Consider the following 72089-nt stretch of genomic DNA (forward strand, 5'->3'; position numbering starts at 1 on the left):
AGACATGTACAGAACATTGAGATCTAGTACGTGTTCAGAGATGTGAGCTGTTGTTAGCAGATAGGTCACAAAGCTGATTCGCCTCCGACCTTTGGGTCACTGTACTAAGCCTAGAGTATATTTAGAGGACCCAAAGAGGCTCAGAGAAACAGAATGTTTGTGTTGGGTCTTTCTACAATCTCTCCCCCATGTTCCTTCTCTTGTAATAGATATGAAACGCACCCTACCATAATTAAATAAACAGATTCAACTTCGGACCACTTGGAATTAACATTTTTGCTTCTTTGTATTTTCTGAATGCAGTTGAGTCTTACTGCTTTTTTTACCTGTAGTGTTTCAACTTGTGCACCTACAAACAAAAATAAAGTGCTGGGATTAGAAGAAAAAAAAATATTTATTTGACAATCTTAATTAAGAATAGGAGACTGGGTATGGGAGTCTAGGGCTATGCATGTACTCCTGTAAATGTAGTCATTTCAACATGTTTGTAGAGTTAAATACCTGTTAAATATTGTAATTGCACTTCATAATCATTGAGTCAGTTATGTACATTGTCAACCACCAGAATCCTGACTGACTGGTTGAAAAAAAAGTCATATTTGACAGTGCTGACATAAAGAGCTTCTTTATATAGCCATACTTCTCAGGCATCAGATAGACCACTACAAAGAAACGACATCTTATTTTCAGAAAGAAAACATTGACAGAAAAGCAGTGAATTATACTGTAAGAAAAGCCTGTTCTCCAGTGATCAGTAAGGGACACCTCTCCAGTGAACTCGACTCATTTGTAAACCAATGATCTACCATGGAATACTTCAATTTGATAGTCATGCCTTCAGTTTGAAAACACATTTCTCCTGTCTCCGGAAAACTATTGGAGGGACTCCTGTTGATTAAGGTAGTATTTTTGTGATTGATGACCTAAATGATGAATGTCAACCAAAGCTAAGAGCAAAATGTGAACAAATCAGAGAATCAAATGACACATCCCGTCCCCAATGTCCCAGTACTGTTTTGGGTAAAACATGATAAGTCTGTCATCCCATCAAACATTAACGTGATGGCTAGCAGATCTCTTGCCTGTGACATGAGGCCTAGCAACAGCGTGGTAACAGACAGTCAGAATTGTAGAGAAGACAACAAAAACAAAGGTCAATCATTATATAAAGACATTATCCTCCATTAGCAGCCAACATAGGCACAACCTAACAAAAATACAAAAATATTCAAGATTAAGTTTCTTTTGAAAATAAAAACGGTTCCCTGACATTTCCCCATGTCTCAATCGACCCATTTTTGCCATTCTTAAAGCAGTGCATTATAATCAGTGACCTTTATTGGTCAGTTAAGTATAAGGGTTAAATAAAAACAAGCTGACAGTCTGGAGGCCTGGAGTTGGGCCCTTGTATACCCTAATATATACAATTTTCCAGTTGTATTTTTTTTGCACTTTGTAAAGGTCATTAGGAGGATTGCCTGCGCATCACCTTTTCACCTTAATTCAAATTACAACATTCTTAAATGGTTTAAAAATTAAACAGTGGACAGATGGAGAAAAAAAACAAGCTTCAAAACACATTCTGAGGAACAAATGTGGCAGATGTGAACTGATTCTCTGATTGATCAACAAATCCTCCGTAATGAAAACATTAAGACGTCAAATAAGATGACCCTGCAGGTCAGTCATGATTATCATTACCCTTTTAAGGTTTACAACACTTGGTCAATTCCAAACCACATAGCCCTGTACCAATACAACACACACGCTAAATAAAAAGGTACCGTACGTTTCTCATTCTGAGGTGGTCTCTTCAAAATTACACACCTGCATCCATGGAGTTCCTGTTTTACACAATATTTCAGTCTGAGTGCCCTGTGTGGACACATCCTGTCTTATCTGAACACAGGCAGCTGGACGTGGGTGTGCTGTAGGGTGTGATCTAGTAGCCTTGGCATCCCCACCGCCTCGTAGCCCCGTCCCAGCATGCTCTCCTTGATGCAGGGCGGGTGGAGCTCACTGATCAGGCACTCCAGAGACTGCAGGCTGCTGCTCAGCACAGAAGCGTGGCACAGGCTGGTGCTGGGCAGCCCACAACAGAGGCCCAAGCTTTGGTCTGTGGCGTAGACCTGGGGGTGAGGATGGTGGTGGGGGTGGAGCTGGTGGTTGGGGTGATGGTTTGGGTGAGGGTGAGGGTGGGGTTGGGGTTGGGAGAGCCCCATGTCTCTGGCCCGGCCCATAGAGGAACCAGGCACCAGCTCCTGAGGGTTGTAACAGTCACTGTCCGGGGTGACCAGAACACTGTTCCAGGGAGGGGCGAAGTACTGGCCCACAGAGAACTCCCCATGCATAGCAGCACAGTTCAGAGGGGAGGAGCTAACCCGGTCCTGCCCAATCCCTGCTCCTGCCCCGTTAGTGCCTGCACTGAGGGGATGGCGCCTATAGGAGAACTGCGCTGAGCAGGCCAAAGGGAGACAGGTCTCTGGAGAGCGGCTGACCACGGCCCCTCCCCCGCTGCCCATCCGAGCATTGTTGTACATCCTTAGCGCCCCCTGTTGGTAGTGCTGCTGTTGTTGTTGGTGCTGCCACATGCTATAGTCCACTCTCTCCAGGTAGCCAGCCTGGGCCATGTCTGCGCTCTGGGTGGGCAGCACAGCCCCGGAGTACGCTAGGCTGCTCTGGGGCACCACTCCCCAGGTAAAGCCAGAGTCTGAGCAGGCCACAGCAGCCACAGCCTGGCGTGAGGGGCTTGGCTGGGCCTCTCCCCCGTGCTGCAGGGCCTGGCTGTGGGAGTGTCTGTTCATCTGCCTCAGCAGGTTCTGGACATCCAGGTCCGACTGAGAGGCCAGAGTCTGCCCTACTGGGGTGGGGATGACAGAGGCAGCAACAATGATATTAGAGGGAACAGCCATTTTGGGCCCGTCAGGAGGCTTGCAGGAGCCCATGTGGTAGCTCTTCTGCTGCCCGTGTCTGTTGTTACTGAGAGGGTTGTATGGTGCCGCTGCGGTTTGGGCGGGAGAATGTTTAGTCCTCTTGCCCTCAGAGTTTTTCAGCACGCCTTTGACGACGGAAACGGTGGCCTTTACAACACCCAGTAGGCCCTGGTAGCCTCCTGAGTAGGGACTGTAGTGCTGGGTGCATGTGGTGTCCAGGCCGTTGACAGTCCTGTTCAGCTGTTTGTGCTGAGGCACTCTGATGTTGGATGGGAAGATCTTGATGGACAGGGGGCTGCTGGCCGTCTTCTGGGCAAAGGCATCCAGCTCTGCAGGGGATGGATACCGAGGGCCATTCATGGAGGACAGCTCACCTGCAACACAAACAAAGAAAGAAATGGTTAGCCTATCCTTCCTTAAGATCTAGTTTACACAAAGTGCCTGGTTATAAAGTACAAGAGCAGGCTTGATGATACCTGCCAGCTGGGACTAAAATAAAGAAAATCAGTATATCAATTGACCTATCCATATAGGCCAAAACACTCCTTGTGATAAATATTCCAACAGATAAAGCGTGTCAGAACAGAGAACAATGTCCAAGGACCAAAGACAAGAGGAATAGCCCAATAAAAACACACTTATTGTAACTTCTCCTCCATTTCCCTTTCACACTCTCCAGTTTCACCTCCCTCCCTTTAGGAAGATGAACCGTTGACATCTGCATCTCTTTTAAACACATTATTGGGAGAGAGACACCTCCGGCACTGTTTGATCAGCGCTTTATGAAATAAATTCGGACTTATTTCAACCCAGAATTGGATTACCCTGGGAAATCAGGGAGAAGAGCAGGAGGGAGCCGGGTACAGAAGGAAAGCCAATTTTGTCGCAGCGGCTCAAGTGGGATTCATTTGGTGACATTTGGCCATGAAACTAGCGTCTGATGTGCCGAGTTGAAAGCTGGAGTGGATGAGGCTGGATGTTAAGGAATGACAGCTATACTGTGTGTTCCCCGTTTCTACTGTAAGCACGATCTAAACCCAATCCTAATGTTGTGGTTTCTCAAAGCCTGAAAGACAATATAAAATATGATGACAAAAAAAATATTTGTATTCCTTTTCATCTCACGATGACATCTTTAAAAATGTCATTGGTGAACAAGTTTTACCATGTAGTCTTTATTTCACTGTTAATACTAATTCAGAACTTAATGTATCCATTTAAAATCAGAAAAGAAACAGAAATGGCAAACAAAATTGACACCCTAGACTTAATATTTGGTAGCACAGCCTTCGGTCAAAATAACTGCAATCAAGCACTTCCTATAGCCATCGATGAGCTTCCTGCACCTCTGTACTGCAGTTTGGCCCACTCCTCTTGTGTAAACTGCTCCAGTTCTCCCAGATTTGAAGGGTACCTACTACCAACTGCTGTTTTCAGATCTCTCCACAAGTTTTTAATGGAATTCAGATATGGACTCATTGCTGGCCACTTCAGAACAGTCCAGCATTTTGTCTTGAACCATTCCTGGGTGCTTTTTGAAGTGTGTTTGGGGTCATTGTCCTGCTGATCAAACCTTCGACAGAGACCCAGTGCCAGAGGAAGCAAAGTAAACCCAAAACATCACTGAACCTCCATGTTTGACTGTAGGGAAGGTGTTCTTTTCATTGAAGGCTTCATTTTGTTGTTTTCTGTAAACAGAGATTGTGCACTTTACAAAACAATTTGGTCTCATCTGTCTACAGGACATTAATCCAGAAGGATTTTGCCATGTTCATGTGTGCTGTGGCAAATTTCAGTTAGGCCTTATTTCTCTCTGTCAGCAGTGGGGTCCTCTTGGGTCTCCTACCCTTTCATTGAGTTGGCGACGGATGGTGCGAGTTGAAACAGTCGCACCTTGTGTCTGAAAGTCAGCTTGAATCTGTGTGGCAGTTGATCGAGGTGCTTTCTCCACCATTCCAACAATCCTTCGCTGCAATCTTCCATCAAGTGCTCTCTTGCGGCCACATCCAGGGAAGTTGGATACACTGGCATGGACCTTAAACTTCTTGATAACATTACGTATGGTGGAAAAAGGAACATCAAGGTCTCTGGAGATGGACTTGTATCCTTGAGATTGTAGCCATGCATGGACAATCTTGTGTCTGACCTCATTTTCTCCATGCTCATTGCGGTACACACAGCGACACAAAAACAGGAGAATGAGTCCTTTTCTCTACTCAAACTGGTTGAATGCGATTTTTACATGCATTCAATTCAAATCAAACTTTGTCACATGCGCTGAATACAACAAGTGTAGACCTTACTATGAAATGTTTACTTACAAGCCCTTAACCAACAGTTTACCTCAAAACGATTTAAGAAAATATTTAAAAAATAAACAAAAGTAAATGACTTGGGTGACTGGAGTCTGACAATTTTATTGGCTTTCCTCTGACTGGATTGCAGGAAGCTTGGAAGTTTGTTGGTGATGTGGACACCAAGGAACTTGAAACTCTCGACCCGCTGCACTACAGCCCCGATGTTAATGGGGACCTGTTCGGTCCGCTTTTTCCTGTATTCCACGATCAGCTCCTTTGTCTTGCTCACATTGAGGGATAGGTTGTCGTCTTGGCACCACACTGCCAGGTCTCTGACCTCCTCCTTATAGGCTGTCTCATCGTTGTCGGTGATCAGGCCTACCACTGTTGTGTCGTTAGCAAAGTTAATGGTGTTGGAGTCGTGTTTGGCCACGCATTCATGGGTGAACAGGGAGTACATGAGGGGACTAAGTACACACCCCTGAGGGGCCCCAGTGTTGAGGATCAGCGTGGCAGACGTGTTGTTGCCTACCCTTACCAACAGGGGAAGCCTGTCAGGAAGTCCAGGATCCAGTTGCAGAGGGAGGTGTTTAGTCCCAGTGTCCTTAGCTTAGTGAAGAGCTTCGTGGGCACTATGGTGTTGAATGCTGAGCTGTAGTCAATGAACAGCATTCTCACATAGGTGTTCCTTTTGTCCAGGTGGGAAAGGGCAGTGTGGAGTGCGATTGAGATTGCGTCATCTGTGGATCTGTTGGGGCGGTGTGCGAATTGGAGTGGGTCTAGGGTATCCGGGAGGATGCTGTTGATGTGAGCCATGACCAGCCTTTCAAAGCACTTCATGGCTACCGACGTGAGTGCTACAACGCAGTAATCATGGAGGCAAGTTACCTTCACTTCCTTGGGCACAGGGACTATGGTGGACTGCTTGAAACATGTAGGTATTACAGACTCAGTTCGGGAGAGGTTGAAAATGTCAGTGAAGACACTTGCCAGTTGGTCGACGCATGCTTTGAGTACACGTCCTGTAATCCACCTGGCCCCGCGGCTTTGTGAATGTTGACCTGTTTAAAAGGTCTTGCTCACATCGGCTACCGAGAGCGTGATCACACAGTCATCCAGAAAAGCTGTTTTTCTCGTGCATGTGTCAGTGCTGCTTGCCTCGAAGTGAGCATAAAAGGCATTTAGCTCGTCTGGTAGGCTCGCGTCACTGGGCAGCTCGCATCTGGGTTTCCCTTTGTAGTCCGTAATAGTTTTCAAGCCCTGCCACATTCGACGAGCGTCAGAGCCGGTGTAGTAGGATTCAATCTTAATTCTGTATTGACCCTCTGCTTGTTTGATGGTTCGTCTGAGGGCATAGCAAGATTTCTTATAGGCATCCAGATTAGTGTCCCGCTCCTTGAAAGCAGCAGCTCTAGCTTTTAGCTCGATGCGGATGTTGCCTGGAATCCATGGCTTCTGGTTGGGACATGTATGTACGGTCACTGTGGGAACGACATCGTCGTCGATGCACTTATTGATGAAGCCAATGACTGAGGCGGTATACTCCTCAATGCCATTGGATGAATCCCGGAACATATTCCAGTATGTGCATCCGTGTCATCTGACCACTTCCACATTGATCGAGTCACTGGTACTTCCTGCTTCAGTTTTTGATTTTAAGTAGGAATCAGGAGGATATAATTATGGTCAGATTTGCCAAATAGAGGGCGGGGGAGAGCTTTGAATGCATCTCTGTGTGGAGAACAGGTGGTCTAGAGTTTTTTCTCTGGTTGCACGTGTCATGCTGGTAAAAATTTGGTAAAACTGATTTATGTTTGCCTGCATTAAAGTCCCCGGCCACTAGGAGCGCCGCTTCTGGGTGAGCATTTTCCTGTTTGCTTATGGCCTTATAGAGTTGGTTGAATGCGGTCTTAGTGCCAGCATCGGTCTGTGGTGGTAAATAGACGGCTATGAATAATGTAGATGAGAACTCTTGGTAGAGCAATACCTCGAGACTTTAAAATTAGACATCGCGCACCAGCTGTTATTGACAAAAAAGACACATACCCCCACCCTTCGTCTTAGCAGACGTAGCTTCTCTGTTCTGCCGGTGCATTGAAAATCCCTTCAGCTCTATATTGTCTGTGTCGTCGTTCAGCCACAACTCGGTGAAACATAAGATATTACAGTTCTTAATGTCCCATTGGTAGGATAATCTTAGGGCATCAATTTTATTTTCCAATGATTGCATGTTAGCAAGTAGAATTGATGGCAGTGGGAGTTTACTCGCTCACCTATGGATTCTCAAAAAGGTAGCCTGATCTGGATCCTCTTTTCCTCCGTCTTTTCTTCACGCAAATGACGGGGATGTGGGCCTGTTCCCAGGAGAGCAGTATATCTTTCTCGTCGGACTTGTTAAAGGAAAAAGCTTCTTCCAGTTCGTGGTGAGTAATCCCAGTTCTGATGTCCAGAAGTTATTTTCAGTCATAAGAGACATCAGTAAAGGAGAATCAGCTGCTTGAAATCATATTAATTATATATTAAATAATATTGTCCAGGCCATTTTAGGATTTCTTGTGGAATAAACATTTAGTAAATCATTCCGATTTTTTTTTGTTTTGGTCAACTGCAAACCAAAGACATGCATATGTGGACACCAAAATACTTTAATTTCAACAGTTTTCTGAAAGAAATGGTGCATTATTTGAAAAAAGTAGAAGGGTGCCAATATTTCTGGCCACGAGTGTAGCTTTGAAATCATCCAAGGCTACCTACCTGTAAAGTAAGAAATTCAGCTGGTCTAAATCCTCTTACGGACCTGTATTGACTGGAGCTTAAACTGTGAGGAGAAGTCAGGGCACACTCCACAGGGTGCGCTATTGAATGGTGTACGGGAAAGCTGAGGGGACAAACCAAGATTGGATTTAAACACGATTATTCAGGCAATTTCATGGCTGCTTAACTCACAGCAACAAAGGACAGGCGGAAAAGGCACTCCATTTAAAAGCAATAAATCACCTGGCAGAAATTACCACCACCCCTCTGAAAGACACTTTTATGGAATTCCTGACATGAAAAGCAAAAGTGCTGAAATTAACCTAGATTACTCTGTAGTCAGTGAAAATCACTGCCACAGCACACATAAGGAAGCGAGTGGCGACAAAGGGAGCAGAAAAAAAGATATATATACAAAAATCGAAACAAAAAAACACTTCAAAACCCATTTGAAGAGACACTTCAGCCGTACAAGCAACACACCATCACAGTTTATATTGTGAAATATGGGGAGCGCTCAATTGTTGTTCCCGTTTGGAATTGATTTGGTAGTTCAATTCATTTCAGGCCCACAATGAGCCTCCAACTGTCAAAATGATTCAATCTACAAAATCTCATAAAGAAAATAAGTTGGGTGTTTAAAATGGAGGGAGGAGGAGAGGTGGAGTGTTTTATCCATCCAAGCATCTTCCAGTGGAGCCAAGGGAACAGCACCGCAGCAGTGCCAGCAGCAGCCAGAGTGAATTCCACAGAGAACTACAATACAGCAAAACACTAGTTATTTATGTATCACTATACACCAGTGGTATAGAAAACAAGGACATCTGGGAGTGTTAAAACGATGTCTACGCAACCTCTAGACAACCCTGTGATCCTGCATGACTATCAAGTATCTCAGTATGGAGAAAACAATTTGAAATGAGAAGTTACTGCCTGAACTTGTCCAATATTAAATACAGATTTTGCAGAACAGGACCCTGCCTGGAATGAGTCAAGATTGAGCTGCCTTTAACTACCTTATGCTCAAAACAAGGCAAAAGAATGACCATTCGACAGCTATAAACTCTGTTTCAACTGAAAACACTAAACTGCTCTACATTAAAGACGCATTCAAGGTTTGGTATCATTTCAGCCAGTAGTTTGGAAAGTAGCGCTCATGAGCCAAAACTGGTCCCCAAAAATTCTGCACAATTGTGTACAACTTCATACATTTTTAATGATGTGTTACATCCTGCAACAAAACAAATCCTGCAATTTGTATGATACGTTACGAATTCCAATACGTACCACGTTATGAATTTGTAAGTGCTTAAGATCTCGTTCAATTTCTAACTATAAACTGGGTGGTTATCTATTATAAACTGGGTGGTTTGAACCCTGAATGCTGATTGGTTGACAGCCGTGGTATATCAGTATACCACGGGTATGACAAAACATTTATTTTTACTGCTCTAATTACATTGGTAACCAGTTTATAATAGCAATAAGGCACCTCGTGTGTTTGTGGTATATGGCCAATATACCATGGCTAAGGGCTGTGTCCAGGCACTCTGCTTTGAGCCTAACAGCAGCCCTTAGCCGTGGTATATATTGGCCATATAGCACACCCCCTCGGGCCTTCTTGCCTAATTATAGAAATCTCTTCAAGGCATCATCAGCATCTTTCATCAACGCACCAGCATCTTTCATCAACGCACCAGCATCTTTCATCAACGCACCAGCATCAAATCAACTAGCCTACCAGGTTAACTTCTTGGTGACAGGGGGCAGTATTCGGAAAATTCAGATGAATAACTTGCCCAAATTAAACTGCCTGCTACTCGGTGCCAGAAGGTAGGATATGCATATTATTAGTAGATTTGGATAGAAAACACTCTGAAGTTTCTAAAACTGTTTGAATGATGTCTGAGTATAACAGAACTCATATGGCAGGCAAAAACCTGAGAAAAAATCCAACCAGGAAGTGGTTTGTAGTTTTTCAATTGATTGCCTTTCCAAACTACAGTGTCTGTGGGGTCATTTTGCACTTCCTAAGGCTTCCACTAGATGTCAACAGTCTTTAGAACCTTGTTTCATGCTTCTACTGTTACTGGGGAGAGAATAAGAGCTGTCTCAAGCCTGGGACCAACGAGTTGTTTACTGCGCAGGCACACAGGCGTGCCGTTCCTTCTTTTTCGTCTGTAATGAATACGCTATTGTCCGGTTGGAATATTATCGAAGATTTATGTTAAAAAGACCCTACGGATTGATTTTAAACATCGTTTGACATGTTTCTACGAACGGTAATGGAACTATTTGACTTTTCATCTCGGGTTTTGCGCTCGCTCATTATGCCTTTGGATTAGTGATCTGAACGCGCGAACAAAACTGAGGTATTTGGACATAAATATGGAGTTTATCGAACAAAACAAACATTTCTTTTGGAAGTGGGAGTCCTGGGAGTGCATTCCGACGAAGATCAGCAAAGGTAAGTGAAGATTTATAATACTAATTCTGAGTTTTGTTGACTCCAGAACTTGGCGGGTAACTGTATAGCTTGCTTTGATGGCTGAACTCTGTACTCAGAATATTGAACAATGTGCTTTCGCCGTAAAGCTATTTTGAAATCTGACACAGCGGTTGCATTAAGGAGAAGTGTATCTATAATACTTTCAATAACTGTTGTGAATTTGATCAACGTTTATGATGAGTATTTTTGTAAATTGATGTGCTCATTCACCGGAAGTTTGAGGCAATACATTTTCTGAACATCACGCGCCAATGTAAAAGGGGGTTTTTGGATATAAATATGAACTTTATCGAGCAAAACATACATGTATTGTGTAACATTGAGTCCTGGGAGTGTCATCTGATGAAGATCAAAGGTTAGTGATTAATTTTAGCTGTATTTCTGTTTTTTGTGACGCATCTCCTTGCTTGGAAAATGGCTGTGTGGTTTTTCTTGTTTAGGCGCTGTCCTAACATAAGCATAACATTAGATTTCGCCGTAAAGCCTTGTCCGATTTCAGACAATGTGGTTGGATTAACGAGAAGTGTATCTTTAAAATGGGATATAATAGTTGTATGTTTGAGAAATTTGAATTATGAGATTTTTGTTGTTTTGAATTTGCCGCCCTGCTATTTCACTGGCTGTTGAATAGTGTGTCCCGCGGGTGGGACGCTAGCGTCCCACATGTCCCAGAGAGCTTAACCACTTCAGTCCAAGTTTGACCTAGCAGCCCTCCGCTCATTGGTTCATTTGAACCACCGTAACTATGCCTTTTGTGCCACTGCCAATGGTATTGAAATGATAGATGAGGGAATATTTGAGCATGGTGGGTTTGAAACCAGCAGAGGCCTGTGTGTTGACACATGAGCCCGTCACTGTGGGTGGCATGTCTTTGTGCCGCTGACAGGGCTGTAATCTGTGGACTTAAGGAGTGAGACATTCTTTGAAGATGAGTTAGCATTCGGTGTTTGTAGTGTTTATGGAACACCTAGCCAATCTTGAGGGCTCAGTGCAAAACATTGATGTTGTACCAAACAAGGGATGGGACCAATGGCACTCAGTGATTGGTTTTACAATATTTCTCTCTCTGGTAATTGGATGAGAGATGATTCGGGGCAGAATAAATTACTCTGTGTGGTACTGTACTTCAGATTTTTTTATTTCACCTTTATTTAACTATGCAGCAGAATTGCCTCAGTATCCACTCAGTGTTTAGAGAGGACAGCCCTAAGTCAGTCTATCCCTCTCCATCCAAAAGGTGGGCACTAACCTGCAACTATAACCAAGGCAACAGTAAAGTAAAAAAAAAAGTAATTTAAAGCACAAGGACAATTTAGACAAAACAAATGCCTATGTCTCTGTAAATGACTCGCTCTTTGAGAGAGCCTGGTTTACAAAGTGAGTGCACAGCAGTCTGACCTTTCCTTACAGCATTAACATTTATGGAAATCTGGGGGAATGAAAGCTGTGAATAACAAAATATTGGGCCTCTTAAGTCTGCAAAGAAAATGCTAGCTCACACCCCCCAGAATAGAAAAGCGACACACACCTTTGTGCCGTTCGGTATGGAGTGACAGAATGAGGTATTTAGCAGTCTGACCTTAAGCACTTAATCACCCAGAACACGCAAACTGCACACAGTCTCCCAGCCCACTGTTTCTCAGCCGAGAAAGAGCGAATATGAGAGAGAGAGAAAGAGAATGAGAGAGAAGCAGAGGCAGAAGTTAAAGCCCTCTCCACACGCAAAGCCCACACTAAATAGAACATCACTTCCTTAGCAGGTGACTCCATTAAGCTCATTTTCACCCCTCTCACCTTTACCGGGGTGATTGAGGTGAGGCACTAGGGATTCAAATGTCCGTGAGGCCCCCCCATGGTCAGCCTTGAATGCACTAGCTGTGTGGTGGGTGTTGGGGCTAAGGGCTAGGAACAGAAACACTGCCTGTCGCATGCTTCCCAGTCGAAACAGTTAACGGGGCGGGATTCGTCAAGTGTTTTCTGTCATTCAACGAGAGAGACGAGAGGGCCAGCAGTAGCTAGGCCCTACTGTCTGCAGTGCACTGCTAGTTTTCATGGACATTTTGTTCACTTGAGAAGTACTGCACCAAACATCTTAGCTTGATGTAAAATTTCATGACTAGACCGCCTCGCTAAAAAAGTACATTTATTTCAGATTTATTGATTGATCTATTTTGAGGAAGTGTTCAATAGGGACAAACAGTAACATTGGGGCTTTTTTCTTGTTTTTCAAGCGAAGGTCTTTAGGGAATATGAGAGAACAGACGTCCTCGTCGCCTAGCCGAGTTCTGCTTGGAGCCAACCGAACCCATGTATGCGGACGCCTTAACTGTCACGGCAACATGCTGGGTAACACTGGCACGCTTTCACAGGAAGTGCCTAATCCTGACTTCCTTTCTTCCACATGAGTGGGTGGAGGGTGAGGGGCAATCCTAAAATCTCAATTAACAATGTGGCTAATTAACCACAGGCACATTCTTGAAATCTAATGAACTATTTTCAGCAGCCTGATAACGAGTATCTGACACACACGGGGAGAAAGAGCGAGTGTGTGTGTAGGCCTAATATTTTTGAAGTTTAAAATATGTCTCAACCATAAAAACTGTCAAATGAGAAACAGATAGGTGAGGTGATGTACAGCGTTGAGTATTCTTCACCATGCCACAGTCTTTCGGGAACCCTTCACAGAATCCACCCCCATACAATCCCACAAGATGCTTTCAGTCGCGGTAAACTAGCTAATCCCCCCCATGGTCACGCTTAAAGCAATTCCCCGCAGATCAGAGTGGAGACCTCATTGTTTCAGAACTGTTTGAGTTAATCACTGATTAACTGGCAAAACAAGCCCCTGAGCCAGAGCTAAAAACAGAGTCCCTCTGCTCTCTGGTCTCACACAAAACACCCAACAGAAGGAACCAAACAGAATTACCGTTACCCCTCCCACTATTACAATAACCACTAATATAGGCCTGTGCTTGGTGGTGGTTAATCCTTGTGCAACGATCACAAAAAGATCCTTAAATTAACCATCGACAAAATGAGAAAAACAGGGCAAGAAGCCCAAAGTCTAGGTTGAAAGAAAAGTCTGGTGTTAAATACTTTTCTGATGAAAATGTTTGGTGCGATAAACTTGCTGACTAATAGCTTCTCCTCACTAGGGACACGCCACATCAAGGCATTCAGTCATGGACATTCATTAGTGCTGTTCTCAGGATCACAAGCAAACACAAACATGCACTGCTAAACATCACATTACACACCCATGTTTCACTATGGCGATCCAAACATTTATATCAACACCACTATACAGTAACCGTATCAACCTGCCCCCTACACAACCAGACTGTCCTTGACAACTAGGCTAATTAACAACATTAAAAACCTAGGCCCCGGCATCGCCATGACAACCTCTTGTATGAGCACAGTTGGCCCTAATAGACCCACTTGTTAGGACCGATGTAATTAATTGACCACGCCTCCATTCAGCTGCTGGTGGCAAGTCGCTGTAATTGACTGCCCCTGTTGCTCAGGCAGAGCAAGACACCTGGCCTTGTATCGACTATCTGGACCTGCCTCACGTCCACCACAACACAGCTCCACATGGAGCCTTTACTTCCCCTTGGATGTGACCAAGGCATACAGTAACCGCTGTGAATGAAAATGAAGTCAGAACCCTCCTGCATGTATTCAACATCCATGAGTGGAGATCTAGGGCTCAGTTTGAATATTGTGGTAAAGCATTTGCATGGTGTCTCTAGCTGTGCACAGGTCGGTGCCCTTATAAAGCAGAGCCATTGAGATGCAGAGCCTGCAGCCCTCTTCATCTCTGTATCCATATGAACATGCATTAATATTAGTGGAGTCTGAGGAGGTCAGCTGGGTCTCTGGACTGAGGCCTCCTCACACAGATCTGGAGTGAAGAAAGCGAGAGAGCCACACACACAGGGGGAGAGAGAAGTTAGAGAGAGTGGACTGAGCTGGTGTTCCAGCCCCTTCTGTGTTCAACACCACTGGGGATTCTATTCCTGAGCTCAGAATGAGAGAAATACACAGAATGAGAGATAAAGACCAAGCTGAATCACTGATGTGCGCACACACACACACACACACCTCTACATCACACATAAACAGAAACACATTGTACCCATTTACGTCCTCTCTTGCTTCCTCTCTAATCTCTTCACGAGGGGTGTTCGTTTGTGGAACAGAAGAACCTTGGGGGTGAATACTTAGTTATTTGTGCTTGAAGAGACTCAGGCGGATACCTCTTTACGAGAGAGTGTCACTCCCCATTTGTCTCTGCTCTGCTCGGCAGCACCGGAGAAAGCAGCGCAGCGCTCTAAAAGAACCCTCCGGAAGCACAGGCCGGCAGCGTGGGATAAAGCATTCCCGGCGCCGGTCTGCTGTTCAGGCCAAGTGCAGAGTACTCATTAGCTCTCATCACATAAACCCTCGCACTTAGTTCCACACACACACACTTTCTCATATTTAAAAGATGGGTTGGCATAGTCAGGGATTCCTCTGTGAAGCCGAACCACAGACATCCATTGGAACAGTCCATCTGTAAACTCTGAATCCTCTGAAAGCTATTCAACAAAAATCTGTATGAGAACCACAAATCTTTCAACTGAAAATCCCAATGGGAAAAAACACAAAAACATTCTAGAGAAATCTTCTGGGTCTTGTCTAACCAGCATGCGCCAATCAGTAGAGCAGTTTGTTTCATATGGTTGTGTTTGAAATGTCAGGCTAGTGCTGGAGGGATGGATGCTGCGCCACACACACATGAAGCTCCGGGAGGGTGTAATGGGTCCTGCAGGTAAACAGGATGAGGAAGGCGCTCGTGGTTCTGCCTGAGGCGAACCAGACTCTTCTGTTCCAGCATTTAGCAGACAAGTGCTCTACTGATTAATAATTAATAATGGAGAGACAAAGGGGTGTTTCACCCCAGGAGAGAGATGGTGAGATGAGGGACATGAGGGTAGGGAACAGAGGATCCTAGTCTCCCAGAAAGCATTAGTGAAAGGCTTCAATGTGAAGGAAAGCTGGGGATAAACAGGATTTGTTTTCATGGCCAGTGAAGCTAGAGAAATACATTACAAATCCATCAGCTTGCATTTAGTCAGAATGTCTCCACACAATTACTCATCGGCCTTGGAGTTAATCACTCAGGTAATTTATGCATTTTCTATACCTGACTTACTGTATATCACAACAACAAAAGCTAAACTCATGTTATTTTGCCATCTACGTGGGGATAGGCTTGGCTGATATGCGGTTTCCCATAAATTCATGTCATAAACTTCCACAGAAATCTGACAGCGCAATAAACATAAAACAGAGATGAAACATTCTCTGGATTTAATCATGGAAATATGATAACTAAACACAGAATGCCCCATGCTGGTTTCATCAGCCGACAACTGCCACAACATAACCTCTCATTAAATGTGATAATAATGTGCACTGGCAAATAGGATAATAAATACATCTTTTTAAATCTCTGTTTATGACATGGATAACATGGCTTGTAATCACTTATCTTCTGATTAACACAGCACATGCTTGAGCGAGCCTTTTCTGTGATCCAAGTTCAAAAGGATGGTCCTCTCTAGCGTATGAAGTTACATAGAGTTCTCCGACAGTGGCCATGACAACACGGTTTTATTTGACCATGTACGCATTGTCCAACACATATCAAAGTAGCAAAAAGCGACAGAAATAGAGAGAACCTGAATAATAAATTGCAAGCACTGCGTGTTTCGGGTATTTATGTGGTCAAATGGCTGAGCGAGCAACAATGTGTGAAAGGAGACGGCACATAATAAAAGGTACAGATTGTAAAATAGTTCTATAGAGAAAGGTTCTGGGCTCACTAGGAGAAGTTGTGGGGGGTTGCATGGTAGTGTGCCCTTTGCAGGACAATCATCATCATTATCAGCACAGAGCGGCCCAGACCACGTAACAGCATTCCATCGCTGATCAATGCCCTCATGAATTAAATTAGAGTGCCAGATGACTACCTGTGATAAGACCCCCAGGATCCACACAGATCTGAGGGGGAGATATCAACCCTGTATGATTCTCTTCAGCAGGCCAGTCAGCCACCCAGTCATCCAGCCAGTCATCCACCCAGTCATCCACCCAGTCATCCACCCAGTCATCCACCCAGTCAGCCACCCAGTCATCCACCCAGTCATCCACCCAGTCATCCACCCAGTCATCCAGCCAGTCAGCCACCCAGTCAGCCACCCAGTCAGCCACCCAGTCAGCCACCCAGTCAGCCACCCAGTCATCCACCCAGTCATCCACCCAGTCATCCACCCAGTCAGCCACCCAGTCAGCCACCCAGTCAGCCACCCAGTCAGCCACCCAGTCAGCCACCCAGTCATCCACCCAGTCATCCACCCAGTCATCCACCCAGTCAGCCACCCAGTCAGCCACCCAGTCATCCACCCAGTCAGCCACCCAGTCAGCCACCCAGTCAGCCACCCAGTCAGCCACCCAGTCAGCCACCCAGTCAGCCACCCAGTCATCCACCCAGTCATCCACCCAGTCATCCACCCAGTCATCCACCCAGTCATCCACCCAGTCAGCCACCCAGTCAGCCACCCAGTCAGCCACCCAGTCAGCCACCCAGTCAGCCACCCAGTCAGCCACCCAGTCATCCACCCAGTCATCCACCCAGTCATCCACCCAGTCATCCACCCAGTCAGCCACCCAGTCAGCCACCCAGTCATCCAGCCAGTCAGCCACCCAGTCATCCACCCAGTCATCCACCCAGTCATCCACCCAGTCATCCAGCCAGTCATCCACCCAGTCATCCACCCAGTCATCCACCCAGTCAGCCACCCAGTCAGCCACCCAGTCAGCCACCCAGTCAGCCACCCAGTCAGCCACCCAGTCAGCCACCCAGTCAGCCACCCAGTCAGCCACCCAGTCATCCACCCAGTCATCCAGCCAGTCAGCCACCCAGTCATCCAGCCAGCGGTAGATAAATAGGCCAAGGTGAACTCACCCTCCCTCACCACAGCTCTCGTCTCTCCTGCTCCATAACCCTGCAGGCAGAGGTCCACACCTCTACTGAGGGAGCACATAGATGAGGGGCATAAATAAAGCTAATCAACTTCATCAGATGAAGGCTGGGTGGAACTAACGGTTGCTGCAGGAGAGCCTGGTTTAACATTGTACTTCTCAGAACTTTGCAACAAGGGCATTCTATACCCTAACTAGAGTTGTGTGTGTATAAGTGAAAAGTGCTTTCCCCCTAAAAATGGAATATATTTCTTTCTCTTTCGAATTCCACCAGTCACCCACCACACCGAGATACAAACACAGCACCACAGCACCACAAGTGAAACAAAGTTGGGGCTCTGTAGTGAAATGTAGAGTTAGTGGCTGTTGTCCTGTGCTGCTGAGAGCAGAGACATGGGGACTCACTTTTTCGCGTGCTGGGCTGCGGGTGCTGTGGGGGAGCATCCAGGATCTTGGGGGTGCATACCAGGTGCTGAGATGAGAGGTTCTGCTGCCGTCTCTGTAGGCAGGCTAACATGGCTGCAGCTTTCTGGGGGTTCTACAGCCGCTTGGACCTCGGGGGAACCTGAGAGAGACAGGGAGAGAAAAACACCTCTGTTAGCTTTTGATCATGTATTAAATTACAAGCTGCTGGCGGTTGAACTGAATGCAAAACCCAAAACTGAAGTCAAAGCCCTGTAAGCAAACTCTTACCACGCTGATGGAGGTCTCCCCCTCAGGAGTTTCCCTGTGCTCTCCCTCCAGTATGCATGCTCTCTACTTTCCTTTTTAAAGCCTAAATTAAAATGTTTTAAACTGTTCCCACCTCAGGCCCGTATTATCATAGTCAAACTCAGCAACCCCTTTGAACTGCAGACACTACAAATCTAAGAATGTAAAATCACTTAACATCAAACCAACTTCCCCACTCCGCTTTAGACGCTAGGATGGCTCTTCGCTGTTCTCCATATTGCCCTGTCTGTTGCAATAACACAGTCCATTTACACGGTCTGCTGTTGCTGCCAGCTGCATCCTGTACCCGGTCAATAGCCCGGTCCTCAGAGACTCTAGAATTGCTCTATGAATTGATGGTGGTATTGATCATGAGTGAAAATCCAAAAGTAGCTTGTTCTCCCAAATGGCTTTGGCACACACACATAAAGGTGTGTTTGTGTATGAAGTGTTTCCCCCAGTATCTTTGATCGTAGTTATCATTCTGAACACCAGGCCTAAGTGGGGTACTATATTCTAGCCCCTATAGATACTATAGGTGCATAGGCCTACCTGCAACAACATCTGATAGTACGGAACAATCATCTTTGTGTCAGCAAATCAAAATACTACTTTATATTCCCGGCCAAAATAAACTGCACCGCTGAAATTTCAATTGAAGTGAATGCCTTGCACACAGCTGTCTCAGAGAGGCTTCATTTCTTTATCCTCCCTCTCTTCCGCTTTTCTTCTACGGTTCTTTGGCTTATTGTTTTCATTTCTGCCTCAAGGGCCACAGGCCAGCTTAAGTGAGTCAGATGCAGGAGACAGAGCACAGTGACTGGCTGCAGAAACAGAATTACCTCCACCTCAAAAGGGAGGAACAACGTGGCTTTCATTCTAGTCAGGTGCTTGAAGAGATCCACCCCACTCCTCTCCTCCTCCCCACTCCTCTCCTCCTCCCCGGTCTGCCTCTCCTCTCATACTTTGACAGCCCCACTTCAAAACCACCCAGCACAGCCTCTCTCATGTGATCACACACAGCTGAAAATCTAAAAGCCTCTCTCGATGGTCTGACTTCATTTTGAAAAGAATACCAATTTCACAACAACCCTTCATTACCACGCATTTGTCAAAAGGAGGGCAGAGGAGAAAAGGCACAGAGCGAACGAAAAGGAATCTCGGGGGAAATGCCGTCACTGCTTTACCGGCGGAAACTAAGAGACGAGTATCAGAATACCTTCCATTAGGCTACTCCCCACATTTTCTCCTGGATAAAAATGCATCAAGAAAGGCATTATCATTCAGAGGCCACCGCTTTATTTAAGCAGAAAACTAACATTCTTAGAGGGGAAAAAAGGAAGCGAGAAAAGGAAATGGTCATGCATAACTGACAACGTTTCTTTCATCCCATCAATATCTAAAAGTAAAATAAAGTGGTTGTGAGCCCTTCGAGTAAAAGTGCTTTTGCATTCTCCATTAGACTGCCTCTAAAAGGACAGAGTGCACAGATCAAAGTGAGTTCAGGGAGCACCAGTTCTGTTGACAGCATCTGAGCTAAAGGGCTCATTCTATTGCCTGTCAGACATTTTCTCTGTCTCTTACTCGCTCAGTGATAAAGGTTCTCCTAACTTTAGCTGACAAAGTTAATGCATGACAAAGTAAATGTTTCATTGCAAACACATGCAGCACATTTTACAATTCAAGGCATCGTTTAAACCCAAGATATCTTGTGTTCATCATCCAGTCAACCACCTGTCAGCAAGATAACATCTCTACTCCAGCCTTATTACAGCTGTTACCCAATAGGGATTTGAAGCAGAAACATCATGGTCTAGTATCCAATTCCCCACCTGCTAAGCCATACAGCTTACTTATTATAAACGGAGTGGTTTGAGCCCTGAATGCTGATTGGCTGACAGCCGTGGTATATTAGACCGCATACCACGGGTATGACAAAACATTTATTTTTACTGCTCTAATTACATTGGTAACCAGTTTATAATAGTAATAAGGCACCTCGGGGGTTTATGGCATATGGCCAATATACCACAGCTAAAAAGGTCTGTATCCAGGCACTGTGTTGTGCATAAGAACAGCCCTTAGCCGTAGTATATTGGCCATATACCACACCTCCTCAGGCCCTAATGCTTAATTCAAAAGGTCTCCAACAAACTGCTGAACAGTTTTCCCTCAAATTAACACCAGCTAATATGTTCCCCAGCTCCTGACTCGACCTAAACCTCACTTAGATCTACTCAGCTCCTCCTCTTCTTCTCCCAACCAATTGCCTGGGAGCTTTGTGCTGTAGTCTACAAGGTCTCCACGGCGATGGTTAATGAGAAAAGGAGAGTGGCAAGGACGGTAAATCCTTGCCACTTTGGGGTGACATCAGTGGCTCCGATAAGAGGCGTTATCAGGCGTGATGCGGTCCGCTGAGGGTCTGCCACAGAGATAAGGACCTCTGGCTCTGCACTCCATCTTTTGTCTCCCAAGGTTTCCCTGATAAGGATGTTTTGGCAGACAAAATGTCCGCTCCAACAATGATGGACTGAGGGCAAAATCTGTAGGGGGCCTGAGGGAATGGCATTGGAAAATAAAATGTCTAATTGTACAAACTATTGTCTTTTCCCTGGGCTCTTGAGGAACGGGATTGTGTGTGGGAAGATAACGAGGTCATTTGGAAGGAAGAAGGGCAGTGATGGGGAGCTAGATGATGATGGCTGTTATAGTTTAAATGGACAGAGGTATGACATGATCCTCTTAAATTCTTACTGGATCCAGATGGCATCCCCCAGGGACATGCGGTCTATCCTTCAAAAAGAGTAGGATACCCTTGAGAGAGCAATTGATACGGCACATCAACCTGATATCTCATCTAGAAAGTGTGCTTCCATTTACTGAATCGTTTTGTTCAGGCTGAAAGTGAGAAAGGCCATCCTTCTGGCAGATAGTAGCTTTACAGCACATAGATGAGGCTGTGCTCTGCCTGACCTTCCAGTCTCTCCACTCCTCTCTGAGCAGCCTCCAGGGACTTGACTGGAGCAGAGTAACATTGCTCTGAGACCCTTCCTTTCAATAAACACAAAAACACACAAACAAAAAGACACTCGCTTCGCATACACCCCCCCCCCCAACCCCAATCCTCTCAGCTTGTCCTTGCAGTTCTCAGAATCCTCAGTTAATAATTAGATGATAATGAAAAAAGGTTTAGGCTGAGCAGTGTGAGCGCCCATTTCACTCTAGTTGGATTAGTATGCTAATGTCCTTCCCTACCCACTGTCAAATCCCTGGCAGGCCAAAAAGCTAACACTGACACAGGAGGAACAGAACAAACTTCATACAGTAAGGTTGATTTACAGAAAAACAATTAGGCTAAAGGGTACTTGAACTTTGCTTGACATTTTTTAAGTCTATAGACTGCGTGTAGCCTCCTTACAGAGTCATCACTCTGAATAACAGAGCTATAACCTTTCAAAGAGCGGCCAGCCACCCCCAAGGCTCTTCACAGCCTGAAAGCACCCTGTGTCTACAGTTTTACAGAACAGTAACATTGGATAGGACTCAACATTAGTGATGCGGTCACAAGGACCTGCAAAACCACAGGTTCTGTATGGGGAGGAGAGTAAAATGGGGATGAAATGACTATTTTGGTCTCGCTTTTAAAGCAATTTCCATCAATGACCTTCAATGCCTGACTGACAGCTTGCAGTCAAACCTAGACTATCCACTGCTCAAACAGTAGAATGTAGGCATTCACCATATAACAGGGCTATGGGTATTGGGGCATGGCTGACCGGTCGCCATAACACACACAGAATCTCAAAGGGCTCCTCTAAATGAAAGCTGGGTCCTGTCTGAGTGATGGAGCCAAGGAGACAGGGCAAGCAGAGTCTAGTCAGTCTGAAACAGACGGACAGCTACGGAAGCTGCCGGTTCATCTATGCACCTCACACATTTATGGGATTTATTACTCCCGGACCAGCCAATAAGAGCCATCCTGTTTCAAGTTAGCATAATGGGAATCAGAGCACAATATGAGAGACCCAGATTGTCTTTTTTCCCGTTTTCTTCCCTTTTCCACAACAAAAAGACAAGAGTTTGAACTGCAGGACATTCAAACAACCCAGGCTCACCGTGTAGAGCAGAGCAGGACATTCAAACAACCCAGGCTCACTGTGTAGAGCAGAGCAGGACATTCAAACAACCCAGGCTCACTGTGTAGAGCAGAGCAGGACATTCAAACAACCCAGGCTCACCGTGTAGAGCAGAGCAGGACATTCAAACAACCCAGGCTCACCGTGTAGAGCAGAGCAGGACATTCAAACAACCCAGGCTCACCGTGTAGAGCAGAGCAGGACATTCAAACAACCCAGGCTCACTGTGTAGAGCAGAGCAGGACATTCAAACAACCCAGGCTCACCGTGTAGAGCAGAGCAGGACATTCAAACAACCCAGGCTCACCGTGTAGAGCAGAGCAGGACATTCAAACAACCCAGGCTCACCGTGTAGAGCAGAGCAGGACATTCAAACAACCCAGGCTCACTGTGTAGAGCAGAGCAGGACATTCAAACAACCCAGGCTCACTGTGTAGAGCAGAGCAGGACATTCAAACAGCCCAGGCTCACTGTGTAGAGCAGAGCAGGACATTCAAACAACCCAGGCTCACTGTGTAGAGCAGAGCAGGACATTCAAACAACCCAGGCTCACTGTGTAGAGCAGAGCAGGACATTCAAACAACCCAGGCTCACTGTGTAGAGCAGAGCAGGACATTCAAACAACCCAGGCTCACTGTGTAGAGCAGAGCAGGACATTCAAACAACCCAGGCTCACTGTGTAGAGCAGAGCAGGACATTCAAACAACCCAGGCTCACTGTGTAGAGCAGAGCAGGACATTCAAACAACCCAGGCTCACTGTGTAGAGCAGAGCAGGACATTCAAACAGCCCAGGGCAGCTCTGCTCTACAGTGATCCTGCAGGCCTGAGGCCGACAACAAGGAGCCTCCTTTCCATTGAGATTAGCTCCTGTACAAAGGTATTACAACAGTGTTAACAATCTGCCAAACCTGCTTATTTCTATACAATGGATGCACTTGCTCAGAAATGTATAGAAAATAAATACAATGGGTGGATATAGGAATATCCCTGGAGAGACTGCTGGCAGATGCTTTTTGAGAGAACAATAAAACATTTGTGAGCATGAGAGAATGAGTAGCTTGGACTCAGTGAAGTATTTATATTCTTTTAAACATTTCTTTAGACCTAGGCCTATACGCGAAACCAAAAATACAAATCTCTACTAGAATGGGGGAAAGAAATTAGACTACAGACACATTGACAGCTTGGGGGAATTAGGTAACCTGAACACACAGTCCATGAAGGCCAATGGTAAAGCCCATGAACACATCCAGTGCTGTCAGGGCATCATTAATAGTTACCTGGTACAGAGCCTTGGGTTCACTCAACCCTGTCCTTGCACAGCTCACAGGTGCTAAGGTAAAAATCACCGCTCTTGCTTTGGGCATGGAGCCTGGCAGAGGGAGCATAACCAGTAAACAACCCCGTCTCGATCCTCATCCCACACTGGCAGTGGATAACCCATGGGCATGCTGGATTACCTTTGGAAAACCTTGACTTGTAGTACATAGGCCTAATGCAGTTAGTGAGGCACAGTGCACAGACAAATCTCTGTTGTCATACAGATGTTCCCCATTAAAATGCCCCATCGTGGGCTTTCTGCCCCACATCACTGAAGCTTTGTATTGGCTGCCTCAGAGAAGATCATTTAGCCAACAATACTCTTTATGACAATACGCCCGCTGTGTGCTCTGCTCTTATGTCATCATAACATTTTTAAAAAATAATAAGAATTATTCATTGTGGACTACCGCCTATGCAGGGTTTGAATTGGATGGACTACCGCCTATGCAGGGTTTGAATTGGATGGACTACCGCCTATGCAGGGTTTGAATTGGATGGACTACCGCCTATGCAGGGTTTGAATTGGATGGACTACCGCCTATGCAGGGTTTGAATTGGATGGACTACCGCCTATGCAGGGTTTGAATTGGATGGACTACCGCCTATGCAGGGTTTGAATTGGATGGACTACCGTCTATGCAGGGTTTGAATTGGATTGACTACCGCCTATGCAGGGTTTGAATTGGATGGACTACCGCCTATGCAGGGTTTGAATTGGATGGACTACCGTCTATGCAGGGTTTGAATTGGATGGACTACCGCCTATGCAGGGTTTGAATTGGATGGACTACCGCCTATGCAGGGTTTGAATTGGATTGTTTTAATTTCTGGGTTTCTCTTTCCTCCACCCATATCCTTCGTGTTGACATTGTTGGGAAACAAAACGGATTTCCATTTCCATCTACTTATTTTATATTTTCCTCTTACCATTAATATCTTAGATGTGTTGCTGTTAATTTACCTCAAGGGACAAAATCCAGTCCCTCTGTATTAAAGCTGAGGATTTGTGCTTCCCATAAAGTCTGCTCTTTCACCCTGGACAATTTCTGATAGGTTTTAATGGGTGTGGATGGGCTGAAGAATGGGAAGAAAGAGAGAGGACTGCAAACTTAGATGCCTGGATCTAATAAAACAAATATTTTTTAAAAACCCTTAGGCTATCAGACCATAGCCCAACAACTAGAGCCGCAACAGATGGGTTTACAATATGAATCAACTTGAGAAATGGTCCATGCCTTACAAAGACATTCATATTATGCTGCGGGTGCTCAAGCTTTCTGACAGAAGAGGCTTTGACAAACAAAGTAAATCCCGAGTCACTGTAGCCTAAAAAAAAAAGAATCTAGCTAGTGTGAACACACACACACACACACACACTAAGAGCAATAACTATCTGATTTGATTAACAGATGCTTTGCGTCTATGATCCGCCCACTGACTGCCAGTCTCACCTGCTGGGAGTGGAAACCCAGACAGATCAACGCAGGCAATAATCAAAAGGCCCATCAGTTTCTTCTCAAAACACAGTGACAGATGTTCTTCTGTCTCACTTTATAGATTAGCATGGTGGGTGAAGAATCTACAGAACCAGACTATACAACAGAAAGGGCAGACTTGTCAAAAGTAAAGAGTTAGACCCATCTCAACCAATCATTTGTTACGGTGCTCTACAAGTACGTTGGAGTTTATGCTCTCAATCTGGTCAAAAACAAATCCTTTAAACAAGCCTGTGTATCTCCTTAGGGTTTAATAATCCCTTTTCAATCATAATTGTAGCTGTTTGATTTGCTTGCTTACCCTCCAGAGACAAAGTGGCTGTTATGCCTGCCTGGTAAGATTTTGTCCACAAAGGAAAAATGGTCCTACAGTATAGCTTTGGCTACAGTGTCTTTCACTGCCAAACTCCTCCATACCCACCCACCAAGCCCTCCCCTCCTTTCCCGTCAGAGTAGGCAAGGCTGTTCATTATGCGGTTAAGGGTCACCGATTCCTTCAAGTCATTAAAATATGTTAATAAAACAGAAGTCATGAGAAAAGATTGGCAAAATGATCCCCGCAGGGTACTCATACGGGAGAGAACTCCTTTTCCATGCTTAATGATAAGCTCCAGTCCTCACAGAGCGGCATGGAAAAACCAAACTGTTCTGGGAGAAACAGGACTTTGGTCCCTGGACTAATCCAAAATGACCTATGCCTGCTGCCTTCCCGGTAAAGGGCAGATAACATTACTCCGAGTGCAATCAGGCAGCATGTTTATTCTGCACCATATTGTACAAAAAATAACAGGCTGTTTGAAATTGCAAACAGAGCAACGACCCCCATCATTCCCCAATGGCCAGATCCTCTAAGCTTGGGCCGGGACAATACCAGTATCACGATACTCCTTAGTATCGTGGCAATGAAACAAAAATGGAAGCGGATTTAACTTCTTTAAGAAAGCAGCACTAATGTTGGGAACAAAAATGTGTCATCCCGATTCACATTTATTTTCCAAGCAATAGCACACAATATTTTACATCCAGACGGTTATTAAAGGACCAAAGAGTTAGATCTGCTTTGTGTTATTATTTTTGCCATTGATAAAACATTGCGATACTGCTATTGTCCCGGCCCTAATCTAAACACACAGTCTCTCTGCCCCTTCACAATATAAAAAGAAAAAGACCAATTAAGCAGATTTAAAAAGATGGCAGCTAGCCCATATTTAAACACCACCTCCTTAGGAGATAAAAGGTGATTAATATGGATGCACGGGAGAAATTGCTTAGCAACCAAGCCATTTACAAGATCCCTGAAAGCGGAGCAGTGTGATTGGCCGTCCAGGCACTCTCCGAGGTCACTTTACCACCTCCATTGACTCTGTCTCACAAAAAGAGGAAGCAGGGCTGAAATCCAGTACAGATTATTTTTACTGAACAATATTCCCAGTAAGCTAAAACAAACTATCTTGGTAATAATAGTTATACTTTTGTTTAGCACCATGACTAGTCCTAATAGTCTAGCTGTGTATTGAATAGGAAGCAAAAATGACTGCATAAAAGGGAAAGACTGGTTGAACATATCATTTGTATCTTACATTTCACCGGCACATGAGAGTGAGTGGGCCTGCGGAACACGGTAGGCAATATAGCCTCCTGCAGAGTAACAACGGGATATATATAGATGTATACAGTGCCTTCAGAAAGTATTTAAACCCCTTGACTTTTTCCACAATTTCTTTAGTTACAGCCTTATTCTAAAATTGATTAAATTGCCCCCCCACTATCTATCTACACATCATAATGACAAAGCAAAAAGGTTTTCGAAATCGCTAATTTATAAAAAAATAAACAGAAATATCACATTTACAAAAGTATTCAGATCCTTTACTAAGTACTTTGTTGAAGCACCTATGGCAGTGATTACAGCCTGGAGTCATCTTGGGTATGACGCTACAAGCTTGGCACACCTGTATTTGGGGAGTATCTCCCATTCCTCTCTGCAGATCTTCTCAAGCTCTGTTAGGTTGAATGGGGAGCGTTGCTGCACAACTATTTTCAGGTCTCTCCAGAGATGTTCGATCAGGTTCAAGTCCGGGCTCTGGTTGGGCCTCTCAAGGACATTCAGAGACCTGTCCCGAAGCCACTCCTGCATTGTCTTGGCTGTGTGCTTAGGGTCGTTGTCCTGTTGGAAGGTGAACCTTCACCCCAGTCTGATGTCCTGAGGGCTCGGGAGCAGGTTTTCATCAAGGATCTCTCTGTACTTTGCTCCATTCATCTTTCCCTTGATCCTGACTAGTCTCCCAGTCCCTTCCGCTGAAAAACACACCCACAGCATGATGCTGCCACCACTATGCTTCACCATAGAGATGGTGCCAGGTTTCCTCCCAGACATGATGCTTGGCATTCAGACCATAGAGTTGAATCTACAATCACCTATCCGGACCCGTTTTACTGCCGATGCAGAGCCCCACCGGGCCTTCACGACTGGAATTCCGACGTTATCTGCCCGAGGAAGTTATTCAACTGGCCCCTCCATCGCAACGTAACCTGAACGCCCATCTGCTAACTGCGGCCCGCTAATCGTTAGCTGTCTTGAGCATATCGGCTGCTATCTTCTTGGGCCACTATAACTATTTTGACAATTGGATTGGTCCCCTCTACCACACGGAACCCACTAATCTACCGACGGAAACGCACAGGGTGGATAAAAAAACAGACCTCCATCTTCTGCTAGCTTGCTACCCATGGCTCGGCTAGCTGTCTGAATCGCCGTGACCCCAACCAACCTAACTACTCACTGGACCCTTATGATCACTCGGCTAAGCATGCCTCTCCTTAATGTCAATATGCCTCTCCTTAATGTCAATATGCCTTGTCCATTCAGTTCTGGTTAGTGTTCATTGGCTTATTTCACTGTAGAGCCTCAAGCCCTGCTCATTATACCTTATCCAACCCTTCAGTTCCACCACCCACACATGCGATGACATCACCTGGTTTCAATGATGTTTCTAGAGACAATATCTCTTTCATCATCTCTCAATGCCTAGGTTTACCTCCACTGTATTCACATCCTACCATACCTTTGTCTGTACACTATACCTTGAATCTATTTTATCGCCCCCAGAAACCTGCTCCTTTTACTCTCTGTTCCGGACGTCTTAGACGTCCAATTCTCATGGCTTTTAGCCGTACCCTTATCCTACTCCTCCTCTGTTCCTCTGGCGATGTAGAGGTGAATCCAGGCCCTTCGGAGCCTAGCTCCACTCCTATTCCCCAGGCGCTCTCTTTTGATAACTTCTGTAATCGTAAAAGCCTTGGTTTCATGCATGTTAACATTAGAAGCCTCCTCCCTAAGTTTGTTTTATTCACGGCTTTAGCACACTCTGCCACCCCGGATGTCTTAGCCGTGTCTGAATCCTGGCTTAGGAAGACCACCAATAACTCTGAAATCTCCATCCCTAACTACAACATTTTCAGACAAGATAGAACGGCCAAAGGGGGCGGAGTTGCAATCTACTGCAGAGATAGCCTGCAGAGTTCTGTCCTACTATCCAGGTCTGCACCCAAACAATTTGAACTTCTACTTTTAAAAATCCACCTCTAAAAACAAGTCTCTCACCGTTGCCGCCTGCTATAGACCACCCTCTGCCCCCAGCTGTGCTCTGGATACCATATGTGAACTGATTGCCCCCCATCTATCTTCAGAGCTCGTGCTGCTAGGTGACCTAAACTGTGACATACTTAACACCCCAGCCATCCTACAATCTAAGCTTGATGCCCTCAATCTCACACAAATGATCAATGAACCTACCAGGTACAACCCCAATGCCGTAAACACGGGCACCCTCATAGATATCATCCTAACCAACTTGCCCTCTAAATACACCTCTGCTGTTTTCAACCAAGATCTCAGCGATCACTGCCTCCTTGCCTGCATCCGTAATGGGTCTGCAGTCAAACGACCTCCACTCATCACTATCAAACGCTCCCTGAAACACTTCAGCGAGCAGGCCTTTCTAATCGACCTGGCCCGGGTATCCTGGAAGGATATCGACCTCATCCCGTCAGTAGAGGATGCCTGGTTATTTTTTTTAAATGCCTTCCCAACCATCTTAAATAAGCATGCCCCATTCAAGAAATGTAGAACCAGGAACAGATATAGCCCTTGGTTCTCTCCAGACCTGACTGCCCTTAACCAACACAAAAACATCCTGTGGCGTTCTGCATTAGCATCGAACAGCCCCCGTGAAATGCAACTTTTTAGGGAAGTTAGAAATCAATATACACAGGCAGTTAGAAAAGCCAAGGCTAGCTTTTTCAAGCAGAAATTTGCTTCCTGCAACACAAACTCAAAAAAGTTCTGGGACACTGTAAAGTTCATGGAGAATAAGAGCACCTCCTCCCAGCTGCCCACTGCACTGAGGATAGGAAACTCTGTCACCACCGATAAATCCACTATAATTGAGAATTTCAATAAGCATTTTACTACGGCTGGCCATGCTTTCCACCTGGCCACCCCTACCCCGGTCAACAGCACTGCACCCCCCCACAGCAACTCGCCCAAGCCTTCCCCATTTCTCCTTCTCCCAAATCCAGTCAGCTGATGTTCTGAAAGAGCTGCAAAATCTGGACCCCCACAAATCAGCCGGGCTAGACAATCTGGACCCTTTCTAAAATTATCTGCCGAAATTGTTGCAACCCCTATTACTAGCCTGTTCAACCTCTCTTAGGTGTCGTCTGAGATTCCCAAAGATTGGAAAGCAGCTGCTGTCATCCCCCTCTTCAAAGGGGGGGACACTCTTGACCCAAACTGCTACAGACCTATATCTATCCTACCCTGCCTTTCTAAGGTCTTCGAAAGCCAAGTTAACAAACAGATCACCGACCATTTTGAATCCCATCGTACCTTCTCCGCTATGCAATCTGGTTGCAGAGCTGGTCATGGGTGCACCTCAGCCACACTCAAGGTCCTGAACGATATCTTAACCGCCATCGATAAGAAACAGTACTGTGCAGCCGTATTCATTGACCTGGCCAAGGCTTTCAACTCTGTCAATCACCACATCGGCAGACTCAACAGCCTTGGTTTCTCAAATGATTGCCTCGACTGGTTCACCAACTACTTCTCCGACAGAGTTCAGTTTGTCAAATCTGAGGTCCTGTTGTCCGGGCCTCTGGCAGTCTCTATGGGGGTGCCACAGGGTTCAATTCTTGGGCCGACTCTCTTCTCTGTATACATCAATGATGTCGCTCTTGCTGCTGGTGAGTCTGATCCACCTCTACGCAGACGACACCATTCTGTATACTTCTGGCCCCTCTTTGGACACTGTGTTAACAACCCTCCAGATGAGCTTCAATGCCATACAACTCTCCTTCCGTGGCCTCCAACTGCTCTTAAATACAAGTAAAACTAAATGCATGCTCTTCAACCGATCGCTGCCTGCACCTGCCCGCCCGTCCAGCATCACTACTCTGGACGGTTCTGACTTAGAATATGTGGACAACTACAAATACCTAGGTGTCTGGTTAGACTAAACTCTCCTTCCAGACTCACATCAAACATCTCCAATCCAAAGTTAAATCTAGAATTGGCTTCCTATTTCGCAACAAAGCATCCTTCACTCATTCTGCCAAACATACCCTCGTAAAACTGACCATCTTACCGATCCTCGACTTTGGCGATGTCATTTACAAAATAGCCTCCAACACCCTATCCAACAAATTGGATGCAGTCTATCACAGTGCCATCCGTTTTGTCACCAAAGCCCCATATACTACCCACCACTGTGACCTGTACGCTCTCATTGGCTGGCCCTCGCTTCATACTCGTCGCCAAACCCACTGGCTCCAGGTCATCTTCAAGACCCTGCTAGGTAAAGTCCCGCCTTATCTCTGCTCGCTGGTCACTATAGCTGCACCCACCCGTAGCACGCGTTCCAGCAGGTATATCTCACTTGTCACCCCCAAAGCCAATTCCTCCTTTGGCCGCCTCTCCTTCCAGTTCTCTGCTGCCAATGACTAGAACGAACTACAAAAATCTCTGAAACTGGAAACACTTATCTCCCTCACTAGCTCTAAGCACCAGCTGTCAGAGCAGCTCACAGATTACTGCACCTGTACATAGCCCCTCTATAAATAGCCCAAACAACTACCTCTTCCCCTACTGTATTTATTTATTTAGCTCCTTTGCACCCCAGTATTTCTACTTTGCACACTCATCTACTGTCAAATCTACCATTCCAGTGTTTTAATTGCTATATTGTATTTACTTTGCCACCATGGCCTATTTATTGCTTTTACCTCCCTTATCTCACCTCATTTGCTCACATTTTAAATAGACTTATTTTTCTACTGTATGTTTGTTTTACTCCATGTGTAACTCTGTGTTGTTATATGTGTCGAACTGCTTTGCTTTATCTTGGCCAAGTCGCAGTTGTAAATGAGAACTTGTTCTCAACTTGCCTACCTGGTTAAATAAAGGTGAAATAAATAAAATAAAATCTATTTTTTATAAAAATGTTCTAAACCTTACTAACAACAAAATATGAATCACATTTTGGCCAAGGGAGCCATGGAATAAGTTGAGTATGCAATTTTATTAATTGAATGAATTAGTTCTGGGAGGCTCACACGGGATATTGATATCCACAGTACTGCACCAATTCTTTGTTTTTAACATAAAATGCACTATAATTTAAGATTAAAACTGCAAAGTTCTCTTTCTGCCTCATGAATTAAAAAATATATATATATTATTAGACGCCAAGAGGGGGGCCTTTAAAATGTTCCTTCCCAGGGCATGGGACCTGGTTCATCCAGCCATGCACTGCCAAAGTCATAGTAAAACTCCTTGTATGCTACTTCTCTCTCACTGTAATTGTGTTCTGATTATGAGGGGTTCCCTGATGGAGACCTGCATGGAGAGCAGAGGGGAACAGGCCAGAAGATGACAAATCCCCTCTCATCATGGATCAAGAGTCGGGAGATAATGTGCTGATGGGGTGTGAGATCTGTGTAAAACCCCAGGGAGATGACTGTTTGTAATTCAACCCGATCTGTTAGCCTCTGATACACTAACTACAGACTGGCCAAGCCATAAAAAGCTTAGTGAAACGTTTCTCGGGTGAACACAAAGCACAAGCCAAGCCAATATCTAGAACTTCAATTAGAGCAGAGTATGTCGATATATCAGTTTGGCTACAAGGCTACTCAGTCAATGTCTGGCATCCCCACTAGGCCTGGGTTATATCATTCCAGTATAATAAACACATCTAAGCATATTTTCCATCCTCCAACCCAAATGTTCCCCAAAATGAATGACGTTGTCTGTCAAAACCGGACTTTAAGCTCCGTCATATATTAAACATGGAGCATTACACACTGAGTGACAGCTGAAATTAAGAAGCACAATATTTACACAAAAGTATGTGGACACCCCTTCAAATTTGTGGATTTGGCTATTTCAGCCACACCCGTTGCTGACATAACACAACCATGCAATCTCCATAGACAAACATTGGCAGTAGAATGGTTTTACTGAAGAGCTCAGTGACTTCCAACGTGGAACCGTCAAAGGATGGCTTGGCCAGTCTGTACTCCAACAAGTCAGTTCGTCAAATTTCTGCCCTGCTAGAGTGCTGTTATTTGGAAGTGGAAACTTCTAGGAACAACAAAGGTTCAGCCGCAAAGTGGTAGGCCACACAAGCTCACAGAACAATGCATAGTGCCAACGGTAAAGTTTGGTGGAGGAGGAATAATGGTCTGGGGCTGTTTATCATGGTTCAGGCTATGCCCCTTAGCTCCAGTGAAGGGAAATCTTAACACTACAGCATACAATGACATTATGGACCAGTGTTTCCTAACCCTGGTCCTCAAGTACCCCCAACAGTACACAGTTTCAGCACTTGACAAACACCTCAATCAACTCATTGAGGGCTTGATGATTCTTTTATTTAACTAGGCAAGTCAGTTAAGAACAAATTCTTATTTACAATGACGGCTAAACCTGGACGACGCTTGGCCAAATGTGCGCTGCCTTATGGGACTCCCAATCACGGCCAGATGTGATACAGCCTGGATTTGAACCAGGGACTGTAGTGACACCTCTTGCACTAAGATGCAGTGCCTTAGACCGCTGTGCCACTCAGGAGCTGTATGGATTTCGCTTTGTGCACAGAGGCATTGCCATGCTGAAACAGGAAAGGGCCTTCCCCAAACTGTTGCCACAAAGTTGTAAGCACAGAAACGTCTAGAATAGTGTTTCCCAAACCTGGCCCTCGAGTACCCCCGACAGTACACATTTTTATTGTAACCATGGACAACCACACCTGAGTCAACTTGGGCTCCTGAGTGGCGCAGTGGTCTAAGGCACTGCATCTCAGTGCTAGAGGCATCACTACAGACCCTGGTTCGATCCCGGACTGTATCACAACCGGCCGTGATCGGGAGTCCCATTGGGCGGTGCACAATTGGCCCAGTGTCGTCCAAGTTAGGGAGGGTTTGGCCGGGGTAGGCCGTCATTGTAAAATAAGAATCTGTTCTTAACTGACTTGCCTAGTTAAATAAAAGGTTATATTTTTCTTTTTAAATAATGTTTGTCAAGATCGGCCTGCACAGAGCTCTGACCTCAACTCCATCGAACACCTTTGGGATGAATTGGAACACCGACTGCGAACCAGGCTTAATCACTAATGCTCGTGGCTGAATGGAAGCAAGTCCCAGCAGCAATGTTCCAACATCTAGTGGAAAGCCTTCCCAGAAGAGTGGAGGCTGTTATAGCAGCAAAGGGAGGGACCAACTCCATATTAATGCACATGATTTTGGAATGAGATGTTCAACGAGCAGGTGTCCACATACTTTTGGTCATGTAGTGTATTTAGCCACTGCTATTCAAAATGCAGATTTTACAGAATTATTAAAGTCAAACGGATTGAATGTCAACTGAAGATGTATGAATAAAGCAATTTTCGTAGTGGGCATGTGGGGGAGGGTTATTCAGAGCATTTTTCATTTAGTTTAATTACATTCTCTCAAAGGCCATAATGTTTATTTCAGGATTTTAATATATTCCGAGGCAATCCCATTATGATGCCAAATTATGTGAGTGGGCAGGAGTGAGAGCAGGTCCTCCCTGATGTTGTGTCAGATGCTTCATGTTATAATATTCATCCAGACAGAGGTCTTTCAGTTTCTGAGGCATGGAATGAGTCCTCAGGACTATCATCATGTATATGGCCTGATGGGCTTCAAAAGACTATCAATCAAAACTGTATTTACAAAGCCTGTTTACATCAGCAGATGTCACAAATTGCTTATACAGGAACCCAGCACAAAACCACAAAGAGCAAGCAGAAGACTACACTGAGAACACAGGAACTTCAATAAAATATTCATTTAGTTTTGTAATGGATATAAAAGTAAGATAATAAGTTGTTATTGCCATGATGTATCTCTTTCATAGGCCATGCTTAAACCACAGATGGGAAGAAGCTGTGACTTCCTGTCTCTCTAGCCAAAAAATGATCTGACACAGCCAGGAAAGCGTGCAGGATAGAATTTCAGTCTGTGCTATCCAGTTTCCTTGGGACGTTCCTACTCCTGCACTGAAGTTGACATTAAAAATTGTTGGGGGTTAGGGACGTCCCAAGGATCCCAGATAGCAAGGCGCATAATATACATGGGCAAACTCTGCCTCTAGGTGCAACCTCCAAACTCTGCCTCTAGGTGCAATGATCCCTCCTCCGGCTTTGACAATAGACGTGGAAACTAAGCCTTTGGAGTCAGCTTTGAAGGGCCAATAACATACTTCAAAGCATTTCCTGTAACCACTGGGATTCTGACACATAAGTCCTCCTTTATTGCAGGCTGTACATCCGCCACAAAACCATTCTGCTCGCCTCAGACAGACAGAGGGGTACTTCTGAATGGAACTTCATGCCATAATATACCCTTTTGGATCTTCCACGCAGTGTTTTGACCAGTTCCAAGTGCGCACAAAGATTGAAAACAGTTAGCCTAATACTCAACATATATTTTTTTAAATACCTGAATATGCTTTAAAATGTTTCGGTCCTGCTGAAACAGGGCAGTAACGTCCTGTGTCCCAATCCAATAGATTGTATATTCTAGTATTATAGCTCACATCTGTCCCACAGTCTCTCGAACTAGGTTCAAACCTATATTAGTGTGGTCTACTGGTCTCATTGCGCACAAGGCATTGACGAAAGTATTACATTAATCCATCCTTATTTGATTCAACTGGAACAATCTAGGCTATATGAATGCACCCCGTTTCATAAAAGGGGACCGATTGCCCTCCATCCCCATAATTCAGAGCCACTTGGCGGCATTTACGTACATCTACAAATCTCTACCATAGCCTAGGCTACTAAAATGAATGCACCTGCTGATGACCGCAAACAATGCATTTGGCCTACTAAACGGATTGTATAGCATGGCAAGATAGCCTATTAATGATGGCAAATGAGGCAAAGCAATGTATTGATCACCAGAATAGTACATAAAAACAATTTCTTACATACAGTGTTCAGTGTTATCATAAGGCTTGTTTATATTTGGCTCGATGTTCGCTCCCCTGCTCAGAAGGCGTATTTCCTTTGCCAAAGAGACGTCGCTGAAGTCCGATGAGACTGAGAATTATCGGTTTGAAAATATCCATGAAGAGAACCACTTTTAAAAAGTATTATTCGAAATGGCAAATGTCTTGATATTGAAAATGAAATCGTTTGTAGGTGTATTCATTCCAATTTTCCTCTCATGTACTCTTCTCCCCACAGCCAACCGAACTGAAATATGTCGAAATGCATGAGATGAATTCTCACGACTGAACAAAACGGGCATCCGACCAATCAATTAAGAGTATATTTGAATATTCCCACGGCTCGGCCAATCGTTTGAAACAGAAGGCGGTAACCACGGTGACGCCGCAAGCGTCTAGGTGAGCACGTTATTATTTCGCGGAAAAACTTAAAGGGGTAGTGCATGGCTCCTGTCGGTCTACAACAAAGGAGATGAAAAAAATTGTTCATTCACTCATGGTTGTTCGATAAGTACTTGATCAAACACAAATTCAGCCTACATACATGGTTTCTGAAATAAACCGTGTTAACACCAATGTGTTAGGCGACCACAAAAAATGAAACATCCTCTAAATAAATGCTGCTGGCCTTGCTCAGTACACTTCAAAATGGCTTTAAAATAAATCAGAGATGAACTACAACTTGGATATCACAAAATTGGGGAGAAAACAGGGGTAAAAGTACAAAAAATGTAAAATACATACATTTGAGATAAAAATATGCAATTTAATGTAGTATTGTAATATATGTTGAATGGGATTCCTTAATGCACAGTAAGAGCTTCATCTAAACAGTTAGCTTCAAGTTTACACACCTGAATGGGAGTTGAAGTCAGGTGCAATCTGACAACCTTTCCATCACAAATTATAATTTCATCAGTAATATGCCCTTACAGCAGAGACCACTTTAATACAAAACACAGTCTCCATGGTAACTCTTGATAGCTGCTTGTTATGGCTTGTTGCTAGAAAATGATTACTTTCTGATGGTGCCAGGGACATGACCCCCCCCTTGTGTGTGCGTGCGTGTGCGTGTGCGCGTGTGTGTGTGTGTGTGTGTGTGTGTGTGCGTGCGTGCGTGCGTGTGTGTGTGTACGCGTGTGTGTGTGTGTGTGTGTGTGTGTGTGTGTGTGTGTGTGTGTGTGTGTGTGTGTGAGAGAATGCTTGCAGGCGTGCATGTGTGTGTGCATGTGTTTGAACTTGACTGAAGTGAGCATCAGCTGAAAATGCACCATATAATAGGCCAATCATAAACAGATTGGATTGGATTGTTCGCAAGGTCATTGTGTTCAGCCCGAAGTGCATCAATCTTTTATACATTTCTTTTATCATACTCACCAAAAGTTTGAGCTCTGTATTCTTCGTCTGGTAGCCTATGTTGTGTATGTGGGTAGAGGGGTGGAAGGCTGCAAGGTTGTGTGATAACTATTATAATTGACTGGAACTGTCATGGCGATTCCCTTTGAAATGCCACTGGCACTAACCAAATAGCTTCTACAGTAACTGTAGTATGAACATTTTAGATTCTTCACGCTATATAGGGCTATACAGTATATATTGCAAACAGTACTGTTTTTCCAAAAATGCATTTGCAGGCTTCGCCTGGATGCCCTTGGCTTTCTTTATCATTTTTGTTTTTTTTATCGCTTTGGTACAATTTTCACAAGTATGTGGTAAAATTTCACAACTCTTAGTACAAAGCTCAAAACAGATAATCAAATAGGCTGCTTTTTCAAAACTTTAATCACATTATCAATTGACTAAGTACAACACATAACATCACACAGTAACTGTTTCACCAAACCTAATCAGTTTCATCTAGAAATACCTTTCATATAAAGTAATTTCCTTTCACAATGCAATGGTGGATCTGTTCTCATTTGTTTAAATACATTTGACCATCACTTAATCGAACTTAATGGTTAATCACATAACCGTTTGGTAAACCTATAGATTTTAAACTAGTTTGTCTACTATAAATGGATTTTGAGAACTACAGAAATAAAATGTGTGTTTGTTAAGTAGAAACATCTAAATGACCTGTATGATACATGATAACCATTCATAATGACTACTCGTTATTGCTAATTGATTTTACAAAGTGGTAACCACAACTGGTCACCATATACAAGGGTGTGTGTGAATGTAACAGTGTAGGTTCCGTCCCTCTCTTCGCCCCAACCTGGGCTCAAACCAGGGACCCTTGCACACATCAACAACTGACACCCACGAAGTATCGTTACCCATCGCGCCACAAAAGCCACGGCCCTTGCAACGCAAGGGGAACAACCACTTCAGGTCTCAGAGCGAGTGACATCACTGATTGAAATGCTATTAGAGCGCACCACCGCTAACTAACTAGCCATTTCACATCGGTTACATGAACACTTACAATTTCTTTCAATCTCCCCAGCAGGATAGGAGAGGAAGAAATTAAAGAGCTCGTGGACAAGTGGCCCGTCAGAGAGGTGGGCATGGGCCCCATCAAAGAGGTCAGAGGTGGGCATGGGCCCCATCAAAGAGGTGGACATCAGAAAGGGAGGCAGACGAACAATGTGGGGGAAACATCTCCATGTGCGCAGCTATTTCTGAAGATGGTGTGGTAGGACATATGACATTACTTGGATCCTACAACTCTGCACATCTCATTGTGTTGAGCAGGCATGTGAAGGGGTCATTGTGTGGGACAATGCCATTGTGTGGGACAATGTCAGGTTCCACCCTGCAGAGGTGGTTCAGACATGGTTTCGGGGCCATCCCCGATTCGTGACCCTATACCTGCCCCCATACACTCCTTTCCTCAACCATATTGAGGATTTTTTTTTGCATGGAGGTGGAAGGTTGAGCAAATAACAAGACTGTGCAAAACTGTCTTCAAGGCAAAGGGTGGCTACTTTGAAGAATCTAAAATCTAAAATATATTTTGACTTGTTTAACACTTCTTTTGGTTACTACATGATTCCATGTGTGTTCTTTCATAGTTTTGATGTCTTCACTATTCTGCAATGTAGAAAATAGTCAACAAATTAAGAAAAACCCTTGAATGAGTAGGTGTGTCCAAACTTTTGACTGGTACTGTATGGGAATGTGTGTGTGTGTGCGTGTGTGTGTCCAGGCTAATGCTCCTGCGAGTGCAGCTGATAGTGTGCTCTACTCTGAGGGGATGGCCACTTCCACTGGCTTGCAGGTAAAACAGCATCACCCATCTCTGCCCTTAAGCTTTCTACCCCCTACAGCAGTCTAAGGCACTGCATCTCAGTGCTAGAGGCGTCACTACAGACCCTGGTTCGATTTCAGGCTGTATTACAACCGGCCGTGATTGGGAGTCCCATAGGGCAGCGCACAATTGGCCCAGTGTTGTTAGGGTTTGGCCGGGGTAGGCCGTCGTTGTAAATAAGAATTTGTTCTTAACTGACTTGCCTAGTTAAATAAAGGTTAAATAAAAAAATACCCCGCCATCCTGCATCTGTGACCTCATTTCCTATTTACTCAGACATGCAGAAACACCCTGTGACCACAGCATCGTTTCATTTGCAGTTGTTCAATTAGCCTTAAAACAGCCCTGTCATTTTATCCATGTATTCAACATCACAGTTCACTCTGTAGCACACAGAGCCCTACTGTTCACCTCAGTGAATATTTCTAACAGTGTGAGCCAATAAACGTATTAGCCTATGAATAAAAAAATACAAACTTAAAATCTGAACTTTAATTGTGCCCTAAAGCAAATTAGACATCTGTATTCTTTAAGACAAAATTGGACACTCACCATGCATAGTGTCATATAATAACCACTCGAACGTACAGCGGCTTTTATGAAGAATATTGAATTATGTCTTGACAATACCTCTGAGTGCCATTCTTCAATATGAATAAGGGCTTTGAATGGTAAATGAGGTTACCATGCCAACCCCTTGTCTTATATGATATAAAATACACGGAGAAATGTTCTCCCAGTAACTGTTGTTGCTGCCAGCCTTAAACAATGCAAAACACACTAATTAATTCATAAATTAGCTAATCGATCAAAGGGAAATTACTTTCATCCCCTTGAGCTTGTGACAGCAGAATAATTTGGAAAGGGCCCCTCCGCATTTAGTCTATCAGGACTCCTTATGCATATGAATGTTTTACAGTAATACAGAACATTTTATTCAGCTAAAAGATAATGATAATGTACTCATTCTTTTAGGCTTACTTAATTTGTGTTAAACCGTCTTTTGCAGTTCTTACTGATAGTACTGCAAGTTTCATTCATCAGTCATAGACAGGGAATTGTAATATATTCTCAAAGTCTGAAATGGTTCAATAGAAAGACATAGAAAAAGACCCCCACAGCAGCATGATGATAATGATAGAATTAGTGTATGACCAGCCTAATTAGAAATAGAAAATGTACTCTTAAGATAAGTTTTAAAATCACTTCGTGGAATCAATCCACAATGTGGTTATATTCCTCTAATTTCAGTTTCCTTTTTAAATGTATCTCCTCTATTTGATGTTTCATTAGAAAATAATGACTTTCAAAAGCAGAGTGTCTTTGATGAAGCAATTAACCACAACCAGGAACAGAGAGCATTAAGTGAATTTCAACGGCAAAACTCAAAGGGCAGTCACTCATCTGAACGTGTTTCGCTATGTTTAAATTTAGATTAGATTACCATTCTCAAACAGTAATTTTGCAGGATATTAATTCTCCCCTTTCACTCAAAAATATTCTGCAGCAGTACTGTATGTCAACATGTTTACAATATAGTATGTAAAATATATCCATGCTATATTGGCAAACTACAGTTATTCTTCCTAATGTACAGTAAATCATATGATTTTCTAGTCTCCCATGAAAAATGAAATTTTAGCATGAAGTGAAATTCTGTATAAAGAGATTGAAAAATTCAAATTGAGCTATAATTCTGTCAGACAAAAGGGGTTAAATGTTCCTCTAGCTAGCACACACACACACACACACACACACACACACACACACACACACGCACACGCACACACACACACACACACACACACACACACACACACACACACACACACACACACACACACACACACACACACACACACACCACACACCACACACGCACACACGCACACACGCACACACGCACACACACACCACACACCACACACCACACGCACACGCACACGCACACGCACACGCACACACGCACACACACACACACACACACACACACACACACACACGCACACACGCACACACGCACACACGCACACGCACACGCACACGCACACACCACACACCACACACACCACACACACACAGCTTAAATGCTTTATATAAACAGAACATTTTGTTTTCAATTAATGCTTGATGAAGCAGTGAAAAATCATCATCTTGATTATAATGTTGTTGTTTAATCCCCCTAAAAGAGAAACAACAAGGAGAGAGATGGAGATTATTTTTAATCCAGGGAGCCGCTTAGCAAAAACAATAGCATGACCAAGGGGACACACCGAGGGATGCAAATATGGATACATTTTGTCTGCCAAATATAACAAAGAGAAACAACATGCGGAAGCTGTCTGTGCAATCTGTGAAAGGCTTTTAGGGAATGGAGGAAAAATGAAATCTAGATTGAAAACCATCTACGTGATTACATTTACCCTGAAAGGCTGAGACAGATGTCTTCGACCTTATATTAATCAATACAAAACTATAAAGCATGATGATAATCTAATCACTGCATTACCATGTTAGCTCTCCACATTGGAAAACTGGTGTTACAAAAGCCAATATGAATATAGGCCAAACCAGGATCCAAATATGGCATTTTTGTAATTCTGGTTAATGTTCATGCTCAAATTATATTTGTTAGGCATTGTTTTCATATTTATTTAATACAGCAAACAACATCTGCTCAGTTTGAATGATCAACACTATATATTTTTTAATTATTTAACTAGGCAAGTCAGTTATGAACAAATTCTTATTTACAATGACGGCTTACCCTGGGCCAAACCCGGACGACGCTGAGCCAATTGTGTACGGCCCTATGGGACTCCCAAACATGGCCGGATGTGATGCAGCCTGGATATAACACTACAAGATATGTTCACAGACTGTTTAGACTCAGGTCTATTCACTAAAAGATACTCTCAACCAAGACCCCCTGTGCTTTCCCAACTCCCATATAGCTACATCCTATCTCAGTCATGCCATTTAGCTGCTGGTTGACTCTCTCACTGCTGAGGATGTCAGGCAGGCCCCCTCCCTCTACAGAGTGTCCTCATCAGAGCGGAATGAACCTGGCGCTGACACTAATAAAGAATACCATCTGTGCCTGGCAGGCGGAAGGAAAGAGGCGAGTGAACCAATGAACTTCTCTGTAGCATCTCCTCTCTCACCCCATGCCACTGGCTCCCCTGAGCTCTGTCATGATGAAAGGGGAAGAGTGGTGCAGGGGTAATTAAATTCCAGCAGGGGTCAGAGGCGACCCCAATAGCACTATCTGTAACAGGGTCAGCAGAGACATTATGACTGAGGTTCAGAAATGTCAAAGAGACTAATTGTGGAAAAAGCATTATCTTCAAATTGCTCCATCTCTCAGACGATCACATACAGTTCAACAATATGAGTACCGTACTCAACAGTACCTATGGGGAGGAAAATAGCCCCCTGGTCTCATGTAGTGGAGAGGTGAAGTTGTATTATCATACACTTTATCTCTGAGAGAAGACTTATACAAATTATATAAACATTTAAAAAATGACTATATCTACATTTGTGTTCATTGTGCCTTTTTTCTTTTCTGTATTATTGAGAATCCACTTTCATCTTCAAATTGTAACTCCTGAGTGGCACAATGGTATAAGGCACTGTGTGTTAGTGCTAGAGCTGTCACTACAGACACCCTGGTTTGAATCCAGACTGTATCACAACCAGCTGTGATTGGGAGTCCCATAGGCCAGTGCTCAGTTGGCCCAGCGTCGCCTGGGTTTGGCCGGTGTAGGCCGTCAGTTGAAAATAAGAATTTATTCTTAACTGACTTGCCTGGTTAAATAAAGGTCAAACAAAATCGGAATTATGATCCGATGCAATTCTTTGATAATGTATTGACAAATATTTTTATAACTAACCCCCTTCTGTCTGTGGCATTGCCACCTGCTGGTTTACATTGCCTCTCACAACCATACTTCACTTCACAACTAGTTTTACGAGATTACGGATCTCAAATACACCAAGGCTGGTTGACTGGAATGTGGACCGCCCAGTCTGGAAAAATAGATCAGCACTACAAGCACGAGTCTGAAGTAAGATATCAATTTAACTGATTACAAAATGTATTCAAGAACGTTTACAAGTCAATTTATTTAAGTTAAAGAAATGTTTGGCTCGTAATGTAATTTGGCTTTACAGCCACTATAAGAGACTGTCATCAACTGACATCATGACATTAGCTAGGGTGGCTAGTTAGGTAAAAGTTAGCTGTGGTAGCCTAACGTTAGCTACAATGGAAATGTACACCTAGCAGCACTAACGTTAAGTGTATCAAAACCAATCGATTATGGGGCACAGGGGCAGCTATTGTGAGAACTGGGTCGGCCTAAGTATGTGTCGTAGCCTAAATAATGAATTTTATACTATTTATTGATTATGTGAATGAAAATGCCATCGAGCTGCAAAGCACATTGAATTGAATGACGCCACACACACAGGGCGCATTCGATTATGCTGAGCCACGAGGCACGGGTCTATGCCTGCAACACAAACTCAAAAAAGTTCTGGGACACTGTAAAGTCCATGGAAAATAAGAACACCTCCTCCCAGCTGCCCACTGCACTGAGGATAGGAAACTCTGTCACCACCGATAAATCCACTATAATTGAGAATTTCAAAAAGCATTTTTCTACGGCTGGCCTTGCTTTCCACCTGGCTACCCCTACCACGGTCAACAGCACTGCACCCCGCACAGCTACCCGCCCAGGCCTTCCCCATTTCTCCTTCTCCCAAATCCAGTCAGCTGATGTTCTGAAAGAGCTGCAAAATCTGGACCCCCACAAATTAGCCGGGCTAGACAATCTGGACACTTTCTTTCTAAAATGATCTGCCGAAATTGTTGCAACCCCTATTTACTAGCCTGCTCAACCTCTCTTTCGTGTCGTCTGAGATTCCAAAAGATTAGAAAGCAGCTGCTTGACCCAAACTGCTACAGACCTATATCTATCCTATCCTGCCTTTCTAAGGTCTTCGAGAGCATACAGGTCGCAGTGGTGGGTAGTATATTGAGCTTTGGTGACAAAATGGACGGCACTGTGATAGACTGCATCCAGTTTGCTGAGTAGCGTGTTGGAGGCTATTTTGTAAATGACATCGCCGAAGTCAAGGATCGGTAGGATAGTCAGTTTTACGAGGGTATGTTTGGCGGCATAAGTGAAGGAGGCTTTGTTGCGAAATAGGAAGCCGATTGTAGATTTAATTTTGGATTGGAGATGCTTAGTGTGAGTCTGGAAGGAGAGTTTACAGTCTAACCAGACACCTAGGTAGTTGTAGTTTTCCACATATTCTAGGTCAGAACTGCCCAGAGTAGTGATGCTAGTCGGGCGGGAGGGTGCGGGCAGCAATTAGTTGAAGAGCATGCACTTAGATTTACTAGCATTTAAAAGCAGTTGGAGGCCACGGAAGGAGTGTTGTATGGTGTTGAAGCTCGTTTGGAGGTTTGTTAACACAGTGTCCAAAGAAGGGCCAGATGTATACAGAATGGTGACGTCTGCGTAGAGGTGGATCAGAGAATCACCAGCAGCAAGAGCGACATCATTGAAATATACAGAGAAAAGAGGTCCGGACAACAGGCCCTCCGATTCGAAACACTGAACTCGATCTGAGAAGTAGTTGGTGAACCAGGCGAGGCAGTCATTTGAGAAACCAAGGCTATTGAGTCTGCCGATAAGAATGCAGTGATTGACAAAGTCGAAAGCCTTGGCCAGGTCGATGAAAACGGCTGCACAGTACTGTCTTTTATTGATTATATTGCATAGGACCTTGAGCGTGGCTGAGGTGCACCCATGACCAGCTCGGAAACCAGATTGCATAGTGGAAAAGGTACGGTGGAATTCTAAATGGTCGGTAATGTGTTTATTATCTTGGCTTTCGAAGATTTTAGAAACGCAGGGCAGGATGGATATAGGTTTATAACAGTCTATAACTTGCTCGATCTTGTGCGTCCTTTCATACTGTATATACACTGAGGATACAAAACATTAAGAACACCTGCTCTTTCCATGACATAGACTGACCAGGTGAAAGCAATGATCCCTTATTGATGTCACTTTTTAAATCCACAATCAGTGTAGATGAAGGGGAGGAGACAAGTTAAAGAAGGATTTTTAAGACAATTGAGACATGGATTGTGTGTGCCATTCAGAGATGTCAAGAACTGCAATGCTGCTGGGTTTTTCACACTCTACAGTTTCCCAAGTGTATCAAGAATGGTCCACCACCCAAAGGACATCCTGACAACTTTACACAACTGTGGGAAGCATTGGAGTCAACATGGGCCAGCATCTGTGCCGGGACCCCCCTTCCACATTGACGGCCCCTGCGTCTTCGCCGCTGGCTGGGCGGGTGTGTTAGAGGGGAATTCCTTCTTATGACATGAATATTGACTCAGTATATTCTCCACCTATTCACCACATGGAATCGTTCCACATCAGGGGTCTTCAACCTTTTCTTGCCCAGGGATCCCCTTTCAGGCAAACTGGTGATCCACGGATCCCCATCATACATTAGCAAAAATGCTGGGTTTTTTTAACCTCTTTTTTTATCAGCAGGTGAATGATAATGCCAAGGAGAATAATCAACATTTAAAAAATTATGATTTCGGTAGATAACTTTTCTTTATTTTGACCTTCCCACATAATTAGACGAGGAAGTGTAAACTCAAACAGCCTATTTAGCTAAGACAGAAATAAGATATTCTCCTCTCTTCTACTGTAGGTATGCAATTCAACATGTCTATTGTGAAACTTACTCCTCAGCCTGAAGTGTCTTGTGGCACCACTGGTAAGACTCTTCTAAGAGAGTGGTCACTTGTTCTAGCAAGGCAGAGGTCTGAGTTCACTCCAGGTATTGGCTGAATCGTGAGGAATTGTTATTCACTAAGCAAGCAGCATGATGTCCTTTACACTACCAACATTCATAAAAATATATATGTATTTTTTACTTTTTCATGTTTTCGAGGACACCCTGCAGTACCTGCGTACATTGGCAAAAGGATTGTCTACAACGGAATGTACAGTACCAGTCAAATGTTGTCTACGTACCCCTAGGGAGCCGCGGACCCCTGGTTGAATACCCTGTTCCATATAAAAAAGATACATGCGTAGGCTACAATGATGTATAGTAGCTAAGTATGTTCTGTTGTAGACTATCGTTTTTCCAATTCATGCATATTGTGGTTGAATCACATCTTATTTGTAGCCTATGACACGATGTGTACCATTTTGTTTGATGTGGTTATCTACTGTTTTAAGCTCAGGAACAACAACTTAAAAGTGTAATTTCTGATGTGAATTAGTAGTATTTTTTCCCCGAAGATGTATGCGTGTCATTTGACTATATTCTTATGTAGTATGTAACATGACTTCTCTGGGTATGCCACATTTATTTATCCTAGGTACTGACAGAAACATGGAGGAAGTCATGAGCAGGCTGCAGACATTGAGTGCAGATCAACTAAGGCAGGAGATTATCGGGGCAGGGCTGAAGTGTGGCCCCCTTACCCCCACTACAAGAGCCATCTTTGAGAGGAAGCTGGCCAGAGCCCTCCTGGAGAAGCAAGGAGGGGATGGAGGGGTGACTGATAGAGGTAGCTCCTCCAATACAGAGTCTAATGGACCCACAACGAACAGAGTAGAAACTGACCACAATCTGGGACTCAAATCACCAGCAGAGGAGGGTAAAGAGACAGAGGAATGGGATGAACCAGCACATCCCCTTGTTTACTATGGTGTATGTCCTCATTGGAAGGAGTCAGTGGTTGCTGATGGTAAGACCCCCCCCCCCGCTAGACAAAGTCCATGTATATGTGGACCGGAAGAAAGCTCTGAGAGCAATGATGACAATGAAAGGGTCCAGGTTTAAGCCCTTTTCAACACGAGAGGAAGCTGAGAAATTCTCAAAATGCATCAACGACATTAGCCCTTCAGCCAGCGCATTCGCACCTGTCGGGCCCCAGAGGGTGCTAGAAGCTGTAGTCCATATAGGTATGTCTGCTTCATAGCATAGCTGTATCTAATACAGAGCCACAATATAGATAGAGAGCTAGATGGATCATTCACCTCTTTTGTGTCATGTAAAATTAACAAGAAAAGTGTTTTTCGAGTGAGTTACTCACTCCACACTGATCAACATGCATACAACAACACTGTTGTCCTCCCAGGCAGCCCTATCCTGTGAACCTGGAGAGGGCCAATGATTTCCGTAGCCCCCGCACCCAAGACCTGACAGCCAAGCTGAGGAACGCTGTGGAGAAGGGGGACAAGGAAGCCTTCAGCAGGCTGGTCTGGGCCAACCCACGCTACCTCATCGGATCTGGAGACAACCCCACCATCGTCCATGTATGGTTCATATGACTCATGCATCTAACATCTCCATGAGAGCAGAAAGGTACTTCACATTATCTCACGTGGTCAAATAACTCACCCTCTTCATGTTTGTAGGAAGGGTGCCATTACAATGTCCTGCATGTGGCGGCCACAGAGAACCAGTCTGGGATGGTCCAGCTCCTCCTGGACACCCTGGAGAGTCCAGACTTCATGAGACTCAAGTATCCTGATGACCAGGAAGCCATGTTACACCAACGCATCCGCTACCTCAACACACCTGACAAAGCAGTGAGAACTTATATGAACCGTATTTGTGTTATACACAGGTAGTCGGCACAATACACACATACATTGTAGTCTGTTAATTTGAGTTAAAGTGTGTAAATGTAGTAATACGATGTGCTGAATGTGTGTGATGTTTTTGCAGAGCAATGAAACTCCTCTTCACTTTGCCTGTAAGTTTGGATGTCCAGACGTGGTCAACATGCTGTGTTGTCATCCTGGTTCTGACAAACAGCGGCAGAACAAGTACAACCAGAAGCCCTCTAGTGTAAGCTATGAAATACAGAATCGCTTTTTTTGCACTTAAACACTTAAGCATTCCATTTTGGCTCAGTAAGGTGTATTGTCCCATGAATTTCATGCCAGAAACTGCACACTTTAGAAGACTAAATAGTTGTATTACTGCTTTTACAGGTGATATGCGAGAGGAAAAACAAAACCCCTGTCATAAAAAAGAAAATCAAGGAATATTTGGAGGGTAAGTTTAGATGTTTGCCAATGCTGGCTATAACACCTTTTTGTGAGTGCAAATTCCAACTTGTGAACACATTGCTAACTTTTAACCTTGCTGACACAGAACGGTGCTATGTTCCCTTGCTGAGGGATACCAACAACAGCTTCCAGCCTGTGATTGGCTTGCCATGGTCTCCAAGCCCATTGGAGGTGGATTTTAATTCGCTGGGATCTGCAGTGGTCGGGAGTCCCATAGAGCCAGTCATGACTGTGAAAGCTTTTGTGGGACCACTCAGTCCTTCTAAGGTAACAGCATCATTTGAAATCATATTCATTCTCAATAACTTGGAGTATTGGTATTACAATTTACCCCTAATGGTGAAGGTACATAAGGCTGTCAGAATTTAGATATGATTTCATTGTTTTAGCACGATCCACAGAGTTTTTAAACTATGGCGCGTGACAATGCGTCAATAAATCAGCACAATCTACTTTTTGGTCTGCTGGAGTCTTTCAGCTGAACTTGGGATCATGCATACAAAGCCAATTTTGATACAAAAAAAGAGTAAGGAAGAGTAATGTACAATATGGCGAACTTAGCTAACAAGGCTTTTGTGGTAAGTGCATGGATGCCGCCATCTTTATGCACCTCCACTATTCTATGTCTCTAAACGTTACAAGCCAGTAACTGTTTGTCTTCCAGGCAGATGAGTTCCACAGACTATGGAGAACTCCACCCAGGGATCGAGCAGAGTATTTCCACTGTATTCTCAAATCTGACCCTGACCGGGGAGCAGAGCGTGTGGGGAGGTGAGTGAACAGAATAATAATAACGACAGTGGGCAAATTACCATGATTAGGATTAAACAAAACAGCATTTGGGTCCCAAAGGGAACAGACATAGTACAGTGGTATATTATCTGAGTGATCCCCATTGTCAGGGAGATTGCACATGACATGGGGCATCCTTGGGCAGAGTACTGGGACTTCCTGGATAGCTTCATTGACCTGTCTACAGAGGAGGGACTGAGGAGGTTGGAGGAGTATCTGGATAGGAAGGACCAGACTGAGCCTCCCCTAGAAAGATATGGGAAGACAGAGGGGACTGGTGCTGGATTTAAAACATCAACCCCCTCCAAAGGTAAGCACTTCCACAACAAACCTTAGAAACATGGATTGTATGTGATAACATCATATTATTAAATGCTTAAAATTATAGTGGGAAATCCCCCCAAAATAATCTACAATTCATCATGTGGTTGATGATGTCATTCCAGACGAGCAGAACCAGAGCCATGTCCTGATCAACAACATCCTGAATGACAGAAGGTCTCCATCAAAGGAGAAAAGTCTCCTGTGTGTAACCTCCTGCCAGAGTTTGAGAAATCTAGCCTAAAGGATGGCTCTGTCCAAGTGAAGGACCAGGAGGAGGTAAAGAGTGTTGAGGGCCGTCTGGCTCCCTCTGTATCCAGGAAAGAGGGCCTGGGCCTGGGCCTGGGGGATGACAGTTTCTGGAGGACCTGGGAGGGGAGCCAAGGGAAGAGGCAGGTGGAGGAGCTCTCCAACCCCAGCTCAGAGGAGTATCTGACAGCAGACGAGGGCTTAGACTCTGAGTGCCCAGGTAGTCCCAGAGATGGGCGAGACGGGAGAAGAGAAAGTAGAGGCTCAGGATCCTCTAGCGTATCTTACAAATACACGAAAGGAGATGCTTCGAAAGAAACAATTCTGACAACCGGCACCCCTACAAGACGAAGACAGGAACTGTTCACGGACGGGTAAGTCTATATTTACTGTAACAGTAAATTATATCAGTCAACCTGTCAAAATGATCTGCTGCATTTGTTTTGGTAACCCAAGGATGTGTTAACCAATGTTCTTTGAATCTTTCTTGCAGGGAATCTCCCACCAAGTTGGACAGTGAGGTCCTGCCTGCAATGACTAACATGGAGATTGACCCTGAGAGAAACCCCTGCATTACTAGGTGGAGGAACACCATTATGGCCTATCCCTCTTCACAGTGGCTAAGGTGAGTTAGCCACTGTTCCGTTTCTTTATGCTGTGTCAACAGACTTGTACCTGTATTGTCTTCGATGCTCCAGGTGGTTCATTCTGCTGATGTTGTGTATTTCCAGCTGGCCAAGGCCGACAAGGAGGAAAAGTTTGACTGGGACTCCAAACTGTTCTCCCAGCAGGCTCAGCTTTTGCAGCCCAGGCCCCCACACTCCTGCTCAGAGCTGTTACACCCAGACCATCCTCTGCAGGACTCTCTTCCGCTCCCCAAACTGACACAGGGAAACCACAAGAAAACAGGATGTCACGTCCCAGGATCTGAAGGTGGTGTTGCACATACAAAAGGGAAAGTTGGCCAACATCCTGCACCACCACAGCAGGTCCATAGTCTAACAACTGACTTTATAACCCAGGCAGTCCTTATTTTACCCTTGTGTTGGTTTCCATTTGTACAACTCTTTCGGCTGTTCTATGCAAGGCACTGCTCCACTTAACACTATTACCTTATCAACAGCACTAATGCTGCCTGCCTACATGCATGTCCTCAATGCAAGCATTCTCTTCTGGCGAATAGCATAGCTACAGATTACACTTTCAACTTGAAGTTACCTAATGGAGTGTACACTTTTCCCAGTGCCTATGTAATGTGTGTGTATACAAGATGCTTTATATATGAAATGTTCAAATAATGCTTTTATATTGTTAATCACTATTACCTTATTCCAGAGATACATTTGGAGAGTTTTAAATTGTTTTAATTTATACCTTTACACAAGAAGAATGATTATAACTCTATTCAGATAACCGTTTATTCATAAAATGTAATAAGCATGATCAAATAAATCAATTTACTAAGAACATATACTGTAAAGTACATTATTCCAAATGTTTTTCCATACATTACATTTACATTTTAGTCATTTAGCAGACGCTCTTATCCAGAGCGACTTACAGTAGATACAAAACTATAGTCAAAAGAATGATTCCCAATGTGGGCAAAACTATCTTATAGAGGAGAAATGTTTGCTTCAAATGATGTGGCAGCAGAAGGTCAGGTTACATGGGGTCAGCCAATAGTGGTGGAGTGTCTGGTGCGGGTGAGTTTTTCAGGAGGCATAAAGCCCGAGTCGCCCATCCTCAGTCCCACCCTGCCACTCGGTCTGATGGTGATCCAGGTGATGCTGCCGTTATTCAGGCCCAGCCGCAGCCAACCTTCTGTGGGAAACTGCAGAGCCCTGGATCAACCAAGAGAAACCGTTCCATATTGTAAGAACATTTGCCCTCACAATCAATGCCTAAAGAAATGTCCCTATTAAAAACATTTCCATAGGAAACCAGGACCTTGGACTAGATTATTAGAGACTGCTGAGCATCAACTAGTAGATTATACAGAGCATATCATCTTTGTTTTTCACACCTTTACAGTAATCAATTCATTTCTTGAATGTTCACCTCACTGAGGACAATCACTCACTATGCATTAGCTGAGCTATGCTTGTGAAAATCAATGCAACTCAATTCCTAGGATGTTGTTGGTTGACGCGAGGCACTGACGTGCACACAAAGTAGTGAATAACATTTGTGTGGCAGACAATGATCTTACATCTGTCCTCTGTCTGCTTGTTGTCTGCACGGTGGATGTAGAGACGGAAGGCTACCTCGATCCGAGCTCCATCTTCATGATACTGCAGAAACCAAAGAACCACTACAGGGTGTAAGGGAAAGTTATGACAGATATCCAATTTTGCACAGTGCTTAACACAGATTGCTTTGAATCTCAAAAATAGATTGTATCTCACAAGAAAAAGGTGAAGTGTGTAATTGCATCTATCTCCGGGATTAAGCACAGCAATCACTCAACACAGTCAGGTTTCCAGGTGATAGGTGGCACAGGCTCAATAGGAGCATTCTCTCTAAGCAGGTCACAGCTCACTTTATCCAACTTTAATGCAGAGAGAGAAACAGACAAGTTCAATGGTTAGGACACTTCAGACTGAAGGCTTAGAATTACTTTTGAGTTTGAGGTTAGAATGAGTGGTGTCCTGTTGTCTCTGACCAGGGAGATACTTGCTGATGTTGCCGGTCTCTGTGACACGGGTCATGGAGTGGACCATGACATCATACTTCAATGCCAAGGCAGCCAATCGCTGAACAGTGTACTCGAATAATGTGTACAAGAATAATGTTTGAATGAAATTAGAGTTTAATGTTGAGATTCAGTACAAAAAGTTTGTGTTGTTAGCATCAGTTAACCAGCCAACCCACCCGCCTTGTTGCTGCTGGTACGCTAAAGTAGCATATGTGCTACAAGATAACACAACCACAGTGATTTATCATCACTGTTTGATATATCTAACCAGTGATATCTTGTCTGCATTTCATTTAGTTAGCTAGTCCCTACCATTACAAAGTATCAACTTGTTGATTACATTCACATTTTAGTCATTTAGCAGACGCTCTTATCCAGAGCAACTTACAGTAGTGAATGCATACATTTCATACATTTTTTCTCCGTACTGGTCCCCCGTGGGAATAGAACCCACAACCCTGGCGTTGCAAACACCATGCTCTACCAACTGAGCCACACGGGACCATGATGATGTCTCCATCAGTAACCTAAAAAGGGAGTAGCTAACTTGCGTTGTCGTCGAGCATCAAACGGAAGTAACCATGGCCACGGTTCTGTTGGCTGGGATTGGAGAGGACACTTAACTGTCAATCATTCACAGAGAGATAATGACATCAATCACATCACTAGATTTCTTGTAATATTTTTGCAATCTTGACAAATCAAATCAAATTGTATTTGTCACATGCACTGAATACAACAGTTGAAGACCTTACAGTGAAATGCTTACTTACAAACCCTTAACCAACAATGCAGTTTTAAGAAAATATCCCCCCCCCAAAAAAAGTAAGAGATAAAAATAAAAAATAATTAAAGAGCAGCAGTAAATAACAATAGCGGGGCTATATACAGGGGGTACCAGTACAGAGTCAATGTGCAGAAGCACCGGTGTCGAGGTAATTGAGGTAATATGTACATGTAGGTAGGGTTATTCAAGTGACTATGCATAGATACTAACAGAGAGTAGCAGCAGCGTAGAAGGGGGGGCAATGCAAATAGTCTGGGTAGCCATTTGATTAGCTGTTCAGGAGTCTTATGGCTTGGGGGTAGACGCTGTTTAGAAGCCTCTTGGATCTAGACTTGGCGCTTCAGTACCGCTGCCATCTGGTAGCAGAGAGAACAGTCTATGACTAGGGTGGCTGGAGTCTTTGACAATTTTAGGGCTTTCTCCTGAGGGGGAATAGGTTTTGTCGTGCCCTCTTCACGACTGTCTTGGTGTGCTTACACCATGTTACTTTGTTGGTGATGTGGACGCCAAGGAACTTGCAGCTCTCAACCTGCTGCACTACAGCCCCGTCGATGAGAATGGGGGCGTGCTCGGTCCTCTTTTTCCTGTAGTCCACAATCATCTATTTTGTCTTGATCACGTTGAGGGAGAGGTTGTTGTCCTTGCACCGCACCGTCAGGTCTCTGACCTCCTCCCTATAGGGTTAGGGTCTCGTCATTGTCGGAGATCAGGCCTACCACTGTTGTGTCATCGGCAAACTTAATGATGGTGTTGGAGTCGTGCCTGGCCATGCAGTCATGAGTGAACAGGGAGTACAGGAGGGGACTGAGCACTCACCCTGAGGGGCCCCTGTGTTGAGGATCAGCATGGTGGATGTGTTGTTACCTACCCTTACCACCCGGGGGCAGCCCGTCAGGAAGTCCAGGATCCAATTGCAGAGGGAGGTGTTTAGTCCCAGGGTACTTAGCTTATTCATGAGCTTTGAGGGTACTATGGTGTTGAACGCTGAGCTGTAGTCAATGAATAGCATTCTCACGTAGGTGTTAATTTTGTCCAGCTGGGAAAGGGCAGTGTGGAGTGCAATAGAGATTGCATCATCTGTGGATCTGTTGGTGCTGTACGCAAATTGGAGTGGGTCTAGGGTTTCTGGGATAATGGTGTTGATGTGAGCCATGACCAGCCTTTCAAAGCATTTCATGACTACAGACGTGAGTGCTACAGGTCGGCAGTCATTTAGGCAGGTTACCTTAGTGTTCTTGGGCACAGGGACTATGGTGGTCTGCTTGACACATGTTTATCTCACTGATACGCTTGTCATCCAGCAGGAAAACAGACTCCTTCTCCTTGACAAATCAACAGTTTGACACATTCACAAACTGCACAGATACTACTAGTCTGTTTTCACTAGTCTATTTCATGTTCAGAAGGACTTTGTTTTCCTGCTGGATGACAAGCGTATCAGTGAGATCAGCATGGTGTCAGGATGCACCAAGAAGAAGACCCCCAAGCTTTTAGTGACCCTTTCAGTTCAACGCCATTTGATTCCATACTAACACGGCAGTAATTCTCATTCCCATGATTCATTTCCATTTGTAGGTGTCTGGCTTGCAGGATTGCTGGTCTCTGGAGAGATGTATCTATGGAGCAGGGACAAATACTCCTTGAAGACCATGGCAGCAGTCCCAAAGTTGGAGCTAAGTGTCACTTTCTTGAAGATCCAATGGCAGGATGGCCAGTGTTTGGTGAGTCTACTGGGATAGACTTCTCAGGGTCAAAGGGTCAATACTTCCTCTCAAGCATTTATACTCCTATATACGTTTATTTTCATTATACAATCAAAGATCTGTGTTCTCACATTGCTCATCTGGAACATATTTGATTGTGATGTCTGTTTTTCCTGCAGTCCTGTGAGCTACAGTGTACGCTGGGTCACCAAGACACCCCATGTCCTGCCTCACCCCACCCTATCGCCCAGTGAGGTCCAGGGGGTACTGGTCCCAGCCTTCTCCCATGAGGGCCTGCTGTTAGCCAAAGTCCTGTACTGCGTCCCTTACACCTCCCCATGGTAAGAACATCTCAACACACACACACACACACACACACACACACACACACACACACATACACATACTTACCTTACTATACTTGTGATGACTTTTTGGGGACCAGCAATTGATTCCCATTCAAAATCCTATTTTTCCTAACCCCTAAACCTTATCCCTTACCCTAACATTAACCCCTAATTCTAACCCTAACCCCTTAGCCTAAAATAGCCTTTTTACAAGTGAGGACCAGTAAAATGTTCTCACTTCACAGAATTTGAGTTGGTTTGCTATTCTTCTGATGACTTTTGGTACTCACAAGTATATTAAAAGGTGTACACACACACACACAATACAGGCCAGTGTGTTTATTTCTGTCTGTGTGTCCACTCACTCCAGCCCCAGGTGTTGGGTGCCTGGTGCCCCTGTGCCAGGAGGGTGTCGCCGGGCAGCAGCTGTCAAAAGTGTGGACGGTGGTCTATGCCCAGGACATGCTGCTGCAGGGGGGCTGCTGCCTGAGCCACTTTGCTGGCTTATCGACTGGGTGACTGGAAAACGGCAGCCTCCCTGGGCCTGGCCTACACCACCTACTCCACAGATCACTGCGACTTCATCGGGTCAGTGTGCGTTTGTTCGTACGTGTAAGAGTTTCTAGCTCATCAGTTCACCACTGAGACATGTATATGGATTGTGGATTGTGATGAATAGGTTAATGAGATTTTGTGAGTTTCTGATGGCTGTTTGTTGCCACTAAAGTCTCAGGTGGAGAGAACTACATCTCCCAGCAGCCCTTTGAGCATCTTTCATGGTCAGCTGCGGTCTCTACTGGGCAGGAAGCCCGGGTCAGAGGAGACCCATGGAGATGAGGATAACTATGAAAGCTTCACAGGTGTGTTGTGCCTGACGGTGGGTCTTTTTGTCATCAGATCCTGAATGCGTCAGTCATGAATGGGGTAGATGTGTTATCTCAGCCCCTGGGTGCTCTGCTGAACTCAGCCAAAGATCTGTCCTCCTGCCTTCTTGCTCTCGTGCCTATGGGCCTGTACCTGCCTGCCCCTCCTCTCTGCTGCCCCCAGCCTGCACACAACACACAGGTGCTAAAGAGTATACCCACCCAACTGGGGGGGACTGAATCAATTGTCCACCACCATTCCAAACCTGAAATATAGACATATCTAAAAACTGGAATTAAACCTGTAGGTGTCAATGCATACACTGGAAGGTCTTGTACAGTTGAAGTCGAAAGTTTCCATGCACTTTGGTTGGAGTCATAAAAACTAGTTTTTTCAAACACTCCACAAATTTCTTGTTAACAAACTATAGTTTTGGCAAGTCGGTTAGGACATCTACTTTGTGCATGACACAAGTAATTTTTTCAACAATTGTTTACAGACAGATTATTTCACTTATAATTCACTGTATCACAATTCCAGTGGGTCAGAAGTTTACATACACTAAATTGACTGTGCCTTTAAACACCTTGGAAAATTCCAGAAAATTATGTCATGGCTTTAGAAGCTTCTGATAGGCTAATTGGCAAAATTCAAGTCAATTGGAGGTGTACCTGTGGATGTATTTCAAGGCCTACCTTCAAACTCAATGCCTCTGCTTGACATCATGGGAAAATCAAAAGAAATCAGCCAAGACCACAAGTCTGATTCATCCTTGGGAGCAATTTCCAAACATCTGAAGGTACCATGTTCATCTGTACAGACAATAGTACGCAAGTATAAACACCATGGGACCACGCAGCCATCATACCGCTCAGGAAGGAGACGCGTTCTGTCTCCTAGAGATGAACGTACTTTGGTGCGAAAAGTGCAAATCAATCCCAGAACAACAGCAAAGGACCTTGTGAAGATGCTGGAGGAAACAGGTACAAAAGTAACGATATACACAGCAAAACAAGTCCTATATCGACATAACCTGAAAGGCCACTCAGCAAGTAAGAAGCCACTTCACCAAAACCGCCATAAAAATGCCAGACTACGGTTTTCAACTGCACATGGGACAAAGATCGTACTTTTTGGAGAAATGTCCTCTGGTCTGATGAAAGAAAAATTGAACTGTTTGGCCTTAATGACCATAGTTGTGTTTGGAGGAAAAAGGGGGAGGCGTGCAAGCCGAAGAACACCATCCCAACCGTGAAACACGGGGGTGGCAACATCTTGCTGTGGGGGTGCTTTGCTGCAGGAGGGACTGGTGCACTTCACAAAATAGATGGCTTCATGAGGTAGGAAGATTATGTGATAAATGGAAGCAACATCTCAAGACATCAGTCAGGAAGTTAAAGCTTGGTTGCAAATGGGTCTTCCAAATGGACAATGACCCCAAGCATACTTCCAAAGTTGTGGCAAAATGGCTTAAGAACAACAAAGTCAAGGTATTGGAGTGGCCATCACAAAGCCCTGGCCTCAATCCCATAGAAAATTTGTGGGCTCAACTGAAAAAGCGTGTGCGAGCAAGGAGGCCTACAAACCTGATTCAGTTACACCAGCTCTATCAGGAGGAATGGGCCAAAATTCACCCAACTTATTGTGGGAAGCTTGTGGAAGGCTACCCGAAACGTTTGACCCAAGTTAAACAATTGAAAGGCAATGCTACCAAGTACTAATTGAGTGTATGTGAACTTCTGGGAATGTGATGAAAGAAATAAAAGCTGAAATAAATCATTCTCTCTACTGTTATTCTGACATTTCACATTCTTAAAATAAAGTGGTGATCCTAACTGACCCAAGACAGGGAATTCTTACTAGGATTAAATGTCAGGAGTAGTGAAAAACTGAGTTTAAATGTATTTGGCTAAGGTGTATGTAAACTTCCGACTTCAACTGTATGTACAGTATGTGTTACCTGCTCAGCGCTATAGAGAAAACAATTAAATCTCTATACTTAGGACCCGTCAGGGGTGTTAGGACAGCTGTTGAAGGGGACATACAGGTTGTCAGGGGTCCTCCAGAAGGTGATGCTGCTCCTGAGATCTGCCAACTGGTACATCAGCCCCCTGCGACGCTCTCGACATCTCCTGCACAAGGTATTTAGGCCCTTTCTCCTACACAAGGTACTGTACCCTGCTATCTTGCTCCAGCCCTCTGTCCCATAGTTACCTTCAATTTTCTTGAGTGAAATTAGACTATTTGGAGTATTATGTTGAATCTTGTGGTGACTAACTTGGTTGTTGGTCTTTATATCAGTCAGAAGGACTCCCAGCAGCAGCAGTGTGTGGCCGTGGCCAAGGCCAAGGCTTTGATGAAGTTTGTGACTCGCAGTGGATTCTTCAGACTGGACACAATGGGGATGGAACTCTGGACTCGGTCACTATACAAACTATTAGTAAGAGACTTTCTATGTTTGTCACACCATTGGACTACATTCATCCATAGAAGCATAGCCTAATTCAGAGCCTTTTTCCTCCAGTCTGCTGCAGGGAGCTGTGTGGCCTGTGCTGGATGCTGCATGTCAGAGACCAGTTCTCAATGTCTTGCAGGAAGTATCAGGCTGCAAGGAACCGTGGGAGAGATCCCCAGGTACAACACAATGCTTTTTTTGACTGTGTATATTGTATATTATCTTGTTCAGCCTGGAGTGTGTGTTTGTGTTATCCTCTGTCATTTACAGTATAGTCAGTTAACAACCTGCTTATGCATTTTTCATCCTGTAGGTCCCAGCAGATGATGGTGAGGTGAAAGCAGCCTATGAGGAGGCTCTCCACTGGGCCTGTCGTTAAATGTGGAAGACACATTTCAGTTGAATGCTTTCAGTTGTACATATGACTAGGTATCCCCCTTTCCCTTTTCCTCCTGAGCTTGATCTCTGAACTACCCCTGGTAAACCTGACCAGCAGTCACCTCATTCACATGTATTCACAGACATTCCTATTCAGTTACTTGTGTTTTCCAGGTCCTACACAGGAGAGGTACAGATTAGTGATATCATGTCTCTTTTCCCAGGCTGTTGTCTTCCTCCAGGTGGCAGAGACTGATGCAGGTCTTCACTGAGGAGGAGGAGGAGTCAGTCAGGGTCCCTCTGAGATGGAAGTACAACTCACTGCCGCAGAGACTAAGGCACTGCACTATACCAGGTAGCTACTGTCTACTACTATCTCTGCTCTTCACCTCCCTGCCCAGCCTTAAGTAAAGGCTAATATTAATGTTTCTTTCTTCTTCTCTCAATGACATTCTCTTTCTTTCTCTCTTCTAGCCTCAGGACAGAATGGCGGGGAGATGATTCAGGAGCGGCTCAGACAGAGGAAGAAGGACCTGAGGCACCTGGCCCACCTGGAGCTCTACCTGTGGGAGAGGGAGGAGGAGAGGGGGGTAGGAGGGCATGGGGCTGTAGCCCTGGTAGAGAGGTGGGGACCAGTCTGAGTAACCGCACCCTGACGGACTGTGGGCGCCCCCTGCTGTACAGCGATGGAGACACAGCCGAGAACACGGCTGAGAACTGAGGCTCTCTCTCCTAACCTGTACAGCAGGCCTCATAACAGGTAGAGCGGCTTAGACATTAGCTTTACCTTGATCTGATTCATATCTTCCAGAAATATTTCTCAGCTAATCCTCAGAATTTACAGTGTCAACCCTTTTTGTTTTCAGCAGAAGCAAGAGTGTGATGTTGCAAGACCGAGCAGACAAGCCTGGAAAAAAACAAGTACTGGTGGGTGAGAGCATCCAAGAGGAGGTCCAGAGCCACCCGGGTCCAGCCCAGGACCCGCAGTGGGGGAGGACAGCCTCTCCCTGACCCTCCTGTGGTAGTGACCTGGGAGTTTGAGCTGGAGGATAAGGAGTACCTGCGTTTCCTGGAGCTATTCCTCAGCTAAGTGGCGGAGAAGGATGGCCCTGACCCAGACTGGCTTTGACCCTCCCCCGCTGAAGGGCTTCTGTAGCCACTCCCTCACCTTCGATGATCTCCCCAACCTTTGCCGCCGCCAGAGAGACGGATGCCACGCCCCCATGTTAAGAGCTGGACACTGCTACAAGCCAGTCTGTCTTCATTACCACCCCTGAACCACCCCCTTGGTTTCTCCACAGCGAGCCCACCAACTCCCAGACCAGGCATGTCTGCTAGTGCCCTGCCCCTCCCTGGGCTCAGGATGCAGTCCAGCCCAGCTCCAGAACCCACACCTCAGAGGCCTCCTCAGCTTGGAGCCTTTCCCCAGTCAGAACTCTGTTCCCTGGGAGCAGCCATCAGAGTGCTGGACGTTTGGGCCCCAGGCCTCCATGGAGGCTGTGGAGCTGTAGCTGGAGTCCAAGCTGGAGGCCCAGTTCCCCGGGCTTGGCAGGCTGCTGGATGGTGCTCATCCCCAACATCTCTGTCCACATAAAGAGTCTCCACCAAACACTGAGCCCACAAGACCAGGTGGTCTCTGACAATCAGGCCATTCCTGTATGGTTCTAGTCACTAAGTGTGCCTGTCATGTTTCTTCCCCAGGCATTAACACTAGCAGATTTGCAGTGCTCAGAGAGAGAAGAGGACATCAGCTCACAGTGAGTTCTGGGTGTTGGAAACCCAAACAAAATGTCACTGATTTATTATTTATGAACATACTCATGTTCTCATTTAGGTTTTGACACCAGAGCCAAAAGCAATCATGGCTGGTTGGTTGAGGTGAGTTGGTAGGCTAGTGTTACTATGGTGATAGAAGCTATGGTATGGTATGACAGACACGGTGGATTCTAACCAAGGCAGCCAGTTACTAGAGGGGTTGTTTTCTGTCCTTGCTCTTTGGAATAGTATGTTTACACAATGTGTTTGTTTACATGAATGTTTCTGTGTGTTTTTAGAGATGAGGTAGAGAATATGCTGTCTCATGGCTCCCTGAGAAGACCATCAGATATAACTGTAGAAGGGACAAGAGATATGTAAGCGAGCGTAAACAGAAACAAGCTGTATATTGCTTTGTATTCCTTTTGATCCATATTATAACATTGCAGGAATACTTTGGTTCACTTACCTTAAAAATGGCATTTGAAACATTTTCTCCTCTTCAGACCTCCCAGTGAGGGTCCAGGATCTGACTCCCCTCCCCACACCAGCTTCCAACCCCTCCCCATGGCATGGCCTCAGGCGGGTGCTCAGACAGCACACTCTGCCCCTAATGGAGGACTGCCCCAGAGGAGCACCAATACTACCTGCCCAGACAGACCATCAGACAGCTGCTGCAGGACCAGCTATTTATACTGGTGCAGATAAGTATGAACATCAGACGAGACAGAGGAAAAGGAAATGTAGCTAAGCACTATTTAATGTTTGATTTGTGTTTCTCTCTTCAGTTGCAGCAGATCAACTTCATGTGTCTGATGCAGGTGGTTGGATTTTTGTTTGTCAACCTCCCACAGAACAACAAACTCCTGCCTGCTCCCTACAGCTCAGGACTGAAGCTGCTTCAGTTGCACCCTCCCCTGCTGTCCCTCCGGCAGCATGGAAACACGACCCCTGTGCATGAGGCCTGGGGACCCCCGTCTGAGAAATCCAGCACTACTGTGCCCCCCCACCTGAACCCCGGAGGAGGAGGGCAAAAAGAGTCCACCGTTCCACCATCACACCTCAATCTGACACAGTATGTCCACCAGGAGCACACAGCTCCAGAGGCCAGGGTGGAGAGGTCCAGAGGGGCGGAGCCCCCCCCCCCCCCCCCCGCAGACCTCCCACTGTCCACAGCCTCCCTCTCCTCCGCTTCCACCCTGACCCCCACCACCTTCCCTCGCATACCCCTCCCACACTCCTCCAGAACCCTGACTGTCACCCCAGCAGCCATGGACCACAACCCCAGACTACAGCTACTACAGATAGACCCAGACCCTCCTAAGATGATGTTGCCCCATGCCGGCCCTCGTGCCTCATCTCATCCCTCTGGAAGAGCTAATGGACTGTGCTGCAGGAAGACGAGTGGATACATGGACACCAAACCCTGCCCTTGCAACACCCTCCACCAGCACCTCTTCTGCCTCATGCTGGAGTTGGAGAGAAGAGAGGTTGAGGAGAGTGGGAGAGAAAGCAGAGGTCACATTTAGACCAGAGGACTCCGTCATACCCCAGCAAGAGAGCAATGAGGATGAGCCTGAACAACCTGTTCTTGGGGAGGGCTTTGTCTTTCCTCTTGGGACCTTTGACTTCTCCATGTTGACTGGTCAGGGATTGGTGGACAAGGCTCTGTCTACTGCAGCTGAGCTCCATGCCTTTGCCGCCACACAGAAAAGACCTGAGAGACACGATGCCTGCACCAACACAGACCCAGCTTCTCCTCACTCAGATAAAGCCATTTCTGCCCAACTTGCTGTCACTATTGCTGTTTCTGGACCTGCTGCTCTTCCTCCTGAATTGTTCCTGAATCTGCGGTTCCCTAGAGACCCTCCTGTCCAGCAAACAGAGACACAAGGGGAGACCCAATTAGAGAGGAACATGGTGAGAGGACTATAATGGCAAAATCTAATGGAACATGTTCAATACACCGGTACAGATTATTTATCCTGTTTCATGCGTTTAATCACTATTTAATGGTCATATCTCTCTCTCTCCCTGACTCTCAGGATGTGCAGGGTCGTCAGTGTATAAATGTGATAGATCTGGAGGATGGGGCCCTGCTACAGGAGTTGCCATCATGCCTCTGCGGTGCGGGACTGGGCCATCAACCCCTCTCAGCCCTCTCCCCCCTCCTCTGCACAACTCCACCTGCTAGCAGCCTCTGTCACCAACTCAGCCCCCCCGGAACTCACTGCAGACACCAGAGCAGAGGATGACCTACCGCAAGCTCAGCCAGGTAGTCTGAGTCAATATCATCCATTCACTCTGCCAAAACAGCAATAGAGTTGTAGCTACGTTTCTCCATATACAGTATTGTCTGTCTGTAATATGTCCTGTGTCTCCTCCAGGTATCTCTATAGTGTCCCCTCCACCTGCCCACCCTGAGCCCAGTGGACACCCAGTGAGTCTCAGCCTGCTGCAGGGGAGGAGAGCCCCAAGGCTGCCCGCCTCAACAGGTAACAACCTGCACAGTGAATAGCCCTGAACCTGATGCTCTACTGGTTGAAATAACCCCCTAGCACTGTGACTGGCAGTGATGTGTTGTGATTGACAGCAGGCTGGACCAGCAGCAGGGCGGGACAGAGGGGGATGCGAGTGGAGGAGAAGTGAGAGCTGGACGGAGGAGGGTGGAGAGGGGACGCAAACCCTGTCACGCTGGTGAGATTGGCTTCTGACTCATATTTATATTCTGTTCTTTTAGGGACTTTGCTCAGGTTGTCACCATTTCTCTATACAGAAACCAACTTCCAAAGATATACATAAACATCAATAAGAAAAACAAGGAAGAGAAAGACAAGATCTCGCAAGTTTAAACATTTAACTTTACTTGTGCATGTGACAACTTTCATTGAACGGACTATCTCATGGGACAAGAGATGTGCAGGGGTCACAAGGGAAGGATCACAACAAAGGAAACTCATTGATGTGCCTTTATGCTGTTATATTACTTGAAAGTGGCGCAACTGTTCATGGGAGCATGTGGAAGGAAGTCAGTACTGTGTGTGTCATGACTTCTCTTGGTACTAGAGAATCAGCATCATTGTATTATCAGTACTTGGTGCTTTCAAGACAACTGTGTATGTTTTTTTTGCGTAGAGATTCCTATTGGTTGATTCTGATGATGCATTCAAAGTCTGTAATTCAGAGCTCATCTTTCTACAATGAGTCAAGGGACATTTCTGAGTTCTGCGTTGTCTCTAGCATCAGCATCATGCCACATCTTTGTAGTGTATTGATTGAGTTTGTCATGTCTGTTTTTGGAGATCGTGTGTGTGTGTGTGTGTGTGTGTGTGTATGACATTTTTGTTTAAAATACCTGTATATTTTTGCATGAACATTCAAGGGTTTTTCTTTATTTTTACTATTTTCTACATTGTAGAATAATAGGGAAGACAAACTATAAAACAACACATGGAATCATGTAGTAACCAAAAAGTGTTAAATACATCTACATATATTTGAGATTCTTCAAATAGCCACCCTTTGTCTTGACAGCTTTGCACACTCTTGGCATTCTCTCAGCCAGCTTCACTTGGACTGCTTATTCAACAGTCTTGAAGGAGTTCCCACATATTCTGAGCACTTGTTGGCTGCTTTTCCTTCACTCTGCGGTCTGACTCATCCCAAACCATCTCAATTTGGTTGAGGTCAGGGGATTGTGGAGGCCAGGTCATCTGATGCAGCACTACCATCACTCTCCTTCTTGTTCAAATAGCCCTTACACAGCGTGGATGTGTGTTGGGTCATTGTCCTGTTGAAAAACAAATGATAGTCTCACTAAGCCCAAACCAGATGGGATGGCGTATCGCTGTGGTAGCCATGTTGGTTAAGTGTACCTTGAATTCTAAATAAATCAGTGTCACCTGCAAAGCACCGCCATACCATAACACCTCCTCCTCCATACTTTACGGTGGGAAATACACATGCGGAGATCATCCGTTCACCCACACTGCGTCTCACAAAGACACGGCGGTTGGAACCAAAAATATCCAATTTGGACCGAAGGACAAATTTCCACCTGTCTAATGTCCATTGCTCATGTTTCTTGGCCCAAGCAAGTCTCTTCTTCTTATTGGTGTCCTTTACTAGTGTTTTTTTGCAGCAATTCAACCATGAAGTCCTGATTCACACAGTCTCCTCTGAACAGATGATGTTGAGATGTGTCTGTTACTTGAACTCTGAAGCATTTATTTGGTCTGCAATCTGAGGCTGGTAACTCTAATGAACTTATCCTCTGCATCAGAGGTAACTCTGGGTCTTCCTTTCCTGTGGCGGTCCACATGAGAGACAGTTTCATCATAGCTCTTGATGGTTTTTGCGACTGCACTGGAAGAAACTTCCAAAGTTCTTGAACTTTTCCGTATTTTTCAAAACATTTTATTTCACCTTTTATTTAACCAGGTAGGAATAGTTGAGAACAAGTTCTCATTTACAACTGCGACCTGGCCAAGACAAAGCAAAGCAGTGCGACACAAACAATCATATCAACCTGATATCAACCAATGGTGGAAAAAGTACCAAGTTGTCATACATAAGTAAAGGTATCATAATTGAAAATGACTGAAGTGAAAGTTAAGCAAACCAGACGGCACCATTTTCTTGTTTTTTAAAATTTACGGATAGCCAGGGGCACACTCCAACCCTCAGACATAGTTTACAAACAAAGCATGTGTTTAGTGAGTATGCCAGATTAGAGTCAGTAGGGATGACCAGGGATGTTCTCTTGATAAGTGTGAATTAGACAATTTTCCTGTCCTGCTAAGTATTCAAAATGTAACGACTACTTTTGGGTGTCAAGGAAAATGTATGGAGTGAAAAATACATACTTTTCTTTAATGTAGTGAAGTAAAATTATAAAGTTGTGTAAAGTACTGATACCTAAAGAAAGTAATACCTAAAGAAAGTAAGTAGTACTTTCATGTATTTATACTTAAGTACATTACGTCACTGAAATCAACAACAAATTCACCATACATTTATTTTAAAAGGTGAATACAGAATTTTCATACCAGCCTTTCTCGCTTCCCTCCAGGAAAGAAAGCCTGCACTTTTGACCTGGATGCCATCTTTGAGCAGACTGAAAGAATGTCAAAAGAGGAGTCCGGAGAAGAGTCAGCAAGTATTAGGTTTGTGACAAATAGCTAAGTGCCTTTTTACTCAGTTTTAGGATTGCTCCAAACAGAGAGACAGCTCCCACACCCAGGTAACACACACAATCCATCCTAACTGACCAATTACTTTTACATGCTCTGAGTTAAAATAACTGGGTGGGAGGTTCATTCAAATGCACTGGATTTTGTATTTAATGGATCCCCATTAGCTGTTGCTAAGGCAGCAGCTACTCTTCCTGCGGTCTACGCAAAACCTAAAACGTGACATAATACAGAACATTAAAAACAAGAACAGCTCAAGGACAGAACTACATACATTTAAGAACCAAGTGTTGTTATTACCAGTATGTGCGATTGGCTGGATTATTATAACCCATGGGACTCTATCACCCACTACCAAGCAGGAAGAAGGAGAGCAGTGGCATCAGTCACTCGGACTCAGAGCTCATCGGCCCCTCAGTGCCCCAAGATCTGACCGGTCAGGAGGAGGATGCTGACTTGGTGGGCCCACCACTACCACCAGGGTACAGAGAAAGTACAGCAGATGATGATGAGGATATGCAGATGACAAAGATAATGTAAGTCTGTTTGTTTCCATTTTGCACAAAAGGAAATGACTAAAGGTTTTACATAGATTTACTTGAGTTCAAAAAACATCCACTCCCATACTGTTGCTAAACTACTTCTTAAGTACATACATTTACATAAGCAGGCCAAGTATATTCATACTGATGATCTTCATACGTTTCAGTCTGCAACACTGAACATTCTACTGTCATAAAAGCAGCATCATTATTTTAGTGTTGTGTTCTTACTACATTATACCACCAGAGGGTAGCACAGTCTTTTAATTGTTTACCTTTATTTAACTATGACATCCAAACCTGGGCCAATTGTGCACCGCCCCTTTTTTTTACTAGGCAAGTCAGTTAAGAACAAATTCTTATTTGGTCTAGGAACAATGGGTTAACTGCCTTGTTCAGGGGCAGAACGACAGATTTTTACCTTGCCAGCCTAGGGATTCGATTTGGAAACCTTTCGGTTACTAGTCCAACGCTCTAACCATACATTTACATTTTACATTTTAGCAGACGCTCTTATCCAGAGCAACTTACAGTAGTGAATGCATACATTTCATTTCATACATTTTTTTTTAACCACTAGGCTACCTGCCACCCTATGGGACTCCCAATCATGGCCAGTTGTGATACAGCCTGGAATCGAACCAGGGTATGTAGTGACGCCTCTAGCACTGAGATGCAGTGCCTTAGACCACTGCGCCACTTGGGAGCAAAGCTTTATTGTTCCATTTTACACAATGGTCTTGAGTCGACCCAGTGCAATCTAGGATTACTGGTTCTTCACAATGAATCATGGGGAGCAAGAGTTGGCTTTCTCACACCAAGCTCCTGATAAAACCATAATAAAAAGCCATCGTTTTAAAGTATGTAGGCCACCGAAAGGCACCGACCAGACACTTGGCCACATGGTTTTCTCCTTAAAAAAGCATTCTCTCTCATCTCCTCCTCTCACTCTCTGAGTAGTAAATGTCTCTTTGCTGTGTGTGCGATATGGGTGATGTAGCCCATAGTGTTGTCACGATAACAGTATCACTATACCAGGAAGCAAAGGAAAATTAACAGTACTAATGTTGGAAAAAAACAGCCTTATATTGTCACCCAGAGTCAGATTTGTGTCTTTTCCAAGCTATATCACACAATATTGTACAAAAATTGCTTCGTGTTTTCTTTTTTGCCAAGGAAAATCTGTTATCGTGACAACACTAATAGCCTAGACAACTAGCGTTCTCAGGGCAGGTGTGATTTGATGGTGGCCTGTGACAGGTAATAACACAGCCCTCAGGCCAAACCTAGACCTCCCATTGGGTGCAGGTGTACCTAGTGGGCACTGCTATGGTAGAAAACCAGCCTGTAATTTTACCTTTATTTAACTAGGCAAGTCAGTTAAGAACAAATTCTTAATTTCAATGACGGCCTAGGAACAGTGGGTTAACTGCCTTGTTCAGAACGACAGATTTTTATCTTGTCAGCTCAGGGATTCAATCTTGCAACATTTCAGTTACTAGTCCAACACTCTAACCACTAGGCTACTTGCCGCCCCAGGTAACCTAACATATCACACAGCCCACTAAACCTGAAATATCGTGTTTGACAGCGTGCCAGGCAGCCCACTCCACCACCAACCACCACCACACATGTATGACAGTCAAGTTCTTCTCTCTCAGAATCCATTGAAAAAGATTCCAGACAATCATGAGATCACTCTGCAGCATGGCTCCAAAAACAGTAAGTATTTCCCTACTTTCCTCCCTTTTAAACCCCCTCTATATTTACTAACTGCCAACGGCTGAGCTGGAGCGAGCTTTCCCTGAAATGTATTAGCAGAACTCTACGCCATATTTAGCCTGATTACAGAGCCATCCATTAGCCTTTGCAGTCACTGACACACTGGGCCATATTTGGAGAGCCGTGCGAAGGCCCACTGTTCCTCCCTTCATGGCCTGCAGGGCTCACACTAATGTTAGGGTCTTCTCCTCAACGAGGAACCTTGATTGGTTCACTGTTGACTCTTTCTCTAAAGGAAATCCAGTGAGTGATTCCTGCACTGTGTTCAAGTCCCTGGAGATAGGAAACCACTTTATTTAACAATGGTCCCCATCCCTGAGCTTATTGCTTCCCACACGAAACTGTCTCTGGCCCCTCTACCCCCTGCTGTGTTAATGCGGTTTGATATTGACCTGAATTGCTATCTGCACTTTGGGAGAGTAGTTATGTGCGTGCTCCGTGTTGTATGCGTGTGCAGCTTAGTGGGTAACAGTTCAGCAAACAGATTGGTATTGTGAAGGGGTTGCTGGTGTAGCTATATACCAATCTTTGGGCTCATTTGAACCCTCCACTCTCCTTTTGTTGATGGAAAGAAGAAACCCAACTATGTCTAGTGCAGCCAAGGCTCGGTGTGTTCCATTCTCCTGCCCAGCCTGATGGGCTTTTCATTGTGTTGAGTCTGAGGGACTGGACAGAGGGAGACCTAGACCTAGACATCTCCACTTTCTGTCTGTATAATAGCAGTTTACATTGTTTGTGAGATTAGACATATAACTATAATCTGAGTTTTGATTTTTGGAAGTTGCTTTCATTTAATTTAGCGCATCTAATTTGTAAACATTTCAACTGTATTAAATAATAACTTTTTTCATTTCCACCAAAAAATGTACACCCATCAAAATAAAGTAATTTCTTCTCTTTCTTGTGCTGTAAGTGTTGAGACGATGCGTTAAATCCCAGACGAAGCTTTAGCGTTCTTATAGATGCAACAGAAAAACAATGTATTCCTTTGAGCCCATTTCAGCCATTACCGGGGTGTGTTTGAGTGGTCATTACAAACGTTTCCACGATTATAACATTAACAGGAAAAAAACGACAGGCAAGAGTATGAAAGAGTCGCAGAGGTAAAATGAAAGCAATCAATCCAGCAAGATTTAAGTGACAAGTGGATTTTGCACCCCTCAAACATAGGAAATAGATGGCTGAAAAAGACAGATCTTCAGGTGGGCGGGGCATGTGCACTGCATCTCTCTATGATGTGTGTTGTCACGGTTCCTGTTTTAAAACTGCTTCAGGATTTAGAGCTGTTATTTATATAACAATGCTGAATCGCTGATGGATTTCCTACTTCTTCCTTCCTGATTCCAGGAATCTTCCAACCAGGAATTCTGGAAAACCAAGAGATCCTGGTGGTCTCTGGGAATGCCCAGGCCAAGGTGTTGGACTGAGACGGGTTCCCGGTCATAGTGTCCCAAGGGAGACCAGTACATTGTGGACATGGCTAACACCAAGGTATGCGCTCATCTCCTACTCTCAAATATGTGCTTCCTCTGTAGCTGAGCACTGTAGTTTTGAGATCCACAAAGTGGGTGTGGAAGAGTTGATCATTTTATTGCTATCTGTAAATAAGGACAATCCACTTGTTACTGACAACCTGGATGGTAAATTGCTGAGGTTGGTAGCGGAATACATTGTGACTCCTGTTTGCCACATCTTCAATTTAAGCCTAGAAGACAGTGTGCCCTCAGACCTGGAGGGAGGCAAAGGTCATTCCGCTACCCAAACAGCCAACCAATCAGCCTGTTACAAGTGCTTAGCAAACTTTTGGAAAAAAATGGTGTTTGATCAAATACAAAGTTATTTTACAGAAAACAAATCAACAACAGACTTTCAGCATGCTTATAGGGAAGGGCTGTCAACATGCTCGGCATTGACACAAATGACTGATGATTGGCTTTAAGAAATTGATAGTAAGAAGACTGTGGGAGCTGTTTTGCTAGACTTCAGTGTAGCTTTTGATGTCATTGATCATAACCTATTGTTGAAAAAACATAGGTGTTATGGATTTGTATCCTCTACCTTATTATGGATAGTGCATTACCTATCTAATAGAACAGTGTTTTCATTATTGGAAGCCTCTCATGCAAATTCAGTTGAGTGTGGTGTACCGCAGGGCAGCCGGCTATGGCCATTACTGCTTTCTGTTTTTACAAGTGACCTTCCACTGACCTTGAATAAAGCCTGTGTGTCTATGTATCCTGACGACTCAACAGTATACACATCGGCTGCAACAGTAAAATAAATAACTGAGACACTTAACATAGAGCGCCCGTCAGTTTCAGAATGGGTAACTAGCAATAGGCTGGTGCTAAATAGCTCAGAAAATGAAAAGCATAATTTTGGGGACAAATCATTCGCTCAACACTAAACCTTGTTTAGATCTATTATTGAATAATATGGCTATTGAACAAGTTGAGACTAAACTGCTGGGTGTAACCTGAGATAGCAAACGTTCATAGTTAAAACATATAGACTCAATGATAGGGCGTTGCTCTGCCTTCTTGACATCTCAGTCAACCAGACAGGTCGTACAGGCCTTAGTTTTGTCACACCTGGACAACTGCTTAGCTGTGTGGTCATGTGCGGAAAATAAGGACATAGGTTAATTGCAGTTGGTGCAGAACAACCAGCACGTATCGCACTTAGATGTACATGGAGGGAAAGTGTCAGTAACATGAGATTGACTGCATCACTATTGGCGGCAGGTAGCCTAGTGGTTAGAGCATTGGGCCTGTAACTCAGAGTTGCTGGTTCGAAACCCCAAGCTGACAAGGCTCTGCCAGTGTGCCCTTAGGCAAGGCACTTAACCCTAATTGCTCCTGTAACATGCTGACCAGACTGCTCGCGTGTGTCTGCTATCACGTGCATGTTGATTTTGCCCACCCACACCAGACGCGGTCAGGACACGTAGGTTGAAATATCAAAACAAATTCTGAACCAACTATATTAATTTGGGGACAGGTCAAAAAGCAAACGTTTATGGCAATTTTATCTAGTCATCTTGCTGTCGCTAGCTAATTTGTCCTGGGATATAAACATTGGTTTGTTATTTTACCTGAAATTCACAAGGTCCTCTACTCCGACAATTAATTTCTATAATCTCTCCTCCTTCAGGCTTCTTCTTTGGATTTTATACGGTGGTTGGCAACCAACTTTAAGGTGCATTACCACCACCAACTGTACTGGAGTGGGGACCTCAGTTCATCTTTCAATCACCCACGTGGGTATATGCTCCAAAAAACCAATGAGGAGATGGGAGAGGCGGGACTTGCAGCGTCACAAATAGCAGCAAGTTCTTTTTTAGCGCCTGGCTACACAGATGCTCGTGAGCAGTGTGGGTGCAATGATTGAATAACATGTATGTGTACATTTATTTTGCAGCGCACGCGATGCGGGCGGTGTGGTCATCGTCTAAGTCGCTCTGGATAAGAGTGTCTGCTAAATGACTCAAATGTAAATGTGTTGAAGGTACCGAACTGTTTGGTCAAGTTGGCACACAGTTTGGACACTCATCGGTACAACCCAAGACATGCAACCAGAGGTCTCTTCACAATCCCCAGGTCCAGAACAGAGGCTGGGAAACGCACAGTATAAAATAGAGCTATGACTACAACTAACTCAAGCTAGCAATGAAAACAATTATAAAAAAAACAGATAAAAGAACACCTTACAGCACAAAGGGGACAGTGAAGAGAGACAGCCATTTTATGTCTTGTATTGTAATTTGCATTGTACTATGTATTCGACCTAGATATTGTGTGTATGTACTGATATGTAGGCTATGTTTGATGTTTTAAATTTATGTATTTCAGTCCTTGTTCTGTACTATGCATTATGTCATGTTTCATGTGGATCCCAGGAAGATGAGCTGATACTTTTGCAGAGGCTAATGGGGATCCTAATAAATACCAAAAACTGAGAAGGGAAGATCAAAATCCATCAGATGCCCCCTATCTGTGGCCACTGAAGCAAGCTTTTGGGGACTAGGCCTAGCTTTGTATCAGTGATGACTCCTGCACTGTGCTCTCTCAGGGTAGTACTGCAGCTGCAGGTTAGT

At 44.6% G+C, this 72089-nt stretch overlaps 3 protein-coding genes across 9 annotated transcripts; 1 reads left to right on the top strand and 2 right to left on the bottom strand.

Annotated features, from left to right (window-relative positions):
• Window positions 1-375: 375 nt before the first annotated feature.
• Window positions 376-35982, bottom strand: LOC115149211 (protein FAM222A). Of its 7 annotated transcripts, none has more exons than XM_029691864.1 (4): window positions 35719-35982; window positions 17931-18090; window positions 17509-17573; window positions 376-3307 (listed from the first exon to the last, which is right to left on the bottom strand). In XM_029691864.1, the coding sequence occupies exons 2-4, from the start codon at window positions 17987-17989 to the stop codon at window positions 1896-1898; spliced, it is 1536 nt and encodes a 511-aa protein (XP_029547724.1). In that variant the 5' UTR covers window positions 17990-18090; window positions 35719-35982; the 3' UTR covers window positions 376-1895. The 7 variants fall into 7 exon arrangements, with proteins under 7 accessions (XP_029547724.1, XP_029547722.1, XP_029547725.1 ...); XM_029691862.1 differs by having other exon boundaries at window positions 35715-35982; XM_029691865.1 differs by lacking the exon at window positions 17509-17573.
• Window positions 35983-46437: 10455 nt separating this feature from the next.
• On the top strand, window positions 46438-49628 carry LOC115148323 (ankyrin repeat and LEM domain-containing protein 2-like). Its single transcript, XM_029690246.1, has 11 exons — window positions 46438-46615; window positions 46818-46996; window positions 47075-47094; window positions 47189-47366; window positions 47469-47642; window positions 47782-47904; window positions 48051-48114; window positions 48214-48395; window positions 48793-48899; window positions 49031-49230; window positions 49367-49628. Exons 1-11 carry the CDS (start codon window positions 46438-46440, stop codon window positions 49483-49485), a joined length of 1524 nt encoding a protein of 507 aa, XP_029546106.1. The 3' UTR covers window positions 49486-49628.
• Window positions 49629-51165: 1537 nt separating this feature from the next.
• On the bottom strand, window positions 51166-52694 carry LOC115148324 (serine/threonine-protein phosphatase PGAM5, mitochondrial-like). The gene is made up of 5 exons (XM_029690247.1): window positions 52677-52694; window positions 52156-52258; window positions 51961-52043; window positions 51654-51784; window positions 51166-51334 (listed from the first exon to the last, which is right to left on the bottom strand). The coding sequence occupies exons 1-5, from the start codon at window positions 52692-52694 to the stop codon at window positions 51166-51168; spliced, it is 504 nt and encodes a 167-aa protein (XP_029546107.1).
• Between the last annotated feature and the right edge of the window lie 19395 nt (window positions 52695-72089).

Source organism: Salmo trutta, chromosome 15 (genome assembly GCF_901001165.1).
Source record: "Salmo trutta chromosome 15, fSalTru1.1, whole genome shotgun sequence".
In the NCBI taxonomy this organism is placed as follows: domain Eukaryota; kingdom Metazoa; phylum Chordata; class Actinopteri; order Salmoniformes; family Salmonidae; genus Salmo; species Salmo trutta.

What these genes read in the sequence shown, in the direction of transcription:
- LOC115149211 (XM_029691862.1), bottom strand. Translation starts at nt 35,736, where the DNA reads ATGATAACACTGAACACTGTAT. An exon ending in GATAACACTGAACACTGTAT is followed by an intron (nt 18,091 to 35,714) that starts GTAAGAAATTGT and finishes TGTCTCTCTCAG; the next exon opens with GTTCCCCCGAGGTCCAAGCG. An exon ending in GCAGCCCAGCACGCGAAAAA is followed by an intron (nt 17,574 to 17,930) that starts GTGAGTCCCCAT and finishes GTGCTCCCTCAG; the next exon opens with TAGAGGTGTGGACCTCTGCC.
- LOC115148323 (XM_029690246.1), top strand. Translation starts at nt 46,438, where the DNA reads ATGGAGGAAGTCATGAGCAGGCTGCAGACATTGAGTGCAGATCAACTA. An exon ending in TGGAGGGGTGACTGATAGAG is followed by an intron (nt 46,616 to 46,817) that starts GTAGCTCCTCCA and finishes CCCCCCCGCTAG; the next exon opens with ACAAAGTCCATGTATATGTG. An exon ending in ACAACCAGAAGCCCTCTAGT is followed by an intron (nt 47,905 to 48,050) that starts GTAAGCTATGAA and finishes CTGCTTTTACAG; the next exon opens with GTGATATGCGAGAGGAAAAA.
- LOC115148324 (XM_029690247.1), bottom strand. An exon ending in TCACCTGGAAACCTGACTGT is followed by an intron (nt 51,785 to 51,960) that starts GTTGAGTGATTG and finishes TGGTTTCTGCAG; the next exon opens with TATCATGAAGATGGAGCTCG. An exon ending in ATTCACTACTTTGTGTGCAC is followed by an intron (nt 51,335 to 51,653) that starts GTCAGTGCCTCG and finishes TGGTTGATCCAG; the next exon opens with GGCTCTGCAGTTTCCCACAG.